Source organism: Dermacentor silvarum, chromosome 8 (genome assembly GCF_013339745.2).
Source record: "Dermacentor silvarum isolate Dsil-2018 chromosome 8, BIME_Dsil_1.4, whole genome shotgun sequence".
NCBI lineage: Eukaryota > Metazoa > Arthropoda > Arachnida > Ixodida > Ixodidae > Dermacentor > Dermacentor silvarum.
In genome coordinates this window covers 23,343,126-23,412,339 of record NC_051161.1, presented here as the reverse complement: position 1 = coordinate 23,412,339, position 69,214 = coordinate 23,343,126, and the positions used below count along the sequence as shown (strand labels likewise).

The 69,214-nt window shown below is 45.1% G+C and overlaps 4 protein-coding genes across 4 annotated transcripts; 2 read left to right on the top strand and 2 right to left on the bottom strand.

The window, feature by feature from the left end:
* Window positions 1-14,117: 14,117 nt before the first annotated feature.
* LOC119460799 (tyrosyl-DNA phosphodiesterase 2) lies at window positions 14,118-23,908 on the top strand. Its single transcript, XM_037721888.2, has 6 exons — window positions 14,118-14,359; window positions 14,925-15,019; window positions 16,023-16,220; window positions 18,418-18,628; window positions 19,018-19,188; window positions 23,361-23,908. The coding sequence occupies exons 1-6, from the start codon at window positions 14,222-14,224 to the stop codon at window positions 23,643-23,645; spliced, it is 1,098 nt and encodes a 365-aa protein (XP_037577816.1). The 5' UTR covers window positions 14,118-14,221; the 3' UTR covers window positions 23,646-23,908.
* A 3,062-nt stretch (window positions 23,909-26,970) lies between these two features.
* On the bottom strand, window positions 26,971-47,578 carry LOC119460798 (ATP-dependent RNA helicase DDX18). The gene is made up of 12 exons (XM_037721887.2): window positions 47,381-47,578; window positions 46,143-46,256; window positions 42,539-42,589; window positions 40,903-41,056; window positions 37,872-38,172; window positions 36,282-36,396; window positions 34,579-34,718; window positions 32,244-32,405; window positions 30,389-30,541; window positions 29,462-29,632; window positions 28,256-28,433; window positions 26,971-27,192 (listed from the first exon to the last, which is right to left on the bottom strand). The coding sequence occupies exons 1-12, from the start codon at window positions 47,481-47,483 to the stop codon at window positions 27,041-27,043; spliced, it is 1,794 nt and encodes a 597-aa protein (XP_037577815.1). The 5' UTR covers window positions 47,484-47,578; the 3' UTR covers window positions 26,971-27,040.
* Window positions 47,579-47,682: 104 nt separating this feature from the next.
* On the top strand, window positions 47,683-50,237 carry LOC119460797 (gamma-tubulin complex component 5). Its single transcript, XM_037721886.2, has one exon. The coding sequence runs from the start codon at window positions 47,898-47,900 to the stop codon at window positions 50,076-50,078; it is 2,181 nt and encodes a 726-aa protein (XP_037577814.1). The 5' UTR covers window positions 47,683-47,897; the 3' UTR covers window positions 50,079-50,237.
* A 1,853-nt stretch (window positions 50,238-52,090) lies between these two features.
* On the bottom strand, window positions 52,091-61,667 carry LOC119460796 (FAU ubiquitin-like and ribosomal protein S30). Its single transcript, XM_037721885.2, has 5 exons — window positions 61,544-61,667; window positions 60,735-60,822; window positions 60,012-60,156; window positions 53,168-53,223; window positions 52,091-52,280 (listed from the first exon to the last, which is right to left on the bottom strand). The coding sequence occupies exons 1-5, from the start codon at window positions 61,636-61,638 to the stop codon at window positions 52,149-52,151; spliced, it is 516 nt and encodes a 171-aa protein (XP_037577813.1). The 5' UTR covers window positions 61,639-61,667; the 3' UTR covers window positions 52,091-52,148.
* Between the last annotated feature and the right edge of the window lie 7,547 nt (window positions 61,668-69,214).

Below are 69,214 nucleotides of genomic sequence, written 5' to 3'. Positions count from 1 at the left end.
TTCCCTCAACCATGGCGCATCGAACTCTGAGAGCATCCTCGGTGCGGGAGCGTCGAGAGCGGTGTCCGTGTTTTGCGGAGCAGCCGCCAGGGCGGCGCATGCGTCCCGTTCCCATGGCAACTGCTCCCTCCCAGCTGGAAAGGATGAGCGTGCGCACTGAGGGAGCCAGCCGCCACGTGCCGGTGCCACTCCCCCCGAAAGCAGAGCCTGGGCTACGCTACCGCTCTGCATCGGTCGCAAGCCGCACGAGTCGGTGACCTACTCCTGGCGCGGCGCGCGGTCTTGTTCGAACGCGATTTTTTTCCACCGGCGCGTTACGATTGGCGGCCGACAGTTGGCTGTGTATTCTTTTTTTTCCGCAAAGCGGAGAGAGGGCGTGAACGCGGTGTGTGTTGGGGGGTGCCTGCGCGGCGCTGGAGTACGTGGACTCGTCCGAATCGCCGCGTTCACCCCTCGAGAACGGACGAGTCTACGTTGCGTGCCGGTTTGTGTGTACACGCAGAGGAGGAGGAGGAAACGAATGGCTGGGGGACGTACCCTGATACGGGGGACGCCTGCCGGGTTGGCAACTGTTATTATTACTTGTTTACACGGTCGGCCTCCAGATGGACGTTTCCTGCTTGTTTGTTATTCCTAGCTCAAGGTGACTGCGCGCGCCTCTGGACAGCGCTCGGCGAATAGAGATTGATGGCGAGTGCGGTTTCGATCGCGGAGCTTTCCCGCGAATAAAGCGATATTTCCGGACACGTAGCTTGCTCTTGACCTTCCTTCCCACTTGAGATCAAGGTCGGCGCACTTTCTCGCCGATATCGCTCCGCTGCGGACAGCCATGCGTTTTTGTCGTGACTTTCATTTCGAATTTGGGCATGAGCCCTCTGAACCAATACACAGATACTGACCCTGAACTAGCAGCGTTCCACTCGTGTTGTCTATTGAGGTACAATTATTAAAATATTACAATATAAACGCGTCCATTCAGCACTGGCCTTATGTTTTCTAAACCTTCGCGAACGAGCTTCGCAAATGCTTAGAAATGTATAAGCGCAACAGCATCATTACCGCGCTGGTTTCCGCACGCCTTATCACCTGCTAGCTTGGGAACAGCGTTGTCGCAGCTGTGCCGCATGTTTTCACCAAGTGAATATCACGCTACCTAATACACGTAATATGCACGTTCCAACCTCCAACATGGAGGCATTTTCACGGGGAAAAAAAAAAAAAACAGAGCTTTTCAAAAAGCTCTGTTGCTGATGCCGCGTCGCATCTCACGACGAACGCTATAAAGCGTCGATCGAGGGGCTTTAGCTACGGCCATCGCAAATGGAAACGCGCCAAGCCAGCCTGACCTTGCGTGTAACTGCCGCGCGCGCATTCAGACGTGACAAAAGAGCTGATCGGTCAAGGTTTGTCCGTCATCGATGTCGCATCGCAACCTTGGCGTTTCGTAGGGGACGTTTCTCGCGGAAAATGCGACTCGTTGTGTCTTGCACGTCTCTACGGCGGGTACTGCCAACACTGCCAACAACCGCAGAAGTCGACGAGGCTCGCACCTCTCCACGTGGAATGCAGCCCGATGACGACAGCAGCGTACGTGACGGTGGGCTCGCGAGGAGGAGGGGGCGGCCTTGGCCGGCCTTGGCAACGCACGCGCTTCGCCAGAGGCCAAGGGAGCGGAAAAAAAAAAAAAAAGAAGAAGCAGCAGCGAGAGGGAGGGCGAAGCGAGGACTTTCTCCGCCAAGGCCGTCGGCCTCTCCTGAGCCGAGAGGAGAGAGCAAGCAAGGAAGAGCACGCGGCGAAAGCTGACATCGACTTTCTCCTCCCGATGCGCACGGCCGCCGAGCGCACCGGTACATACGGTGGCGGAGCAACAAGTCGCGGGCGCGCGCGCGCGCGTCTCGCTCAAGGAGCAGCAAAACACAAAAGCGACAACGCAGAGGCACACCACCTTGACACTGGCCGCGGCGCGAAAGTGGGCCAAGTTCACGCGCGCTTCGGAAAGGAGGACAGTGAGAATCCACAAGGATCGCTCCGCCCGTGGTTGCACAGGCGATGCCGAAGGGAGGGCGAAGAGAGAGTTGTTTCCGGGGCAAGGACGGAGAAGCAGCTGTTTCTTTTCCTCTTATCTTTTCCTCCTTTTTTTTCTCTTTTTTTTGTTTTTTTTGCGTGTGCGCTCTAGGGCTGCTGCCGCCGCCTCTGCTACGCGCGTCTTCCCCCACTGTCGACGTCAGCTGGCTACGTCACTCGACAGCGGGAGAGTCCACTTTCGGTCGTCGGAGGTGGGGGCAGGGAGCGGGGCAAAAGCGGGGGCGTATCGGTGGTGATGAAAGGGGGTTGCTACGGGTTCTCTCCGCCGGCTTCATCACCAGTTGCCCGAGGCGGGGGAGTGGTTCGCTGGGAGAGCCCGACGGGCCGGTGCGGCTCCGGGGAAAAACTGGGGAACGGGTAAAGCACGGCCGGAGCGAACCCCGTTACCGGCGCGACCCAGATTCGGGCGGCCCAAGGTCGGCGAGAGGGAGTTCAAGGGCGCTCGCCCCGCTTCAGGGCTGCGGCGCGCAGCGGTCGAGGTCAGCACGGTCGATAGCGCTTCCCCCGGCTCCCGGAGTTGCTCAAGGCTGCCTCCGGCCTCAGCTGCCGCCGCTCGTGTACCCCCAGTCCTCGATCTGGGGCCCCACCTTCACCGCTGTGGGATAGGAGAGAGGTGGCTCGCGCACCGCTCGTTGTGGTCTGAGCACCTCTGGTTGGGAAACAGGATCTGGCCTTTCGTGCTCCGGCAGTACTTGTTGCTGAGCGAGCGGAGTGCAGTCATTGCGCGCGACATGAGGCGGTGATCATATTAGGCTTAAAATTACGGATTTTTTAAATGATCCAGGCCTCCCGATAGCGTATTTCGGTGTCTGAAATGAAATGAAATTGTTTGATTTAACGCCGCAAAGCAGCACGCCGGCTGTGAAGGACGCCTCTAGTGGGGAGCTCCGAATTATTTTCGATAAGCGTTCTTTCATTCCGCCCCTATCGGATTGAGGCCACCACGGCCGATAATCGAAGCCACGTCCTCGTGTTCAGCGAGAAGGCCGTACGCTGTGCCACAGCGGTGTGTGTGTGTGTGTGTGTGTGTGTGTGTGTGTGTGTGTGTGTGTGTGTGTGTGTGTGTGTGTGTGTGTGTGTGTGTGTGTGTGTGTGCGTGCGTGCGTGCGTGCGTGCGTGCGTGCGTGCGTGTGCGTGAGTGAGAGAGAGAAAGGGTGGGGGGAGTAAGACAGCAGGTGATGATGCATGGAAATGGACTGTATATACGCAACGTCCAATACGCGGTACATTCGTCCACACAAAAACCTTTTCCGCAAACGCATTGTGCACATTCACGTCGCACACGTGCTATAGAGGCGAGCGTCCAAGCCCGTATCAAACCGGAACTCCACGGTGACGAGGCGAAGCCCTGTTATTTACCCTGCACTTTGAAAGGAGGTAGAAAAGATGAACAGTGTAGGAGAGAAGAAAAGTTAACGCGCACACACACGCACGCGCGCGCGTTTCCATGGACGGCTTTCATTTTAGCTAACTTGTGCTTTTAGCAGCAGCAAGGTCACATACGTAACCTTGCTGCTGCTAAAAAGCATGAGTTAACTAATGAACGTGATTTTTTTTTCTAGTGCATTTGGACAGCATAACGACAAGATGTGGACCACTGCCAATGAGGGATTGGGACGGGACATCATCATCATCATCAGCCTAAATGTATGTCCACTGCAGGACGAAGGCCTCTCCCTGCGATCTCCAATTACCCCTGTCTTGCGCTAGTTGATTCCAATTTGCACCTGCAAATTTCCTGACTTCATCACCCCACCTGATTTTCTGCCGTCCTCGACTGCGCTTCCCTTCTCTTGGTATCCATTCTGTAACTATAATGGTCCACCGGTTATCCATCCTACGCATTACATGGCCTTCCCAGCTCCATTTTTTCCTCTTAATGTCAACTAGAATATCGGCTATCCCCGTTTGCTCTCTGATCCACACCGCTCTCTTCCTGTCTCTTAACGTTAGGCCTAACATTTTTCGTTCCATCGCTCCTTGTACGGTCCTTAACTTGCTCTCGACATTCTTTGTTAACCTCCAAGTTTCTGCCAAATATGTTAGCACCGGTACAGTGCCATGATCGTACACTTTTCTTTTCAACGGCAGTGGTAAGCTCCCAGACAGGATTTGGTGATGCTTACCGTATGCACTTCAACCCAATTTTATTCCTATGTAAATTTCTTTCCCATGATCAGGGTCCCCCGTGAGTAATAGGTAAACTTACTCCTTTACAGAGTCTAGAGGCTGACTGGCGATCCTGAATTATTGTTCCCTTGCTAGGCTATTGAACATTATCTTTGTCTTCTATATCAATCTTCAACCCCACTCTTACACTTTCTCGGTTGAGGTATTAAATCATTTGTTGTAATTTGCCCCCATTGTTGCTGAATAGGACAATGTCATCTGTAAACCGAAGGTTGCTGAGATATTCGCCCTTGATCCTCACTCCTAATCCTTCCCAGTCTAAGAGCTTGAATACTTCTTCTAAGCATGCAGTGAATAGCATTGGAGAGATTGTGTCTCCTTGCCTGACCCCTTTCTCGATAGGTAACTTTCTACTTTTCTTGTGGAGAACCAAGATTGCTGAGCAATACTTGTAGATATTTGCCAAGATATTCACGTATGCCTCCTGTAATCCTTGATTACGCAATGCCTCTATGACTGCTGGTATCTCTACTGAATCAAATGCCTTTTTCATAATCTATGAAAGCCATATAGAGAGGTTGATCGCACTCCGCAGATTTCTCTATTACCTGGTTGATGACATGGACACGATTCATCGGAGAATATCCCTTCCTGAAGCCAGCCTGTTCTCTTGGTTGGCTGAAGTCAAGTGTTGCCCTGATTCTATTTCAAAATTACCTTGGTGAATATTTTATACAATACTGAAAGCAAGCCAATGGGCCTATAATTATTCAATTCATTACCGTCTCCCTTCTTATGGATAAGTATAATGTTCGCGTTCTTCCAGCACTCTGATACAGTCGTGAGGCATTGCATATAAAGGGCCGCAAGCTTTTCAAGAATGATATCTCCTCCATCTTTGATTAAATCGGCTGTTATTCCGTCTTCTCCAGCAGCTTTTCCCCTGGTCATGTCTTGCAAGGCCCTTCTAACTTCATCGCTATAGTTATAGAAGGAGCATCTGTACCCTGTTCATCACTACTTCGAATGAAAGTATCTTGGCTGCTCTATAGGTACTGTACAGGTCAGTATAGAATTCTTCCGCCGCTTTTACTATGTCATCGAAGTTGCTGATGATATTACCCTGCTTATCTTTCAGTGCATACATCTTGCCTTGTCCTATGCCAAGCTTTCTTCTCACTGATTTCATGCTGCGTCGATGTTTTACTGCTTCCTCAATCTTTTCCACGTTTCGAATATCCCTTTACTTTCTTCTTGTTAAATTTTGACAGTTCCGCGAATTCTGTCTGATCTCTCGAGTTTGACACTTTCATGTTTTGTCGTTTCTTTATTAGTTCCTTTGTTAGTTGGGAGAGCTTACCTACTGGTTGCCTTGGTGCCAATTACCTCCCACTTCAATCGATGCTTCTGAGATCAGCCTATTTACGGTTTCAGGTGGGACATAGTTGTGTACAAAACATAATAGTAAGTAGCATATACACCCAGGATAGTTCGATTAGCCAAATACTTAATTATGCATTTCATGGCTATGAAATGCATAATATGGTCATACATATGGTGATGCCATCACATTATTTGATGGAATGTGCTCAAATTTTTGTGAGCCAACGGATGACGTTGAGGTCTCTATAAGTTTCAGCATTAGCAACCCCGTTTATGCCGATAAAACTAAAGCTAGACCAGCAAAAACTGTAAATGATCGTAATTGACACTCGCAAATTTACGTATACATTGTCATGTGTGCTTATTTTCCCGATGACCGTTCTTCACCGGCTAACAAATGTTCAAAGTTATTGCCCAGCACAAGACGCGCCTTCCCGTATGGGAAGCTTTTCGAATGTTATCGCTGGTTCTATTTGTTGCCTATGCTATCGCCGAGCACTGTGTAATCAGATTGTGTGCACGACGAGAATGGTGGCGCGTGTACATTCTAGAACTTACGTGAGTGCCAGCGATTACACTGGAATGTTCAGTGAGTCGTGCATAAATAGCCTCCGCCTTCTGTCTCATATGGTTCCGCTGCACTCTCCCCCTCCGCTTTCCTCCTCGCGTGTTTCCTCCTCGTTCTTTCCTCCTCAATGTGCTGAGTGTTGCTTTTTCTGGGCGCAGGCTCGCCCGCCCAATAAACAGTTCTGTGAGATGCGTTGTGCCACTGTAGTTCTTCACTGTCACTACAACGTCACAATATATTTCAACTTGTGTAGGATATGGATGGCCTCCCAACCGCTATGAAGAAACCAGAGGCTTCCACAATTTATAAAAGAGGGGACAGAAATGATGCAGGCGTACTGACTACACGGCTATTTCAATACTGCCTGCATTTTTTGAAGGGCTCCGAGAAGGACGTTTTTCTTCGCTTGAATAGATACCCTTTCTGAAGAAACAATATTATCACTGAATCTCAGTAGGGCTTTCGCCAGTGTGGGTCGACCGAAACATCACTGCTAACTCGATTAGTAACTTAAAAATCTACAGAAGGTAATACATATTTTGGGCACATCTGCTATATCAAGGCAAATGGCCTTCAAAAAGAAATCATTAAATCACTATTATACTGCGGCACGGCGATCTCGCACTGCTTCGGTCTTATCAACGTCTTATCCAACCGTAAGCGGTGTGTTGCTATTGACGGATGTGTTTCCTCTTATCAAGTAATTCTTTCTGGTGCTGGGACATTATTGTGTCGGTCTTGAAGGGCACGCTGCGGGAGAATTCGCAGGATACAGCCCTTTATTGACTTAACCGTCTATAGGAATACCGAGTTTGTGTGGCAGATATATTGTGGTTCGGCCGGCACAAGACATATTTGACGACAAAGATTTGGCCTCCTGTATGCACTTCTGACGACGTGGAGCAGAGTTTTACGTAGACGTTTCTTTTCGGTGTTTGTTGTTGCCGTCGTTGTCGTACGTACGCTAATGACATCAGGTTATTAATTTGTCTCCAGTCTTGACAATGACGAAATTGTTCAATAGGTTAACACTGCCCTTCTAGACTTGTCTGTTTGATCTTGCAATAATGGTAAAACAATTAACAGTAGCAAATAAAAAAAATCTTATCTTATATAAGAGTAGAAGCAGACGGGTATATCTATGAATGGGACGCCAATAAAAATTGCGCAAGCAGCATAAGGTTTTTAGGCGTCGTGTTTTCCGCAGATATGAACCGGGATAGCCGGGTCGAAGTGCTCGCCAAATCATTGTCGTCTGCAACGGATACTCCCTCGTGTTGTCATTTCCTTGCGCTCGATGTAGATCAAAAGTAAGTGGGAGAGAATGAAAGAAATTAGTACTCCGTACAATGTATACATGCTCTGTGCGTTGATCCTGTTGCCGCCTTACGTACGTTGCATGCCAGGTCACTACGCTGTCACATGGGAATGGCTGAGCATAATATGCGGCAGCCCGATGAGGCCGCGACCGTGCGTCAACTGTTCTGCTGCTGCTGGATTCCCATTGGCCTTACATAATTTGGTCGATTTCTCAAACGAGCGCCTCTATTCTAACCCCCATATTCTCCAACGATCCTCCACTCAAAGCTCTTCCTCCGCTAAACCGAGCACAGCGCCGCCCGTCGACAGAAAAAGGATGCTACTCTTCTCAATAATTGTTGTGAAGCGTCAATGTAGAGCAGTGACCACTTCTGTCAAGGGGTGGCGCTGCCAGGGGAGGTATTCTGTAAGTGTCTACCTAGTGGACATGTCCATTTCGTCTGCTGCTGAAGTTCTGATTGGCTGGGCTGGTGTCCGCGTGAGAAGGTGACAGGCGCCTCCAACCAATCATCACTTTAGCAGCAGACGAAATGGACATGTCCACTAGGTAGACACTTACAGAATACTAGCCCTGGTGGACTCAGAACTCCAGCAGCAGACGAAATAGACATGTACACCAGGTGAACTCTTACAGAATACCCAATAATAATCTGTTGTGTGTGCCCTAAATGAAGGTAGAGATCCTATAAACCATATATACTATCAAGCGCCACAGATTCTTGTTTTTACGAACCAGAGCCGGCCGATTGCTTGTAACAGCAAATTCCAGCCAACCCTGATGTTGGACACATTAATTAATTAGGAAAGGCGGCCAGCCAATGGCAAATATCACTTACGAACGAAAATATTTGTGAATTCGGCGTCATTTTCGGTACCGATATACCCGGGAGGTGGTAGTGTCATGACGTCATGGTACATTGGCACACTCTGTTTCCGAGATCACTGTGACTTCCACGCGGAAACGCAGCCGGCAGACCAGTGGCGCACCGACGGGGGGGGATTTGGGGGTTGTAACCCCCCCCCCCCCCCCTGAGGCCGAGTTAACCCCCCCATTTTGTTTAACCCCTTTTCTTTCCTTGCGCCTTTGAGTACTGCAACTAAGATGTAAGACGCGCAGTCTGCACACTCGCAAACTGGCGCAAGAAGCGCATTTTTTGACAATTTCCCGTGAAGAAATTGAAATTAGTGCTGTTTAGATGGTATCGGCAAACTGTCAACCCCCCCCTGGCAGAGATCCTGGGTGCGCTACTGCGGCAGACAAGCGTTGAGCACTCTTGTTCATGCTTTTATGAGCACCTTCGTCATACCTATCGCTACGCGGTGTCCACAAATTTCGATCTGTCATTCCGTCACGACAATGTCGGCGCCAGGTCTGGCATTTCGAAATCAACTTTGTAGCATCAAATTAAAATATCATAACCCGCCACGGTGGCTTAGCGGCTATGTGTGGCGCTGATAAGGACGAGGTCGCGGGATCAAATCCCGGCCGCGGCGGCCGCATTTCGATAGGGACGAAATGCAAGAACGCCAGTGTGCCGTGCATTGGTGGCACGTTGAAGATCCCCTGGTGGTCAAAATTAATACGGAGTCCCCCATTACGGCATGCCTCATAATCGAATCGTGGTTTTGGCACGTCAAGCCCTTCAGAATTCAATTAAATTCAAAATATCGTACGTTTTCCAGCCTCCATGCAATCGAGCACCTCTATAACGATGGCCTCTACAACGGAGTGAGCTGTATAACGAAGGAAGAGTTCTGTCCCGGCTGTGAGGTGTGCGGTTCGCAACCTTTACAACGAAGTGACCTGTATAGCGAATGATTTCGGAAGCCTCAAGCACTTTGTTATAAAGGCGTTCGACTGTATACACTTGTCAAGTGTCGTTCTTTTACGCGCAAGAAGAGTGCGGTGTAACGTTTCTACGTACAACATCGGAGGTATGTGCCACTAACACTTTTAACGCACTGCTGCGTCTTTTAAGAGCAACGGAACTACAAATCTGTAATCGTTATCGAGCGCCTCACCACGTGTGCGTAGACAATTTTTTTTGACACCCTCGTTTTCTTTTTCCTCGTGTTTAATACCTTTGTACTTTCCCCAGCAGTAAAAGAAAACCAAATGGACATTTTTTTTTTTTTTTCGCTGGCTTACGTCTGTCTTTCACTTCCTATTTTGCACCCTCTCTACACGGTGCAGCGTCCACAACAATAGTAAAATTATTTGTTTATGGTATTTTTTTTATACCTTTTTAGATGACTTCATTCACTAAGCCCCAAATGGAGCATCTACATTTTACGCCTGCAGAGGCTGCTTCGCCCGCAAACACGCGACCACTGCTGGGGAGTTCGGCTTCACTCGCTGCAACAGTTATAATGAAACTTCCCAATTGGCCTTGCATGGCGCAACATTTATTAGCTTTTTATTTAAACGTGTATATTAAGCTCGTTGATCAGCAAGTGCCTAATAACGATTAAATAACTATAAACAACAACTTTTTTCTGGAGGAGAGGGTATCAGCTGGTATACATCTCGATCGTGTACAGCGACTTATTTAAGGGTATTATTGCTACGAGTTCGGGACGTGTATATTATTTCATAGATTCTGGCAATGTATATCTGGCGGCTCCGAAATCAATGAGCGGTAAGAAAAAAAAAAACATAACCCTATCGAAAAAAAGCCCATAAGCCCCATATCCAATAAGACTCTTTGTAAAAAAAACCTGTGTTTACATATATCATACGGGCATCCTCCTATGATATATAAGTATACGGGTTTTTACATGGGTCCTACATAACGTTCACATGGGGTTATTGAATATGGGGCAAGTGGGTTTTGTCGGTATGGTTAAGTCCAAAAATAAATATGTTTAGGACGTTCTCTTTCTGTGAAAATACAATTAAACATGATAAGCATCATATTTTAAGAACACGTACGTTATCAAGCCACCCGGTGTGACACTACACCGCTGTGTCGCCCATAGACTTTTTCATCGGGCGAGGAGGAAACGGTGCGCGGCGAGCCTTTGTGTAGCCTTTCGGAACCACTGTGTAGCCTTTCGGTGAAGCGGTAACATGATAGTTGGGACATCCTGTATCTTGGTGCATAATTTTTGGGACACCCGATGTATAACAGACAGATTTATAACCCGGTATCTACCACTGCTTCGGGCGCTCGCGCAGTCCGCAGCCGGTCGCGACAAGTGTGACTCTATATGGTATGCTGCAATTACTGACCAAAACTATTTTATTTGTGGACGGAGACCTCGTCCAACAAACAAGGTAGTCGACCAGCGTAACCACAGATGAAAATTTGAACGCTTGTCAAAGTAAACAGCACGACTTATTCCGTAGCACAACAGTATACCCACGCTGTTGGGATGGTCATAGGTTTCGTAACTAATCATTGGTGTTAAACCACAGCTTAGAACTACAGTGAGAATCCTGCAGTAAGGTCACATTAGTGAAACAAATTTTCAGAAAGACACAAATGATGGCCGAGGTTGATTGTAGGCTCAAAAACGCCCCCATATACACATCGCGTTATGGGTGTTCCGTCCGCCTCGACGCTGCACTCGTCCCTTGGTGGCAATTGTGGTGGTGGCGTTGATGGTATACGAAAAGAAGGTATACCCTAAGCTACACCTAGACATTAAGGACACAGGGTACACTCATCCGACAAGCTCAGACGAACACCCTGCTCACTCCAGCACGGAATCACCTCCTCCAAGGCATACTTACTGAAGACCTCCCTCGCTGTATCCACTGTGGTGTCTATCCTTCCAACACATCACATATCCTGTGGCAATACCTTCCAAAACTACCCCCATTACCTAAACATTCATCCCCCCACCATTCATGTAACTTTATTAGTTTTCCGAATAATGCGGCCGAAATAAAGCAATATTTGGAATTCTCGTTTTATTTTCGCCCATTTTTGCGGGAAGGTACTAAAGCTACGAAGATGTGGTTTAAAACTAATAAAGGTACATGAATGAAATTTTGCGTCCTAAATGGAAATTCCCTGAACTCTACTTTATCCAAAATTTAGCTTCCTTGAGCATGTAGTTGCCGGGCTGTTTACAACAGAAGATTGCGATATTTGGCAATTTTCAAAAGCAAATTACCCAAAAAGTAAAAATCCAAAATTATTTTGCTACGTCTAGGAACTAGATAAATATGTCCTAAAGCTACAGAGCAAGCCGAAATGCAGTAAGTGCGGTAGTTTATTCTAAATATGGTCACAACTGAGACAAAGTTCGCAAAAACCATGTATCTCATACTTGTTCTTGAACATTTATTTCTAAATCACATTAATCAATTTCCTTATATTATATATGGTTGGAATCTACAAGAATTAAGCTTTTTATGGTATATACCACAACTTTATATCCTAAGTAGAAGAGCCGCCACGGTTAGTCCAAAAGTACTGAAAACGGGGGGCTCGTGCCGCCGGAGTGGGACCACCAGCTTAACGTCCCATGTCAAGGCAACATGTGCACAGCACGGAGAGGAAGCGAAGCACACGCCGCTCCGCGAGGTGGTTCCTGGCAACGCAGTGACGTCATAGCTCGGCGAGGTCTTGCGACAGCAGGCGCCACTTAATTTTACGGTTAGCTAGAACAGCATCGCTGTTAAAATATTCGAATCTACGAATGGTGACTATTCGATTCGAAGACCGATTCGAAGACCGAATCGAATAGGACACTATTCTATTCGTTATTCAAAAGTTTGAAAAATTCGCGCACGCCTAGCTAGTAATCTGAAATCGAATACTTTTCGAATATAGTCTCCGAAAACAGAACAAGCGTTTTCACAATTAATGTAAAACGTTCTTCACGCTTTAATATGCCCAGTGTCAGCCTCTGCCAGTTTCTGTCATAACGCTGCACGTGCTTTTTTTGTGCGGTTAGATTCCTCGGTCAGTTCAGTCTCAGCCAGCTACTTCGGCTCATCTGTCCGATGCCGATAGTCCGAAATGGGGAGGGAGCGTTTGATGGCGTACGATGCTGAACTTAAGCTCAAAGTTGTCGCGTACGCCAAGAAGCACGGCAAGCGAGCAGCCGGCTGCAACTGCGGCGTCGATGACGAGTGCATACCTCGGTGGCTGAGACAGAAAGAGAAGCTCGTCGCAACGAACAAATCGTGGAAGGCGTTCCGTGGAAAAGCGTGCAAATTCCCGGAACTCGTAGTCAGAAAAAATTAGACTAAATGGCCCAGCCCCATGTAAGGGCCTCACCTCATCAAAATCGCGAAAGAAAACTGCGTCCCTTACACGAGTCTATTGATAGCTTTCACGTGACGTCACGCACCCACCTTATCACCGTGTCGGTGCACCAACATATGGCGACCACGAGCACTTCAGTCCAATCCATCTTATTGAAAGCTTTCGCGTGACGTTACGGACCCAGCTTATCATCGTGTCGGTGCACCAACATGGCGGCTACAATGACGTCAGTGCAAGCCATGTATACGGTATACATATACAGCTTGCTGTGTTCAAAAACGGACTACAAAGTTTTTTTTTTTTTTTTTTGATCATACAGAATTTAAAAAAAATCACCTTTGGCAAATAGCATAATTCTAGTAATTGAGCTGGATTACTCAGAGGCGGACCTTACTTGCTCATGAAATCGAAATGCAGAGCAGACTAATTAGCGAAAATTCACAAATTAAAATTCTTATTAATTACTTTACGGCACACATTGCAACTCACGAATTGTAGCCGATGAGTTCGCAAGGCTTATATTCACTTGTTTCGAGATAATAATTCCAGAAGTTGGCGACAATATACATTGGGCGTCCCTGTTACTTTTGTGCTCAAGTGCGTAAAACTACGTTTTCTTGCAAGTGGAACAGGAGTGCATTTTTACCCCTAGTTTGACGGCGCATTTCTCGAAAACGGTGCCATCCTCAGTATTCGTTCCAGCTAGGCCAGGTGGGCGCCGCTGACCCGTCTACTCTCCGTAGCTACACTACTTTAGCCACTGTACCGTAGCTAGGGCATTCTACAAAACTGAAACCATGCATGGTACATATGGATAATAAGTCACTATATAAAGCTATGATACCTAAACCACAAAGTACATGTCTGAAACTTACCACGTGGGAATGTGATGTCATGGTTCGTTAGGACGGCTCGGTTCACTTGTTCCAAGTCAGTGTTTTTAGAATAGGGTGCCCCACGAACAAGAGAAAACGGGGTCGCCAGAGCAACATGGTTAGATTGCATTCTTCTAAGCAAAAGGAAGCGTACCATATATAGTCGAAAGTGACTCGATGGTACGTAACCACAACAACATTCGACAAACGCTGCGTTACTGAAACCATGGTGAATCTGCGGAACATTGAGGGAAAAATGATTGAAACCATGAACTTTGATTGAACTTACCGCGCTTGAGTCTGCTGTTCGTCCGACACAGTTCAGTTCGCTTCACTGCAACTCTGAAAGAAAGAAAGAAAAAATTTCGCCATTTTATTCTTACTTTTACGGTGGAAGGACCCTAAATACAGTGGCTAGAACTAGCCACTGTACCCTAAAGTAATTTAGAAGAAAGGTTCCACTCGGTTCCACTTATGCGCGAGATATCCCTGTGGCCCTGTGACTAGCCTTGCCAAATCAATCCACATGGCTGTGTTTTTATGTTTGTGATGTTTGCCTCAAAAAGCGCGGCATGATCCTCTGCAGTCCTGTGTTGTGAAGTCTCTTTACAAATCTAGTCCCATTCGTACTTTTAACCATGAGCAGCTCTGACACCGATGACGACATACCCGATGGCAAGGTCTGCCAGCAGTTATGCGAAGAATTTGCTGCTATAACACAAACGGACACTGCCTGCGCGCAGTTCTATCTCCAAGACAGGTCCTGGAACCTTGAGGTAAACTTCTCTTCCGCGCACACTTCTTCATTTTACATTTGTAGAATCACAGCGCTCTAGAATATCCACGTTAAAAAAATAAGCTCCCTTTGCACTTGAAGCTTTGCTAAGCTCGCCGGTATATTGTCAAGCGTATTTTCATTGTTCTGAGGTCGCTGGTTTTGTTAGCTCTAGGCAGGGCTCCAAGTTTCGCTATCTCCGAAGTAAAATCATTGCCACGCATCTTTGTGATGTGGTGTGCAGGTCCCTTGCATCTCTTACGCATCGTTGAGTGCTGCGTGCTTTTCTTGTCGGAACGCGTACATCGCAACACCTTAATTTGTTGATCTCAGAACAGCACGTGTCACTTCATAGCGTAGACCAATTTGTGTGAGAGTCGTAGTTGGGGGTCATTTTCAGACTTCACGCTAGCTTTTTAAAACACACACTACGCCTTGAAGCGTTACTGGCGCACCATGCTTGTCGCCAGAGGCTTCTGCATTTGCTGTTTGCGCGTCGAGTACCATTGAGTACTGATTTCAAACGTGAATAGACAGCTCTCACTGAAGCAAATTTCTCCTTGCAGCGGTCTGTTAACGACTTCTTTGAAGATCGGAAGAACAAAGGTGCCGTGAGGGTATCTGGCGACGACAACCGTGCAGACGTGGTCCTTGTTGTGGAGTAAGCGTTTGTTGTGTATCGGTGTAGAAAATTTTTATTTCTTTAAGCAGGCACCCAACATTTACTGGTACTGTTCTTCTTTTCGTCCTGCTATTTTCTGGTACCGTATTATAGCCAGAACTTATTCTGTGATGCTATTCAACATTACTGCAGAGCACGCTAAATATAAAGAATTTTCTCAAGAGAGAGAAAAAAAAAAAAAGAAAAATACTGCAGGGCTTTATTTCACCTCGTGTGCCTCTTCAACCGAAAAAAGAAAATGTAAGCAAACATTCTACATGCGATAGCTAGAAAGAATGAACATGACATTTCCTAAAGCACAGTGTGAATGTAACATTTGAACCAGTGGCGCACAGACGGGGGGGGGGGGGGGGGGGGGTTCGGGGGTTGTAACCCCCCCCCTGAGGCCGACTTAACCCCCCTCTTTTGTTTAACTCCTTTTCTTTCCTTGCGCATTTGAGTACTGCAACTAAGATGTAAGACGCGCAATCGTCTGCACACTCACAAAAAGCGCATTTTTTGACAATTTTCCGTGTAGAAATTGAAATTAGTGCTATTTAGATGGTATTGGGCAAACTGTCAACCCCCCCCCCCCCCTGGCAGAGATCCTGGATACGCTACTCATTTGAACATCAGGAAAAGTACTTGAAGTTTTTTTTTTAGGCTGTCACATCTGCAAGCTCTGATATTCCTGCAATTGTAAGAGTTTAAATTCATAAGTGTACATGCATAGTAGTACATGGTGTGAGCTTTCAAGTGTTACACTGAATGCAAATGTTGATAGTTCCATGGTTTTGGATGCTGTTTAGAGGCAGGCGCTTGGTAGCTGCTTGAGCGGTAGACCCATGTGTTCAGCACATAAAAAATAGCGTACATATAGTTAATGAAACACATAGTAAAAGAGCTTTTTGTTGCTCTGTACAAGACTGAATTAATGAAGTTCAGTTGTTGGTCACTCCTGTCAGCATTGACAGATCTTTCCCTTGGTGTTTCATTACTTCAGTGGCAGCCGTCCAAGTTTGGCAGCTGCTGCAACGGCCATATTTGCCGAGGCAGCCACCAGCAACAGGAATGGGCCAAGGGCTACAGATGTCTTGGAAGGTCAACCCAACACTTTGAAGCTTATCTCGTGGAACACAGATGGTATTGATGATAAGAACCTGGTACTTCGTGCGAAAGCGGTCTGCTCCACGATTGAAAGGTAAGGACAAACTGGTGTCTTGCAGCTTCTGCTTGGTCATACAGGGTCCTGCATATTTTGCTTTGCATGTTTGAAAAATGGTTTTGTGCTCACCGCTGCACTATTCTTGCTCAAATGTTGCAGAAATATTGCATTTTGGAGTCTACGTCGTTTAGTATAACACTTGCCACAGTTATTTGCCTGGTTCTTAAGAAAAAAGTTCAAATTTGCCTTCACTTATGGGGATATAAGCTGCTGCAGAGACCGCCCTAGCATAAACTTGTGTCGCCACCTGCCAGCAGCTGCAGAAAGCAGCTGGTTAGGGAAGTTTGCTGGATGTTCCAGGAGCAGGCAACACGCGGCAAACCCCCCCGACCGGCTGCTTTCTGCAGCTGCCGGCAGGCAGCGACACAAGTTCATGCCAGGGCAGTCTCTGCAGCAGCTCGCATCCCCATAAGTGAAGGCAAATTTGTACTTTTTTATTGCAGTATGTCACATGTGGTGACATACTGCAGTAACGTTGAAAGAAACGCTCAGTTGGAGCAATTGCCGGCCTCGATCACGAGGCTAAACGTGCTTGTTGCTACAGCTCACCACCACCAGAAGATTGTGGTTACTCAATGTCGCGATTCTTGCGGCCTGAGTCCTCTATGAAGTTGTGGGGTCTCACACGTGCTCTTGGGGACTAAGGAATGACAACACAGTGGTGCAAACAATCAAAAGGGCATTTATTGCACCTTTCATGCACTAATGCGTGTGAGTCGAATTACTACGCCGATGGGCGCGCGACGAATCGAGGAAGTCCGACTCGCCGCGACCGGATAGCGAGCAAATGTGTTCACCCCATGCTAGACACCATCGCCTAGTCGTTCACGTGTACGGTCACGCGAACGGTGGCGCGTTCGAACGATCCAAGTTCGTCCATTTCGGTGTCCTGCTCCTAGCCTCGTGAGACGGTCTCGCGAAGCATGGATCGGCGCACGCGCGAAACGTTCGCGCTGTCCGCCGACCTATCAGGGGACGTGTGAGAGTTGCGCATCCCCACAAAGTGTGTCCGATTTGTCGCGCACTCATCGGCGTAGTAATTTGGCTAACACGCATTAGTGTATGAAAGGTGCTATAAATGCCCTTTTGATCCTTTGCACTACTGTGTTGTCATTCCTTTGTCCCAAGAGCACGTGTGAGACCCTACAAAGTGCAGCGCTTCATTGTTGCTGATGCTAGGGGAACGAACTCCCGAAAGAGCCTGTGAAAAACTGAAAAATTATCCACAGGTGATTTCCTGGCATCAACGTCCGAAGAGGCTGTCGCTATCGAGCCATAGAAGCACCGTTTCAGTTTGATGGACAACATCGCGTGGACCATCACCCTTCAATCGTTAGCTATTTAAACTTAAATGACTAATTGTAAACAGGTGTAATGAGTCACTTATATATCTAACTGATAGAATCATAAGTGTTAAACATCCAAGAATTTCTGTCTGTATCGGAGAAGTCAAAGACTGCACTTAGTGAAGATGACTTGAGCAGCAGCTCTTACCGCCTATGAAGGCCGTTAAGTGCTTCCAGGAGAGAGAGAGGGGGGGGGGGGGGGAAGATAAATTTTATTATAAAGGAAACGCTCGGAGGTTATACTTCCATGAGAGGTGCGGAAATCTTCAAGCCTGCCCTATTCAGATGATTGAGGTGTAGCTGCAGGACGCTGATTGTTTGAAGGAGGTAGCCTATGTACAGGGGTGGTCAAAAGTTTCCAGCTCACAGCTTGCGCAAACATGCTCACTCTCAAGCAAGTGGCGGGGCTCCTGGAGTAACTTTGGCAGTCAGAAGGTTTGGGTGGTGAGAAACAGTGTCCTTTACCCTCTTCACAAATACCTTGGAGCTCTTATAATCCGATACATGACAAGCCACAGAGCACAAAGTCAACGTGTTCGCGCAAGATGTGGCCTGGAAACTTTTGACCACCCCTTTACATGTTTCCTTCCCTTTGAACACTGTATAGTGCCTGTAAAATTGAAGTTCTCAAAGCTGAAAAATGTAACTGGTTCCATGTAAACGGTGACTGAAAAATGTAATTCAATTACAGCGAGCGTTAGCAATTAAACAAAGTAATTCTTAAATTATGAAATTACCAAAAATGTAATTGATACAAGTAATTAATTACATGTAATTTGTTACGTACATCTGCTTTTTTGTGACAAAACTTTTTTGTTTTTCTTTAGCGCTGGCATAGACGTTGTGTTCCTTCAAGAAGTGGTGCCTGCCTCAGCTGAAATCTTTGAGACGCTCCTTCCTGGCTACAAGTGCATTTTGGGGAACACCATTGAGTACTTTACGGTCACCCTGCTCAGGAAGGCAACCGTCGACTATGAAAGTCATGTCGTATACCCATTTTCAAACACTGCCATGGGCCGAAATGTGACGTACGTAAAGGTGAGGGCGACTGGTCTTCAAGGCTATCTTCTTGTTGTTAATGCTCCAGCGGAAAGCACACTTTTTTTTGTAAATTGTGGCTGGGATTAGGTGTGTTGCTTCGTTGTCACTGTTTTTTGCACACTTAACCATTGTCTTAATTAAGGCCGCTGTTATAGTATCTATTTACAGGGATATTGTGGCTGTCTCATTTTTTCCCCTGTGACTAGTACAGTTGAAGCTCTATATATTAAACTGATATAGCAAAGTAAATCTAAAATGTCTCGCTGGTATCAGCATGTAACGAATAGATGCTTATAACGAATATCAGATATAACGTGTATTTTCATGTCAGATAAGGTTGACTGAACTTTTGTTTTTCATGCTCAACACTCAAATTTACTTTTTAGGCATCGTTCAGAGGCTTTCCTATCACACTGATGAACACCCACTTGGAAAGCACAGCTGACTTTGCTGAGCAGCGCACAGTACAGTTCTTCAAATGCTTGAAGAAGTGTGTCAAAGAACCTGCCGAGAGGACAGTCATCTTTGGTGGTGACCTCAACTTGCGAGACAGTGAGGTACGGAAAGCTTCCCTTCTTTAGAAATTGCATGATGTGGTTGTAGATGAGAAATTTTTTCAATGCCAGTATTTTAAAAATTGTTGCGATGTCATTACTGAAGTGATGTCCCATAATTTATCTGGCATGGGGTTACTGTGTCTGTTTCATAACACATGAAGCCCTCACTGGAATCGCAACTGAGTTGCGAGCCAATGTGCCAATGTGGCAACCTTCTGGAATACATTTCAGCCATGACTTCTTCCCTAATACACAAATGCATGCAATCACACCATGCCTCAAACATGCTGAAAATTCATTTGACATGGTGGCTAGCTCTATTGGATTATGTTACATATGAGTTATGTTACATATGTTACCAAGTGCTTGGAAGGCATTAGCCTGTTCATTCAGAGTGCTGAGCTCCAGCTTGGAGCACTTGGATTTGCTCTCACCATCTTGCACATCTTGAAGGGATCCAGCAGAGGTCCAGTCACGCAGCTGCTGCAAGTTTCATTGTTGCAATGTCTGCCACAGCCTTTCGAGTTTAGCGTGTGTGTGTGCTTTGTGAATCCACCATGTTTGTTTACAACAGAAGCAGTGCTGGCACGTTTCTGCTTCCAGCCTTCCATTGTTCGGGCAAGTGGCCATATGTTCAGCCTCAGCGGGCTTCCTCTAGCTGCAATCTAAAGCTGGCTCCGTATACAATCCGAGTTGGAGCGCTGTAGGAAACATTCAAATGTACCATAAGTTGTTGCTTTATCCTGAGTGTATCCCTAACTTATTGCTCTTGGCAGCCCTTTGAGTTGCTTCTGACACACAAGTATCATCATCACCATCAGCCTGTATTTATGTCCACTGCAGGACGAAGGCCTCTCCCTGCGATCTCCAATTACCCCTGTCTTGCGCTAGCTGATTCCAACTTGCGCCTGCTAATTTCCTTACTTCATCACTCCACCTAGTTTTTTGCCGTCCTCGACTGCGCGTCCCTTCTCTTGGTATCTATTCTGTAACTCTAATGGCCCACCGGTTATCCATCCTATGCATTAAATGGCCTGCCCAGCCCCATTTTTTCCTCTTAATGTCAACCAGAATATCGGCTATCCCCGTTTGCTCTCTGATCCACACCACTCTCTTCCCATCTCTTAACGTTAGGCCTAACATATTTAGTTCCATTGCTCTTTTGTGCGGTCCTTAACTTGTTCTCGAGCTTCTTTGTTAACCTCCACGTTTCTGCCCCTTATGTTAGCACCGGTAGAATGCAATGATTGTACACTTTTCTTTTCAACGACAGTGGTATATGACACAAGTATATGAAAACATATTTCTGACGGAAGGTGTGCCCTGCTGCAAATTTGATTTGTTCTGCCCACTTCTGCTTCTTCAGCAAGTCACTGTCTGCTGAAACATCACCAAAAGCAGTTAGCCAACAGGACCACAATAATGTAACAATATTATTCCAGTTTCGTTTTGCTGCGAGGTAACAAAATGTTATTTTATCTGCACTGTTAAGCCAAGGTCTTTATCTTGTTCACCTAAATGTCTATGTGGCTCTGCTGGAAGTGTCACGCATTCTACCCAGTTAAGGGGAGACCTTGCCCATTGGAACCAAAAATTGGCCCATACAGTCAAACCCGGATATATCGAATCTGAAGGGGATCACCAAAAAAAATTTGATATTTAAGATAAAAATTTCATACAAAAATTTTGAAGGGGATTTTACAGCTGTTTGTTATACACAATAATTCGTTGTACATATGTGGGTTCGATATATCCGGGTTCGACTGTATATCTTTCCGCGTTCCTTTGCCCCAGGTTGGTGTAGAGCATTTATTTTTGTTTGATTGAACTCCTGTATAATTTTTTATTGATTTATCCATTCCATAATCACGATGAACATGTGAAATGTTTTTCCTTGTTTTCTCAAGGCAGCATTTTTGATGGTGTCACGGTTTTACTTATTGCAATAATTCTCTTTTTTTTGTCAGAAAGGTAGACAGTCGGAGTGCAGTAGGCCTACAATATGAACAAATATTATTACACAAATTTTCAAAAAGTAATATTTTTGTTTTGGGTGTTAATATGGGTTCTTGCTTTAAAATCGTTGACATGTTATAACCTTGGCCCAAATCAGTCTAAAGCATTGTTCTTGTAGCACTGCGAACTCTTATCATTCAACATCATTTTGATATGTCAGTCTCATTCAAAAGAACCAGCATTTCACCGAGAGCTCACCTCCAAACTAGCCCACAAAAGAAACATAAATTCGTTAATGTTTTATAAACTACTTGTTACACAGGAAAAAAAAATTGCATATTTGAAATCGGCACATCAGAATACACATGTAATGCAATTCTTATCAAAATGCACCCATAAATGCACGCCTTTCCTTGGTGACACCATTACTGCATCACCTTTGTATACATCAGCCACCTTTGTAATTGTGTGCATCTTGCAAGAACATTCTGTGCGTTGTCTCTGCCTGGCTGTATAAGAACGTCGGATGTTGCCTTTTCTGGAGTTTGTCTTTAGTAATCATCGGTTTTGTTAGGATCTTCTTTGTTGGCATCGTGCAAGTCAACAGGCCACCACTGACACTTACGAAACTGTTGTTGAAAAAAAAAAAGATAGCTAGTGTACACCATTATCATCCAATATGCTTACAGCTAAAATTAAATTAATGGGGTTTTACATGACAAAACCACGATCTGATTATGAGGCACGCCGTAGTGGGGGACTCCGGAAATTTCGACCACCTGGGGTTCTTTAACGTGCACCTAAATCTAAGTACACGGGTGTTTTTGCATTTCGCCCCCATCGAAATGTGGCCGCCGTGGCTGAGATTCGATCCCGCGTCCTCGTGCTCAGCAGCCCAACACCATAGCCACTGAGCAACCACGGCGGGTAATATGCTTACAGCTACATGGAAAAGCAGGCCTTAAAGGGGGGGGGGGGTGGTGGATGAAACACTTTTCTAGATAATCGTAGAATGACATTACTAGTAAATTACTAGAGGGCGCAAGTGAGCAACGCCTTGCAGGCCACGCCTAAAGGTTGACCACGATACAACTCGTGGCGGCACCCTGTGGCGGTCGCGCTGTCTACGCTACGTTTTTCATCTCGGAGGCCACGCGCAGCAGGTACAGCAGTGCACAACTGTAGTGTTTAGACTGACAATACAAAGATGAAATGGCTTTTCTGTCTTTTTGAGATCGCAGACATGTATATTGTTCATTTAGTTTAATCAGATGAGCAAGAATTGTATTAGTACCGAGAATGTTCACGTGATCACGAAATCAGCCAATAGCTGTTGTGGGTCCAGCTGCTTGCGATGACGCTGCATGGCGGCATTGCAAGAGCAAGTGATTTTTCACTGCTTTTGACACGATTGTAAGTTCCCTGCTGCATGCAGTGCAATAATATTTGGCTCACAGGAGCCTTGTTAACAGATCAACGACGTTTTCTTACTACAAAAAGTGCTTCAGGGCTCCTTTCAAGTGTTCCTCACCATGTTTGGGCATTGCAAACTGACAAGTGCAGCGCATAGATAGTGCAGTGGCATTCGTGTCTGCGAAGTATCAAGTGGCTGCATGGCACAAAGACACCCGAAATTTCAAAGAGAAGCCAACTAGCCCTTCCTCTCTAGAGAGCTGCGCTTCCAGCGAGATAATGTCACACACACAAATGCCTCAATGTAAAGTGCACTGCCTGCAACGTCACCAGTTATGGCATGTGACCTTAGTGAGTTGTCAAATGCAGAATGCGCCTTACTGCCACTGGGAGTTTGCCAAGCAGAAAAAAAAAAATAAATAAAAGGTGGAGCTCACAACATTAACCTGACGCAGTCCCTCTGCTCCAGTATGAAAGAAGGCAGGGAAGGAATGTCGCTTGCGGACGCTAGTTGAAGCACGAGGACGGAGAGAGTATAGATTGGCAGTGAAGCGCGCCTCCTGACTGCATGACAAAGCAATATTTCAATTTCTTCGACCACCTCTAATAACCAAGCAATTTGAAATTTGTTTGCGGTAAAATGCTCCCCGACGGTACCGTACAACTTCTTGCGTATGCAACTAAAATTTGCAATGGGGCCTGGTGAGGGGCTCATTAAGACGAGAGGGAACTGCAGAGTAGGTGTCCGAGTGCTTCTTTGATTTCGTTCCTCTCCATTCAAATATATACTTTGCGTTTTTCAGGTTGAAGACATTGGTGGCCTGCCACAGGGTGTGAAGGACGTATGGGAATCCTGCGGGCAGCGCAAAGAGGTCCGCTACACATGGGACATGACGCGCAATGACAATGTTACATGGAACGGGCGCTTCAAGCCTCGTTGCCGCTTCGACAGAGTGTACATAAGAGCTGCTAAACCTGCCACCATGAAGCCAGCATTTTTTGGCATGGTTGGGCTGGAAAGGTTGAAGCCTCACAGATGCTTTCCCAGCGACCACTGGGGTCTCCTGTGCCATTTCAAGCTCCTCTAGACACGCTGCCATACCATCGCATTTCTGGGCTCGAGTCATCAAGTTTGCTTGTCGCGTGTTTTTAGTTTGTAAGAAAGGAAAGAAGAGACCAATGGTGACATATCCAGCGATTTTAATTTATGCTGCTGTCAAGTCAGGGCCACAATATGCACAGCAATGAGCATACCAACTTGTCATTGTGCCACACCAGGCACATTTTATTTGATGTATATAAAGATGTTCGTTTCTAAAATAAACTGTGTGTTTGCTGTTCAAGAATGCAAGTGGCTGTGTTTATATGTCCTCAGAGCTTGTGAGGGCAAACTTAAAGCACGAAAAAACATTCACCAGCTAGAACTTTTCCCCACCAATAGTGAGATTAGCATGCAAAGAATATGTGCTTATAAGAAATATTCGATGTAACGAAGGCATTTTCATGTAGGGACATGACTTCGCTATAATGAAGTTCGACTTTATTACTGCAGCTCTGGGAAATCCAAGTGATTACATTACCAACATGCATACACAAGCAGTCTAATTCTTCTTGTGCATGGGCATCAGATCAGTACAGAAGCAAGTTATGGAGTCAGTATTGTGATGAAGTTGATAAAGCTGACGAGCATTAAAAAAAAACAAATCTGGATTTCTGTGAAGCTACAAATCATGCACTTGCTTTTGGCTGTGCTTTTACAGTAGTCCGTGTTGATTCATTCGACTCTTGAGGTGTTTCCATGCTTCTATTTGGGTTATCGCAACAAACTGGCTACCTTGCACAACATTCAAAGTTGCTCTGGGCATCTACGTAGCGAGTGTCTAAATGTTCATTTAGAATATGTTACAGTTAAAACACTGTCAATAGCACTATCATTAGCAGTAAAGTTGGGTTTTATTGAATCCAATCCAGTACACCGGCAGACAGCAGTAGTGTCGGTAAAAGCCACTGAAAAGTGCTAACGCAACTTTTCTTCTTTTTCGTTAAAATGCAAATTCTAATGCTGTAAGCCTTAGAAAAAACAACAGCAAGCACTTGAGTAGCCTAAATAACAGTGGCCGTTTTTGTGAACCAGTTTCGGTTTTGGTACCCAGAAAGTGGATGCATCGCGACACATGGCTAACTCCGTACCAGTGATTGCCGCGGCTGCCATACGTGAGCGCAGCCATAACAAATGCACACAAATATATTGCGGTTGTTATTTATTGGTATACAGCGGAATCTTGATGATACGAATCTTACGGGGTCACGAAAAATATTCGTATTAGCCTAAATTCGTATCATCGAAACACAATTAAAACTAGCTAAATTAAGGGGGGACTCGGTGATCAGATCGCGAAAATCGCGAGAAAAATCGATTTTTGAAAACCACGCGTTCGTCTGCAACGCTTAATCTACGCTGCATCAATATGGTTTGGCTGAAAACGCACTGAAAGTGCCCGAAAAAGTTTAATTCGTCAGTGCGCAGGGCGAGAAAACAGCTTTAAATCGCGCAACATCACCGCAGTTCACGGAGCCATATCTCCTATTTCCCGCCACCGAGCGCCGCCATCTTGGTATCGTTCGAAAGCTCAAAGTTTCGCCGTTCCACTTCTCAATTCGTCTGTCGTCGCCAACTTGTAACAAACGCACAAAAACCAAAGAAGCGCGGGTCTGCGATAGGTAGTCACACGGGCCCTCTGATAAAAGCGGGCCTCCGATTGGCTGCCGTGCTGAAAGGCGTCTCTCCATTGGTTGCTGCTGTGGCAGGGGCAAGATGGTAACCGCAGTTGTCTGCTTCGTAAACCACGCCGGCGTCTTCACTTGACACACAGAATTCGGATTACTGAGAACTCCCAGGTTAGTGATGGATCGTCGCTTGTTGGCGAATTAACTTTGGACGAAGCACGCCTTCGGAATACGGAAGCGCTCCTACGGCAAGAAAAATACCGCGATTAGCGGAAGAAGCGGAGGAGCACCCGACTGAACGAGCGCAACCTTGCACCGTGGATTACGTGCCGCGCTATCTTGCACCCTGACTCCAGCAGCGAAACACACAATCACCGCGTACCATCGGCACCGATAACGCAGCCGACGGAAGACGTGCCAACGGAGGCTCCCGCGCCTCGGCGTACGGCCGCGCGAATCAGCAGAGATCGTATCTAGGTAGACATAGCTCGCTGCGACTAGGCAAAATGGCGCAAAAAAGAACGCGGCCCGAAGCACGGCAGCCACTCCGCCCGATGGCACGCGGAAAAGGAGGAAAAGCACAAAAGCAACAAAAGCGCCACCGCTTTCGAACTCTTCAGCGCCATTCGCGGCCTCCGCGCTGTCCGGCAGTCGTGTTCGCGCCTCCGCACCAAAAGAGAAAGGGAGAAAGCGCAGTGACTGCGCGCTGTTCTCTTTCGCGGCCGTCGGTGGGGCGGCATTTATTCGTATCAACCGACGCGGGTCGAAAATCGATTCGTAACAACCGTTTTCTAGCACGTTGCAAAGTAATGGGGCTCGGCCGGGACCGCAGAAAAATTCGTAACATCCGGAAATTCGTATTAGCCGTGATCGTATCATCCAGGTTCCACTGTATTTAGCTACATTGTCGTAACTAGCCGTAGTGTGAAATGATGTCGCAATTTCGAGGCAACTTTAGTAGTTACCAAATTAAAATAAAAGTCTGGCTTAGGAGTACTTCAGTTTCGGCAAGTTGGTGCGACATACTTCCAAGTTGAAACAGCGTGAAAGACGGCGACAACAAGAAACTGGTCCTTTGTGTATGCGTTCCTTGTTGTCACTGTTTTCTTGCGCTGTCTAAACTTGAAAAATAAGTGTTTCCAAACCTTAACACCTGCTAAGTGTCTTCCTTTTATGTGTGGGAAACGTGGCAGAGTTTCTACACCTTCAAAAATATGTCGGTGTTCTTCTGAGAGACAAAGGTAATTTTAATGTATGCAAAGGTAGAGGTGCATGTAAATAATGCAACAATGTTACAGTGAATGGGAAAAGCATGCAAACAACATCATGTAAAAACTGCTTAACTGGTAGAAAAATTGTAAGGGACCATGAAAGCATGACCATTCTGTCATTCCAGTTGCTGAAATATGAAACAGTTGCATGGCACTCGCAACACATTTCCCAGTTCCATCCAGCATGAACATGTCCACTTCATGTCATGCAGTAATCCCGCTGTTACGGCTGAAATGCATGCAAGAACATCCAATTCAATTGGTTCAAGCATATTTTGACACATACAAGGGCATGGACCTTGTACAAAGCTATATTGTGCCATGCCAAAATATGCGAAAAAGATGCCCTTCGTCTTTGCCACGTTATATACACACACACACCGGGCTTTACAGTGGCAAGATAATGAAGGCAAAGTACAATAACAATGTGGTTTTAATGGTTCAGCTGTGCAACAGTTGACGAGTGGTGGTGGGTCCTGCAGTTGTTACCGTGAGAACTGTCTGTTCCTGTTGTCTGTTCCAACAGGGATAGGCTTGTAGATCACGGACTTTTCACGCTTCTTGGGTGGTGCTCCTTCGTAGCCGTAGTTTGCAGCGCGGCCCTTCTTCCTGGGTCTTGCCTTGCTGCTGCCGACATCTGGGACTGAGTTAAGGTGGCTCACGTCTGTTACAAGAGATGCTTTTTTTATAGTGAAGCTGTTAAAGGCAGTTCCACAACTGTTTTGGCGTGGACAGCGGCATGGTCGGTATCAAATGTCAACCAGAGAAGGGTCAGCAACACAGCCCGGCGCCTGCTGCAGTCTTAAAGTGGCCATATGATTGGGGCATCGGCGAGAATGCACACGTGGATGCCAGTGTCAGTGATGAACCCTCACGACAAAAAAGCTGTTTATGCCCTTTGGGGTATACCTTTGTCCCACAACAATAATTGTTATATGTCTTAACAAACTAGATCGCTAGGATTTTTGAAGAGCGTGAGAACTACCTAATACGGCTTCACTGTCTTTAATCTGCGAGTTGCATGCACCTGTGGAGGTTTTTTTTTAGGAAACAAAAACGTGCATTTTACAGACGGTATAATACAGCAATGTTTTGCAGCCAAATAAAGTTTCATCAACAAGTATAACCAGCAAGGTTGGTTGTGCTCTAATCTACTGGGTGTGCCAGCAAACATGGAAAAAATTGAATAATAAGGTGAAGCCTTCAGTGCAGCTGAAACTAACAGTATGTTCAAAATCTCCTAAGGAAGCCTCCAGTATATTTCGTGTTCTTATCAGCTAATTAGAAGTGATTAATAAAAGCTTTAATTATTAACTTCAAGGCTGCAATTTCAATATGTACAAGGTTTATACATAGGATTCATTTGAAGACGCCACTTTCAAATGTTTGTAACATGCTAACTTTTGTGTAGCCCTTTCTGATGCATGTTTTCAAATGTGCTTTACAAACCCTGTAGCATTGTGTATTCCTTACTCAATGCTAACGGAAAGTTTTTAGTTAATCAGTACTAATCATTCAATAAGCATACAGAAAATTGTGGAGGCTTCTCCAGGAAGTTGCTAACAACAAATTATTTAAAATTTGCTCCGAGTTGACTTCTTATAGGCTTTGGACAACAAAAATGTCCTCGCGTTTCGGTCTGCCCGTTATGTCACCATATTTACATTATACCTACTTAGCCCTTCAGTGCAAAAGGATACGCAAGTCAACGTTTGGAGGCACCAGGAAGCCGAATGACTTGGCCACTTGAATTAGGTCCAGAGTGTTGACGTCAAAGATGGATTTCAGGTGGTGCGAGTCGTAGGCTCGCACGTACGCCTTGTACGCCTCCTTGGCTGACATGTGCAGGTAGTAGTTCTTGGAAATGAGCTTCTCCAACTGCGCACAAAAAAAAAAAGAAAAAAAAAAGAAAATACAGACAGAAAATGTTACAAATTCGGCAATATTTGGCTGAGTTCTGGATATTTAAATATAGCATCACTTGGTACTTGCTGAGCTATAGCAACACTTAACATAAGGCTACTGTAACGGTCTTGCCCAAGTTATGACAATGCAAGCGAGGACAGTATAACACAGGAGCAGAGAATCCAGTAAGGTCTTGCTCCTAACAACTGCTAGTGATATTCAGCCCGCAATAGACATTATAGTTATAGCTCAACAGCGTTTACAGCTTTTAGAAAAACAAAAAGAACAGCAGTAAAAATGTGATAAAAGACGCTTATGATAAATGAAAGCTATGAATTACGCTAGTTGGTGTGCATTCATTTTTTCTTGCGCTAAGTACAGTAGGACGCAACAGGGATGAAACGGACACTGAATATGAAGCGAACACGAAGTGACACACGGGAGCGTTTCGCCCCTGTTGCGCCCTACTGTACTTAGCGGAAGAAAAAATGAGTGATAAATGACATATTAAGATAAACATGCCAAGCCAGCCTGTAAGGCTATGAAAAATAATGCTTTTGATGTGAGAACCCTTATGCCGCTTTCTGTTATCAAGGTATGTTATAGCCTACAAACATCATTCAAGCATGTAAAAACTAGTAAGAATAAACAGTCACATAAATTTTTCTCCCCACTCTGAATGATGTGAATTTAACGACCAAAAGCAACACAACGGCTACAGGAGATTTCATAGTTGAGAGCCGCAGGTTAACTTCAGCCAAGTGGAGTTCGTCACCCAATGCTTCGTACATGAGCACTTTTTCATTCTGCTGCCTGTCACAATGCGGCTGGGAATTGACCTTGCATCATCGCATTGAGAACCAGAATTTCACAGCCAATGATACACCACAACAGGTATTTCCTTTTTACTTTAGCAGTCACAGCACTCACTGTGATGAAATGTGGCGGATGCTGAGGTCAACCCAAATCAAAGCACCATAGAGAAATGCCATTGCACTCACCTGAGGCTGAATGTTGGCAATCTTTGCCCAGGAGAACTCAAACTCCTGCAGGGGCACCTTGGCCACTTTGAGATAGCGCAGGAAACCCACCTCCTCGGGTCGAAGGATTAGGAGCGCATGGCCACGGCCACCCTCGCCTCTTGCCGTACGGCCTACCCGATGGATGTATTCCTGCACGGGACAAGACACACTAAGACTACATCAACTTCTCATCCCTTCTGCTTACTATAGGCGAATTTTCGAGTGTTGACTTTGCAAGTCAGTAGTAATTACTTTCCTTTCATAAGGCAAAGGGTTAACAGAAAGATGGAGAAAGTGGCCAAAAAACAGAAGCCCCAGCCAGGAAACAACATTTCGACTAGTGACTTGTCTCTTTCAGGATGTTACTTGCTGAGCTGTAGCAACACTTAACATACGGCTACTGTAACGGTCTTAGCCGAAATATTCACTCCAAACTGAGCTTTCTTTTATTCAGCCACTGTTGCTTAATGTCTTCCTTTTTTCTTTTCTTTCTTTTTTCTTTGAGGGGCGTTCAGTCTTTTCAACCAACTCAAATTTGCCAACTTGATGTGTATTTTCACTTTTACGGGCCTTTCTGGAAGGCCTAGTTTCTCGTGACCTAGTTTGCAATTACCCGAATTTTCAGCTTTCTGTCATATTTGTGGTAAGCTCAGATACAATGAACTATTCATATTGTCACGAGCGGCGATCCTGTGGTCGGTGCTTGGACATGACGACAATGTGGCTATCTGTTGTGCATGCGCTAGCCTTACCATTGCTGCAGCGTTGTGCGCCTTGCCTTGTAAATATATCCATTGTATATAGAATATCCCCGTAACAATATAATGGCCACTTTTTGTGGAGCTTTAAGCTATTTTATTAGAGGGCCTGGAAGTAAAGAGATGCTGGAACAAGCTATCAACAGACCTTGGGGTCATCTGGTGGGTCATACTGTACAATCCAATCAACCTCGGGAATGTCAAGGCCTCTAGCAGCAACGTCTGTGCAAAGCAGAATTCCAGACTCCGCGTTACAGAACTGGAAGAATGTGGTCGTCCGCTTGGCTTGCTTCTGCTTTCCCTGAAAAATTACCGCAAAATCACAAGCATCAGCACACATCAATCCCTCTGCACAATACTTCAAGCTACAGCTCATAAGGACAAGTAAAAACAAGCTCACAATTAGTGTAGTGCACACAGGCCATGAAAAATGCAGATGCATCTGCCTGAACAACATCATTAAAGCTCCATGTTCAATTCCATATACCATATTTACTTGAATTTAATGTGCACTTCTTTTCTGAACAAACAATATTCCCTAAAAAGTGATATGCATATCAGAATTGAGTGCGAAATATACCGTATTTTACGGTGTATAAGTCGTGATTTTATCTGAATTTTTATTCAGCGATTCTTACATAACGATGCGACTTTTATGCTTTCTTTTCGGAAAAACTGCCACGCAAAATTGGACGCTATGGCCACACGAATCACGCTAGGTTGACTTCTTTGGCAGTTGCTACAGGTTGCGTGCGCACTGTGGAGGTACCGGGTTCGTCTTGTGATTGAGTTGCCGAGCGGCGTGCGAGAAGGACAAAGTAACGCAAGCGGCAGCAGGCTGGCTGCGAGTTGACCGACACCGAAGTCGTCGCATCTGCAGCTCGCTTTCAAGATAGGGCGCGCGCCGCTGCGGTAACTACGCAGTTGCTACCAGAGTACAAGCCAACCCGCTCCCTCCCGTGCTGCTTTCCCTTTTTCCTTCCTTGTGCGCAATTCGGCTCACCGTCGCACACTTTCACTCGCACATACAGCATACGGTGCGTGAGGACGATGCTATCGCCCTTAGACTTCATACGAAACAGTGCGGCAACCACGGCAGCAGAAATGCACCTGGAGTGTCTGCATCGCAATTTTATACGAATGGCACCCATACGTGTGCGCGTAACCTGCGTTCACGAAGTGAAACGTCACAGTAATTTTTTGAAATCGCTTACAGAATGAACAGCTGTGTCTTATACACCAGTGCGACTTATACAATTTTTTTTTCCCAGAAAGACTGCCATTTTGAGGGTGGTGTGACTTATACAAAGGTGCGACTTATCGACAGGTAAATACGGTAATCTCCAATAGTGACACTTTGTCATCATTCGCACTAACAAATGCTGTAATCCAATCCACAAACTGCAGTGGCATTATTTGTTTCTGCTTTGTTGCCGAGATGTCCTAAGCTGCTGTCAGTGGTATGTATGGAGCCCTTTCACAGTGATGATTAGTGATGCCTGGGGTGCACTGTGGCTCACATGAAACAAATTTCGTTTTCCAAGTGCTAAAAAATCACCATTACTCTATTAAATGATAAGTCAGGTGAATGAACAATCAAGGGAATTGCATTTATCATTCCTGGCCATGAAAACCAAGTGCGGGCTACAATCAAGGCAAGGGCACAATAAAATACAGTACCCCCATGGCAGCAGCAGATATGTCTTCAGTTTATGCCTACATTGAGACAACTGGATCATGCAAGCAAAAAAGTATTTTTTAGTGACTTATTGGATGATTGAGGCCTGTGTGTCCTGAAGGCATAACACATATGGTGAAGGCGAGGTAGCACCTCTCTCCTTTTACGGTTTATATTTCTGTTAGGCAAGTGTCATCAATTAATAGTCTCAACTCGAATCATCTAACTTTACACTGCAGATGGAAAAACTGCGGCATTGGTACATCCAAAACGTACATTACAGGGCAACTTTTAAGTGCATCGAAGTGAATGTTACAGAACTTACATGAATGCTCATGACAGGCAAGTCAATATAATTCAGCAGCTCGTGATGGTACTTGACCGAGAGGCACGAGCTGAAGAACACCATCACTTTCTTTTTTCTGTTCTTCTTCAGGAAGGTAAAAAGCAGCAAGAACCGCTTGTCCGACGGGCACACCACATAGCCCTGTGCAAAGGAACAAGTGAACTTTGCACTTCAGTAAACATGTAGACAAAGCCCTGTCCATCGCAAATGTTCCAAACCCAGTGTTCTGACGACCTGACCGTACATTAACCTGCAAGATCACATTGCAATAGCTAGCACTAGGGTGATCTCATAGTACTATAATGATACATTGGTTATTAAAGGCCTCTACAAGCACAGGACTATTTCTATTAACAAGCACGGAACTCACACAAAGGTTTATGTCCAGAATGATTACAAACACTTAGGCGTAGAGATTTTTGAGACAGACTGCGATGATGGCATGTGGGGTTTAAAGGGGCCTGAAACACTTTTTGAACATAATAAGAAAACATTGCCACTCAGTAGACGAGGTTCTCTTGAAAATGTAAGCCAAATATTATTGCACTACATGCAGTATGGAGCTTACAATCTCATGTCAAAAACAGTGAAAAATCGCTTGCTTTCTCCTTTGTAATGTCATCATGCATCTACATCGCAAGCAGCCAAGCCTACCAACACTTATTGGCTGGGTTTGTGATGGCGTGAACATTCTCAGGAATACTATAAATGCTAATTTTTAGTTAATAAATGAAAAATACACATGTCTGCGATGTTAAAAAGAAAAAAAAAAAAGTAATCTTTGCACTTCCGGTCTACACACGCTAGGGGACGTATTCTGAAACGTTCCACTTCGGCGATAGTTCGCCTAGGCGACAATTTCGCCTTCGCGTGCTGATTGGCTGTTTTAGCAAAATTAGATGAGCTGATTGGCTGGTTGAGCCCGACGTCATTCAATTTTGCTCAACCAGCTAATCAGCGCACACCTGAAGGCGAAAGGCAAACTATCGCCGAAGTGGAATGTTTCAGAATACATCCCCAGTTGCGCGTAACTGCGTCTGCTGAGTGTGGCCTCCGAGATCGCACCGGTGTGCTGTATAGTGTAGATGCCGCAGATGCCACGGGGTGCCACAATGAGCACTCTCGTCGCCGAGAGGATCAGACAACCATGTGTGCTGATTGGTCTCTGCAAGTGACGTAGCTCTAGGCGCTCGAGCACCCATTTCAAACCGAGAGAGTGCCGCACACACCTGAACAGAAAGCAGCGGCATAACAAAAACACTTTTGGGCAGGGCCTTGCTCCCTTGCCATCTCCCCTATGTAGCTTCCAGTGCAAGAGTGGAGACGAAAGGAGAGAGAAAGCTTCAAATCAGTGCTATAACTACCTCTAACTCCGCTTATACTTGAAGGATTCTAAAAAATATTATATTTTTTTAGGGGCGACATTTTTCAATAGTGAGGCCATTCTATGATTAAATAGAAAAGTGTTTCAGTGCTCCTGTGCAAGGGCAAGGTCTGGCCAAGGAGTGCCATGATAGTGGTCATAAGCTGTTAGTGGTGTGCAAAATGACAAAAGGTAGATATAACATGGCTGTAAAGAGGCCTAAAATCAGCCGCTGTACAAGTGTAACATTACAGTCACAGCACAGTGATGAGGAAATGTGCTTCTCCAAAGCCTCGAGACACTAATTTGTTTTAAAAACAAGCACTAATGTTATAGTAAAAAAAAAAAATGCATCAGCGAGGTAAGCAGTGCCTGAAACAATTATTTTTTTCCCCGTTTCGTCGGGCAATGCCCAATTATAATGCACCAGTCAATAGAGCAAGCATATAAATGTCATTAACTGCCTCATAATGACAGCTGCACAGGTCATTCCAGTGTTTGAGTAGTTTGAGATAATTAGTGCTCCATGGTTCTCGCTTGTCCCTGTTAATGAAATTGTTCTTCATTGTAAAGAACTCTAAAATCTGGGCAGTGCTGGCCAATTTATGAACAGTCAAATAACACTCATAGACAGGGAGCTGAGATTAAAAAAATAGCCAGAGGCATTCAGGCAATAAGCAAATGAAGTTAATAGACTGGCAGGTTACACTTTCGGAGGTCTCAATATTTTTGTTATTGCAAGATAACTTCATAGAAAAGGTTGAGATTCTTGTTAATTCTGCACCCAGACAGTGCGTGATTTCATGAACAATGTGAAATTTTAATAGACTTGTATCTTTTTGTCACAATAATTGTAAAGGTGCAGCCAATCATTTTTTTTTAGATTGCCTGGCTGTTAAATAATGAGGAATGAGGCGTTGGTGAAAGTGCAAGGAATGTAGATTGGTATACCTGCTCAAGGCCTTCCACTGTAGCTTGGTCTTTACTCTCATCCACACCAATGTAGAGAGGCTCGCTCTTGAGTGCAACTTTCACGAGGTCCTCAGTCTTCTTTGTCAGTGTGGCACTGAATAGCATTGTCTGTCTCCGCTCTGTCGACATTAACAAAATAGCAGATTCTAACAGTGGTTGTAAAGTTCAACACTTCTTCCCACGCAAGCTTTTGCTCGAAATTACTTCAAACCCCTCTACCGTAACAAAGTGGCACAGGTAAAAAAAGAAAAGAAAGACATGGTTCATTATAGGTGTTCAATATTGCACATGAAAGTCCACAGAGCAAGCACCTAAACAACCTAATAGATAGTATCTGCCTAAAGCATAATATCAGTCACACTTTTTGCTTAAAGTAAACGTGTTGAACGTCTATATCCTTCAGGTGCCAGTTAATTCTGTCCATCGACAATTCAGTTTCAACATATTTCCTGTATCTTCAGGATAAAAGTGCTCTACAGCAGAACAGACTAAGAATTTTCAAATCTTCAATTTGTTCTGTAAAGTTTGTAAATTATGGACTCCATGCATGAACTCTCAACAGGAACATCAAATATGAGAACATCAGCTATGTCTAGCATACTTGGAAAGAACCCACCCAGCCATTTGAACACACATGGAAAATATGCCCGATGTAAAACAGTTAGAAACAATGAAAGCAACCCCTTACGTGACGACATACTGTCACTGAGAGCAACCACCCAGATGTCTACCTTTCAACACCTTTCACTTAAACACTTTGCACATATTATTAAAAATTGCAGCAAAGGGCCAGTCAGAAGTGTCTCAAGATGTATGCAACACCCATCTTGAACCTAAATACTTTCAACAAAGCTATTTATTGTGGTCTTCACTAGCACAATGGCATACACAGTGCTTGGAAGGGATATTCGAGTGAACATATACTAGTGAAGTGTTTCCCTTCACAGTGGAATGGCCCTGTACTTATTTAATGCATGCTAATGAATACATGATGAATAATAAAAAAAAAAAAAAAAAAAAAACTGCAGCATTTCTCTATTCACAGTGGTACTAGTTTGCTTATTCTTTGAATGGTATTCAACAAAGTTGCGGCTGGGAAAAAAAGAAAAAGAAACTAATGCACTGGCCTACAGTGCTTTCAAGATCTCTCGAGACACATCTTTTGATAAAGTAAGGAAACGGTGATCAAAGAACAGAAATGGGACACAGTTGCTTATAGTACCAACTGCTTTATTTTTCCATCTACCAAGAGTCTCATTTGCAAACACAAGCGAGGTTGCAAAGGTGTCATCAAAAGGAGAGACAGCAACTGCAAAGCTTGGTGAAAACTCAGCAGTGTAACTGCGATGCACACATTTTTATATATCTTGCTAGTTTAAACAGCACTGGCGAAAATCTCTATGCTTCTACACAATTATTTGCTTTTCTGAAGTGAACTCTGCAGAAGTTGAATTCAAAAAAAGATTTTCAGCACAGAAAAACACCATATTTTGCCATATTTTTGTAAAGACAATGTTACAAAGAACAAACTTGCCCCAGCAACAGCTTTTGCAAAGCTGTCTTGAACTTCCTCACCTTACAATAGTGAAAGCGATAGCATTGAAGGAGCTATAACAAATGTTTACAAAGGCCAAGTGAGCAATCTACATTGACAAAATGTCCTTAAAGGCAACAACACTTACTTGGCAAAATTCTGAGGATTTGTTTCACCTCCTCTTCGAAGCCAATGTCAAGTATTCGATCGGCCTCGTCAATTATGAGGCATTGCAGGTTTTTGTACACAAACTCAGAAGAATTCTGAAAGAAGAAACATACAGAGCCGATATTTAATCATACTTGTTACATTACCACAGAAGACAGCTTGACAACCATTATGCAAAATACATGGCTACAAAGTGAGTGCCTATCTGAAAGTGCTGAGATGACATTTCTGAGAACGTTAACACCACATGTGGCACCTGCTCTTTCAGGCCGCATGGAATTTTATTGTTGTCAGACATTCGGAAACCCAGACGTCCTTTCTTGTGTTATGATCAGCAAGGCTGGGGAAAATCAAGGAGCTTAAAAAAGTCAAAAAAGATTTGCTGGAGTGGAAGCTTCTGCAGATTTTTACCAGCAGAGGTGAAGCCAGCATTTGCCCCTACTTCACCTCTGAAATAGAGCCTTGTCCGGTGATGTCTGCTTACAAATCAAGTGCTTTTGCTCATGTTAGTGTAAATGCTAGGCTAATTAGAAAACAAAAGCTGGTTGTTCCTGACAAAAGTATTGGCTTCGGTTGAGTGTTGATGACGTGAACCCCAATAAAATTTACCAAGACATTCAGGCTTCATCCTAAAACCAGTAACACAAAGATACACGTTGGCCAGTATCTGTACAGCAAAATTAGCCATATTAAATTTGTGGGGAGTGTGAGGAAGTTGCTTGTTCTTCTTCACTTTAAGCTAATGGTTTACTAGGCTTCTCCTAAGATGGCGGTGGTCCGGCTTCACTTTCAGGACATCATCTTCACTCCAGCAATTTTTTATCAAAACATCCTTGGTCAAAATCAGCTTGGGATCATCTGGACTGTGTGTCTCAAGCGTGCGGCTGGGAGAGATGCGGACAATAGAGCCCCATCCTTTAAGATATACCAGGCACATGAAAGTTGCTCGGTGGAGTGCATTATTTCCTTAAAAAAAGATCACTACTACTACTACATCTTCAGCCAGAAATATTGTGGAAGGTGAGTGAACACTTGAAGTACATTTGCAGAGCTTCGCATATCCCCTATTACAAGAAAGAAATGGGTCTCCTAAGACAAACAGAAAAGCAGACGGACAAGCAAAATTTGAAAACTTGTTAGAAAAGGGTTGGGGCTGTTGGCACGGAACAGGAGCAGGGCATTAGGAAAAGTACTGACCGTTAAACGGAACAAGTTAGACTAACGACGGTGATATAGGGGAATTTAAGTGGTGAAGAAAGGCTTCAACAATCCCAAATGCATTATGAAAATTGTGGCGGAAGTCATGTCATTTTAGGCTTCGTTGTCTTTGTTTATGGGGCAAACAATGATTGCTAAAATGCTGGTCCGACATGGCCCTCTGACATGGCCTTAAGGTCGGCATGGCGCACTGGACATCGAGATGAAAAGGGCAGGCAAAGAAGAGGAGTTGCCCTATAAGTTGGAGGTGTGGTTTGGCTTCGAGGTGAGCGACATCAGGGCCTCATTTCACTTTCCCTTCATCCATAAACAATAGTGAACAAATGTGCACATCAACGATAAATTGACAAACCTGCAAATGGTCAAGCAGCCGGCCCGGCGTAGCAACGAGAAAGTTGACACCCTTGGCCAACTTGCTGGCCTCGGACTGCCGGTTGGTGCCTCCCATGATGAGTCCCAGTGTCTGGTTCTGGCCGGAGAGCAGTTCCTGGAGCACACCAAACGTTTGCATGGCCAGCTCCCGTGTCGGTGCAATCACCAGCGCCCCCGTGCCATTGCGAGGCATGAACTTCAGCTTGGACAGGAGCTCTACGGCGGGGATGAGAAAGGCCAGTGTTTTGCCACTGCCTGTTTTTGCAGCAGCCACCACATCCCTGCAAATAAAGGGCGTAGAGAAGGGGAGAGGAATTTTATTTACAGAACGGTAGAGAGGTTTACAGCTTGCTATGGACTATGCACTGCAGAAGCAGGACAAGAAAGAAAAGAAACGATGGGTGATGATTAAAGAAGGATGTGCGTACGTATAAGTCCACTACATTGCAGCATGTCTAAAGTCGTGTTTCAAGTCCAGTGGCCTGTAACGAGGCCACAGCTGCACTATTTCCATCAAGCCAAGCACCCAAAACAAAGTCATTGGATCGTGGTTTGCTATCAACGTGGGTGATCAAAGAGAACAGCTTTTACCATTCTCGTGTACGGTATATGCAGGACAAATGCAAAACATATGCAAAAGTCTTTCTGGCACCTGACAGTGTTTATAATTCGGACCAGCGTCATTGCAACCTATCAGGCATCCAGAGCGCCTGGTGTAGGTGTTGCAAACCTTGCGGTAAGTAAACAGAAACCAAGCAAACTGCCCTATGGCACAGCCTCCTGTATTTTTTCAATGCCCGTCCAGTTATGCCAAAAGCAGGGGTCACTTGGGGGGTGCCACTTTCACAGTTCTATTTTGTCGCAGTCCACGGGGCACGGTTATGGTTATGTCAACTTTTTCATTGCATGCCACATAGAAAAGAACAAGCGGCAACAGTGCATGGTGAAAGTTGTCCGCGCTCCAGCAACAACAGGTATAAAATGGCTGGAAATGTGGCACTGCCGCATTGGACCAGTCACTCCTGTGCATTGCAGAGAGACTGGGAAGGCAGTGTGAAAATACAGGAGGCTGCGATAAAAAGTGCTCACAGGGGTGTCAAATAAGGAAGCAGTTTTAAAGCTACTACTGACTTAGTGTACAAAAAGCTGGGTAAATTGAATCCTGTTCACTTTGAAGAATACTAAAAAAAAAACGAGAGATGATAGTGATGACAAGTACTTAGCACTCTCCTGCCTCGGAAAAGCAACAGGTTTAGGGTAGTCTTACAAATATATATGTATATATATATTTTTTTTCCTATAGCAGAGCATGCTTGATACTAAAGTGCATAGTATCAAATTGAAGAGGAAGGAATTTTCTCCCCGACAATACTAGCCCCAAACGAAATTTTTTATTAAGAAGACTGTGAAAAGAAAATCTAAACAAATATTTTGTAGAAAAAAAGAGAAAACGTTATATACAAATTCCACTGTTGCTTCGCACAGAAAGACCCCAAAAAAACATTTCAGAATATACATTTTCAATGCAAAGGGTCTATGTAATATTCTAGCAAATATAATCTTTCTATGTGAAAATGTTTTTGAGATATAAAAGAAAATGTGGACTCTAGCAACTAGCCCTAGCGCGATGCGGAGTGCAACTCGACTGCCTTAGCGGCCACCAGCAAATGATCCCGACCGATTAATGGTAACACCCTGCAGATAAGAAATGTGACCTTGAGAAGATGCAGGATATCACTGCACAGCAGCTTTGAAATGGTACGGTGAAGAAAGGAAAACTCCATCATGAAATCTGAAGAACCGAAGTGTTCTTCCATGTCAGTGCTGCTTTCAAAGTGCAAAAACTCAGGTGCAGATGCATTGAAATCGGTAGAAATGCAATGTTTCCGTGCATGAACAGCACCAACACCATCTTGGAACCTACGAGCGTTCATTGCGCCGACCACGCCCCTTTTCCGGAGGCACATTAAAAATCCGCGCAAGGCAGAAAAAAGAAAACTAAGAACTGAAACGACTAAAACTTCCTAAATAACCTGATAAATGACGCTAGCTGTTTGAGAGCGCTCGGAAAGCGACAACTTACGACTGTCGATAGCAGGCTACCAATGGGAATAGACGCGGACAGGAACGTGCTAACAAAACCATGAACACAATGTCTTTCTGTCTGCTACGTGGCCACTGCAACTACTCAATTGAGTTAACCATCTTTCATTCAATAAGTACAGCTTTGCACATGCAGTACTTTGCAGTAAGATTTTTTCGCTGTCCACAGCAGATAGAGGATAAATTAATGAAGGGATGAGGTAACTATAACATCAATTGATGCTTTACTTCATTGTACGGGACAGACTGTGCGTTAGGATTTTAAGAGTCAACTGAGCCACCAAACAAGCTATCCAAATGAAAGTACACTGCACAGCTTTCAACACACCTGTTTAGGGCATAGTAAGCAGTGTACTTTGAGTGTGTTTATGCTTTTAACAGAAGGCACTGCATGTTCGTGACAGCTTTGATTTTGAGCAGCAACCAGCTCTTAATCCTTCACCACATGTGCAAATAACAGCACATGGCTCAGTGTCAAATCCATAGCCACAGTTGCCCTGCTTAAATTAAATTAAATGTCAGAATTTTACGTAGCGGTATGCCACAGACTCCGCCCCACAACAAACAAACAATAAGTAAATAAATAAAAAGCAGGAAAAAAAAAAGAAAGATTGCATTAGTACAAATGATGTCACTGATTTCATGTGCCTGAACAGGAAGTGCTCAGATGTAAGGCAATTTCAACAACAAAGAAACAGATTTGTTTGGATTGCTTGGTGTAATTTGTATATTGTATTCTGATAGTGCTTTGTGTGAAAATGCTGACCACTCTGAAGCAGAACAGCAGAGAAGAAAGCGAGATGAAAACTCTAAAAAAATGCATGTACAATGGCAAGATGACCACTAGTCACCAGAGGTAGCACAAATAATTATGGCAATACCACATCAACTGGACTTTGCGAACTTACTTTCCTTCCAGCAAATGTGGAATGGTCTTGGCCTGTATCTCTGTCATCCTTTTAAAGCCCATGCCCTCAATCGCCTTCAGTGTGGCTTCAGACACCTTCCCTTGCAGGGAGCTGAAGTGTGTGTCTGATAACACTCCAAAGCTTGTCCCTGGTACTGAGGGGAAAAAAAAAAAAAAGAAAAAAAAAAAAAAAACAGAGGTATAAAATTATCCACAAGTACCACTCCGTCCAACTACATTATTTACATGGCACCTCCCTGCATAGCAAAACAAGCTCAGCCAATGCTGCAGAGTGAAAGTGACCCAGACACGCGTCAGACACGCAAATTTAGTAACACTTTTATAGTTTGTTCCAATTCTGGCCAGCACTGATACCAGCAATACTTTGCCAGTGCTGAAGAAGAGAGCTTTGGGCTGAAGTAATGAAACACACCTGGAAGACGTCTCTGCAACTTAATGCCACCTCGCGTTAACAAGAAAAAGATAAGGAATGCACATATTATTCCTATATTTTTAACAGTTTGTGCATGCATATGAAAAACACAACATAGCAGACATTGAGCACATAAGAAAGCATGACTATGTTTTCTGGTGTGCAGGTGACCTTGCCGTCGAGTTTCCGAGCATTCTGCTCAGCTGACATTTTGTTTTGACAGCAAAGTATCCTGCACTGTTTTTGATTTCGACACTGTCTTTTAACATTTGAAATTACAAAGTGGTTTTAGAATTGCTGCTGACCACCTTGCATTAGGCATCATTCTATTTATTTTCAAAGCACTGTTATCGAGGCTATACACGTTGATGCAGCAAAGTCAGTTTGACAAAGGCACTCGCTGCTGAGTGCTTTTCCATAACAGCTTGAGAATGGCACTAATGGTGCAGTGAACTCGCTCAATATGACATTAAGTTTGTCCATCTGACAGGTGCATTATACCACTGCTATAATTTGCTCAAAAACCTAACCTTCCCTATGATTCAATGTTAACTGATCCCCTACTTTCTTCAGACCATATCAGTTTTAGTTAACGCTATCTCAAGGACAGTTAGGTTTCAAAAGGAGATTTTCTGGCTCATGCGTGTAATAATGACAAGTTAGTTAAAGCAATGATAAATGCATCTTTTTAGCTTTTTGTTCCTCACAAGCTGCCTTTTTACACATAGTAGTCACAACAGTTCCCTACTAATGTCCAGGAGAGGCTGTAACTCTCCACTTCTACTGAAACTGCTCCAAGACCATTTAAGTTTAAATCAGTGGACACTGCCATCATGAAAACAGTGCTATGTTAATATCAGCATTTCTGGCGCTTATGGCAGTGCTAAGGTAATGTGGTCACAGAATGCCAAACAGACCTGCAGTTCACTTTGCAAACTGAACGTCGAGAGTACCCCTCCACATAGGGGACTACAATTTGAGAAGCTTTTGTACCAAGGGCATGAGATGGTGGCCCCTAAGAAATTTTAAAACTGACTATACATACTGACTATACTCTTCAGTACACGACTAGTACTGCTTGAAAATGCTGCTAAGGTTAAACAGGCAATAAACCTGTAGGGTTACAATTGGCTATACATTGACTGTACTCTTCGGTACAGTTACTGCTTGTTAATGCTGCTAAGGTAAACAGGCAAATACTCACAGGGTTCCGGCTCTGGTTCGACCTCTTCAGCTTCATCAGCATCTGCCTCTCCTTGATAACGAAAGACAGAAGAGTAAGCTTCAAGACATTTTCCTAACTGAACTGCGCTCACAGAACAGCACCATTTATGTGGACCCAATGCTACGGTGGGCAGACCGGACCCTGTTTGAATATTAGGTTAATGGACCATAAAGCATCTCTTAAGATCCAGCCAAGTTCTAACATATCCTCACATGGTAGAGAATACGGCTGCGCCCCAGTGTTTTCCGATACCAGAGTGCTTTCTAGGCACAAAGACAAGGCGGCATGTGAGATTGAAGAAACATTTTCTACAAGCAAACTGGGTGAAACATGTGTTGCTGGACCATCTGTCACACATGTCGCATGCATCAGAGAAAGAGTGTGAGGGTGCGCACAATTAATGGGTGTTTTGTTGCCTCTGCTTTATTTCTTGCCACGTGTCTGTTCAGTAAATATTGATTTGTGCGATTTCAGTAAAAACCTCAGTTGATAGTAAGCACTGTGTCTGTACGTCTTCCTTGGCTATGTAATAAGTCTTTTTGCACTGTTTGCCCCAAGAATGAGCGTTGCTTTGTCACTGCTAGTGTCTTTATGCACCCCAAACCATAGTGACCACCAGGCAGTATTTTCATTCAATGCAAAGCTATAGTTTTTTAATCCTACCTACCTCAAGTGACTAAAGGCATGACAATAACATTTGTATAAAAAGTTCCCTGCACCTCCCTCCATCCAAAAAAGAAGGAACCCCTTCCAACTGGCAAGGTTATTGTATCGAGACCCTATAGAGCCCAAAACATGATAGCCAACACATCACAGGAATAAAAATTATATTAGAGGCCATATTTCCCCCGTGTCTTATAAATTAGTGGTTCATTAACATATTAAAGCGTGAATTTTTTTTCCAATAGAAAACATTTGAACTGCACTTAAAAATACTTGTGGGAGAGGTAAGAACATTGAAAATTACTCTCACACCCATCTGATGCCCCAGGTGAGATTTGTAGACTAGATTAAACAAAACTGAAACAGGCAACTAGCACGCGCTCTTATCCCCCCGTGTGTCTGCTCCCTCCCCCTTCACCTTACTAGGGTGGAGGAAGTTGTGCTTAGGAGGCTTCGGGCCGGGGTGGCCCTTACACCAGCTGTGATCTCAAGGTGGAACTGGTCGCATTTACCACTGGGTGCTACGTGTCCATACTGCTCCGTCCCTGTGATGGAAGCAGATGCATACCACCTAATATGGACATGTATTGGTTTACAATCGGAACGCTCATGTCTCCTACTGCAAGCCGGCCTCCTCTACAGTGTGACAACCAGCTATGACCGCTGGATACATGATAACAGATTCCACAAAACACTGCTTCAATTCATACACAACACAGGCCTCACAGCACACATATAATACACATATACACATCAAGAATTATGCCTTAACGGCAAATCTTTATCGCAAAAAAAAAAAAAAAAAAAAAAACTAGCACAAAAATCTTATGTCAGTTTGTAAATCAGTCGGTATTACAAGGACGGTGACTCCAATTTATGCATCTGAATACCTAAAGCCACACCATTCTCATGGAATGTTTCCTTTTTTTTTTTTTTTTGAAGCACCATGTGCAAAGCGTTGTTTCCCGAGTCGGAGCTGGCAACACACTCGCGCGTTTTTGCTCGATGACAACACACAACGTCAAAATTAGAATTTCTCTCACTTAAGCATCCCATTTGGATTTATGAGCGTGGATTCAGTATGTTAAGAAATCGTGATAGCAGGCTCGAAGAAGTTACTGAACACAGTAACATGTGTTTCACAATTAACTGACCCTTTGTAAATGATCACTGCCACCAAGTTTTGGGCAGTGCAGACAGATCAGAGAGCACACTTCACAAATTTTTAAAGAGGCTGTAGCTACACATATGCCCAGACTGACGCTTTTTAAATAATTTTTACAGACAAAATCATTGCATCTAGGTTTGCCACGTTTGCCAAGAAAAAAAAAAAAAAAAAACACAGTACCAAGTCGGAAAGGGGGAAGGGGGGGGGGCAAGGTATTACTGCATGAAAAAATACAAACAAAATAAACACACAAAGTTTCTTATTCGTTCTGGGGTTTTATGTGTCAAAACCAGTTATGATCATGAGGCATGCTGTAGTGGAAGGCTTCAGATTAGTTTTGACCACCTGGGTTTCTTTGTCGAGCACAACACAAGAACACAGGCGTTTTTGCATTTCGCCTCCATCGAAATGCGGCCGCCTTGGTCAGGATTCGGTCCCGCGACCTTGTGCTCAGCAGTGCAATGCCTTAGCCACTGAGCCACCACGGCAATATGCCAAGTATGAATATTGCACGATTAAAATTTATTCACTGATATAAAATTTGGAGCATTTTTAATATCTATGTTTATTTATTTATTTATTTAGAAATACCTCACAGGCCTATGACGAGGCATAAGGTGAGGGGGCGTATGTTATTATAAATACAATCGGTTAAAAGATATCTATGCCACAAGGAATCAAACATAGGCACATAGGCAGACTGGTGTGCTGTAGTTGCAAATGATATATTTGTAAGGCATATCCACAAACAACCCAGCAACAGGTCTATATAAAACAAGAATGCGATCTCACCAAAATGCACAGAAATATTCAATGCAGGGCACTTTCAATTTTTATATTACGGTATATAGATTCTGCTTTGATTATTGAACTACATGGTTTGTTCCATTCATCATTCACAAATTCCCCATCACGATTAATACCTGCTAAACAAACGTGTTTCTACAAAGTATAGCGAACACGTGCTCCATGAGGTTCTGCAAATGAGGACACCTAACTTCTTTTAAGAAGGAAAGCCACACCAAACTTGGTGACAGTTCGTTACCACCATGCGTTATGTGCCCACGTGTTTCCTTAAATGTTTAGAATAATTTGTCATTCCTTATGTGGCTGTGCCGTGCTTTTTTTTCAAGATGAGTTTCTTCAGTGTTGAGCTACCTTTTTTTTCCCTTGTAAATTACCGGAGAGGGGGGGTGACGTGCGGCCCAGACAAGAGGGATCTGTTGCCCCTTGCTACACAATGCTCCACTTTGGGGCGGTGCGCACAATGCTTTCAACTGATGGCACAGCAGGCAATAGGAGGGAGCCACTTTTCCACAGCGTTCCAAAGTGGAGTTAACAAATTGACCTTGGTCCTATAGTAACGTCAGCTGTAATGCATTGGCTGAAAGGCGTGCAAATATGTGCTCATTTAGGGAAGAACTGGAAAACTGCCAACTGGGGTGCCAGTATGGAGCTGAACTAGCAGTTGGCACCATAAGTAAAATAAAGAAAAGGCTGTGCCAGTGAGTGGAAAACCGGCGGCAAACCTAATTGCATCCTGCATTTTTTTCACGCAATCGTGTGCACTGTACACAGCACCTCTCAATAGCTCATACTCATTAGACCAGCGCTCATAACATGGTGCCTTGCCACCTACCACATGCAGATGAACATGTTGACTAAAGACCCTGATTATTTGATACTTGTGGTAACTCTATGAGAAACACAATGCAAACAACCAGCTCAAGGCAGTGCATCATTGCTGCTTACCATCCTTTTCTTCGTGTTTTCCAGCACGCTCATCTTCTTGAAGCTGGTCCTCGGGTTGATCCTCAACCATTTTCCTTTCTTCTTCTTCCTCCTTTTCTGGCTCCACTTTTTTGTCTATTAACAAAAAAAATCGATACAAAACAAACAGGCATTTACGTGATATACAGAGATTTCTCTTCCAATTTATCTCAAACCAACATCACAATTACAAGAAAAAAGCCGAATCATGTGACGAGAAGTACATTGAGCAAATAATAAAATCCGTACTTCTTTCTGGGGTTTTACGAGCCAAAACCAGTTCTGATTATGAGGCACGCCATAGTGGAGGGCTCCGGATTAATTTTGACCACCTGGGGTTTTTTAACATGCACTACAACGCAAGCACACGGGCGTTTTTGCATTTCGCCTCCATCGAAATACGGCCGCCGCGGCAGGGATTCGATCCCGCGACCTCGTGCTCAGCAGCGCAACGCCTTAGCTAACTGAGCCACCGCGGCGGGTAATCAAATCTGTATGCAAAGGAACTAAAAAGAGAGAAGTCTTCTATGTTATACAAAGAAGTAAGGAACTCTGGCTGAAATGTGTTTGTCCGCCCGCTTCTTGGCCTACCCCCCTCAGTGGGTACGAGCCATGATAAAGGTTGATCATCATCACGTGTTTGTTAGATGGAAATGACAGTTCAACGGTAGCGTTTCAAGTTTCAACTAACCTTTCCAACCACTGCGTGGCGTGACCTCGCGTACTATAAGGCAGAGTGTGGGAAAAGCCCTACACTCATGTGCAGAGTGTGCAGGTCAAAGAAGAAAAACAAATAAATGAACACGATCTAGCCTCAATAGACAAATCATCATGACAGTACCACCAGTAAGCAAAGACGATTTGATACTTGCTTCTCTACTGTGACCATATTCCTAATGAAATTTTGCGTTTCCCGTTGTGACCTGCCCAGTATCTAACAGTATTTTCCTAGAAAATAGAGCCATAAGTGGATGCATAAGAAGCCCCCGAGAAGACATACAAGTGTACCGTGAGTGCATTTGACCTACTGGGTGACGTACTACGTACGGTCCACGGATGGTCTAAACACCGAGCATGTAACCACAAATACAATTGCTGCCTTCAGCATCATTATTACACTTTCACGGGTGGCATGTTGTGAGCATCAAAACAACATGGACATGTTATGCTCAAGATGACAGTGTGTCGATAGACGAAACACCGACGGTGTGCCAGCTTACCATGTCGACATTCACTCTCCAGTTCCTTCAGAGCCCGTAACTTTTTTCTGTTCTTTTGACGCTTCTTGATCTTTCGCATTACTACCTGATCAGGAATTGCCATTGCTCAGGCCTTTAAAATGCGATTGTCTGCGTAACACCACCAACCAAACAGGCAAGCGCGCACGCACCACGCTAACCACGCTACGAAAGAGCCTTTCTCGACTTTTCTAATGTCGGCTTCTCGAAAGTAAATTTGCAAGCCGAAACTACCGAAACACTGAAGCGCGAGCCAGCAACTCAACAAGAGTCAAGCGAAGACAAGCCAACACAAGACATACAAGGTGATACAAGTTGCCGCTGCTGCTTGCGCGCGAAGTCATGTCATGACTTCATATATTTTGGCTCAATGTAGTCACATAAACTCTATGTGTAGTCATAGGTCATATATCCAACGGAATAGAGTAGCAGCCACGTTGCGGCTTGAGGACGGCCTGTGGACGTTACTTTTTGAATCGCCCCTGTAGGATTGGCGACAATGGCACTGCAAGATTACGTCCTGCCGCCGTACTGGAACCGGTGTAATAATCTTCCTGCCGCGGCTCCTGCGCACTCCACAATTTCTTCGAATTTAGTCACAGAATGGGAAACATACCTGAACAGCTGTGGCGTTGTAACGCCGACAGGCGAGCACAGCATGCTGTCGGAGCGGCTTTTGCTTCGCGAGGTGCTGTGGATGCTGCGCGGTACGAAAGAACTGTTTGCGTTTTCCTGGAATGGAATGGAATACGTCGTCAACGACAATTTCAAGTTGTCGCACGTCACTCAAGTAGCCGTGAAGAACCAACTGGAGGAAGTGTGCCGCTATGCGTCATACGTAGCGCATTTGCAAGACTTTATTTCAGAAACTGCAGGTGCCGGAGCTAAGACGTCTGTGGTGACGCTTACTTTCCAAGCTTTTGCGAACTCTATTTCGGAGCAGCTGGCACCCTACAACACACACCTTGTGCAACTTGAAAAAGTGCTCATAGAACAAAATGAGACGTTTACGCTTTTAATGCTGCTGCAGGACATGCATCCCTACTTTGAGCTTGTAAGCCATATGCACGACATTTATCGTAGCGTTCTGCCCAGTGACACCACAGCCAGCCCTGTGCAGAGGACGGTCAAGCTGCTCAGCGTTCTCGAGCGGACCTTAGTAAGTGCCACAATTCTAAGCAAACACAGGCCACAAACGGTGGGCCTGTATCTGGATACCATGAAACCCTTCATTGACTTCGTCGACGAGCTAAGCAGCAGTGGAAAACTGACAGATCCATATCAAGAGTTTCCTATTAGACGTGCTCGTGACATTGCGTTTGAAGACCCGAGGTACTGGAAGGAATCTCTCTACATTTGTGATTCAGATTACTTGGACACTGTCATGGGGCGCCATTTACTGCCACTCACGTCTGCAGGCAAGTCAATGGAGCACCTGATGCACGCGATGCAGAGCAGAAACGATGTCCTGAAGAGCATGCCGAGGACACTATACGTTTCCATTATTAACAACATTCCTCGCCTTGAAAGCGAAGTGGAATGTGAGGCAGAACAAGCTGCAACTTTGGGAAATGTTGCAGAAGTATTTGAAGAAATTAGGCAGTGGACTAAACAGATTGGTTGCTTTGGGCTGATTAATGTGGCATGTGAGCAGCAGTCGAGCAAGACAGACAGTGCAACACGTAATCTAACCTGCACACTGTTTCAAATTCAGCAAGCCATCACAACTGCGGTAACAGAAAGATGGCGTGAGAACAGTGCCAAGTTCCTCCATTTCCTCAAATCTGAATGCGAACTTTCCAAGCAAATCGACACCATTCACGGTCACTTTCTTATGTTTGCCGGCGAGATTATGCACTTGTTTACTACTGAGATGTTCTCAAAGCTCTTGTCAGATACTCCAGCGACGTGGCAGAACTTGTCATTCTTGAATTTCGCCCTGCAGGAGGCACTGTCTTGGCACTGCAAACCAGTTCCTTTCTTAAGGAATCTGAGCATGAGACTGAAGGACAGTTCAGCCAAGGTACAGCTGGATGGCTTTGACAATGTTGTGCTTCGCTATGATGTATCATGGCCAGTGTCAATTGTGTTGACTGAAACTACTCTCAATTTATACAACCGGATCTTTATTTTCCTTTGCAAGGTGAAGTGTGCCAAGTTTGCTCTCGAAGAACTGCATTTCCAGGAGCTCTGCAGCTGCCATGTCAGGGAGACGGTGACAATGAAGCGGGTTGCTCTCTCCCTCCAGCTACTGAGATTCCAAATCCTCACTTTTCTTAACTCTTTCCATGCTTGCCTTATGCAAGAAGTTCTGCATGGCAGCAAATTAGCCTTTGACAAAGAACTTGACAGTGCCACAGATCTGGACGCTGTGATCAAGTGCCACGAAGGATTTGTTGCCAAAGTGTTCCGTCAGTGCCTGCTGAGCGAGCCATTTAGTGATCTGCGAGAACCGGTACTGTCTTTTCTAAAGCTCTGCATCAAGTTGCACATCCTCTGGAACAGAGGTGTGGAGAATGTAGCTTGGTCTGAAGTCAAAAATATCCATGACGGCTTCATAAAATGCCACGTCATGATCAAGCGCATGGCCAAGATTTATGTGAACCGGGGGTATGCAGACTCGTCACGGTTATTAACTTTTGCTCTTGATATGCCCTATTTACATATCGTAGCAACCTAGGCACAGTTCTTGTAGCCTTATTGGAGGACTTTGTGCTTCCAGTGTAATAGCATTGTATGTATGCGTGTTTGCATTTACTGTCTTCCTGCATGTTGTACAAGCATTGATCCTCTTTTTACTATAAGTGACCTTCAATTTTTCCCTGTACTAATAAAGGTAGAAGTTCTCATGCGCAAACTTCTGTAAAGTGTAGTTTTGCATACTGAACATCCTTCATAGAAAATCTGGACGTTCCTGCATGCAGAAGAGTACTTGAAGTGACAGTAAGGTCACATGGTGAATCAATCTAGGCTGTTGGATTATTAGTCAGGTAATGTACTGCATAGCATGAAGCAGCAACTTCGCAGAGAAGCATTATTGTTCAACACTAGCCGTATATTCATGGAGCATGGTGTTGACAAAAAGAATTCAACGTTTTTGTAACCTATGTGCACAGCACAGTGCTCTATATTATTATCAAGCACAAACTGCATGCAGATATACTGATAAGTTGGCACTTGCAGCCAGCAGTGTGCCACGGACGCCGGTGCTGGATTTGCTGCAACACGTCCCTTAAAGGGAAGCTGAAGTGGTTTTAGAATTGGAAGATTGACGGGGATTTGGAAGGCCGACACAGTATAATTCAACTCCTGCAGTTTCTAGATTATGCGCATAACAGCGCTGCAATCGCGGTTTAAATTTTCGTTGAAGCTCCGCCCCCTTCACACGCCGATCGTAGTGGCAAAAGACCGAATGCGAGGATGATGTCAATACACGGATCACGTGAGTGCTCTATTCGAATCGTGCTCCGCGCCGATACCTAAGGTGACGTCACAATCACCTTTGCCATCAGAGCCTGTTAAACGACCCGCGGCGTCTCCCGCAGATGCTGTGGCTTGTTTTTGCTAAATAAAAGTAACTAGCTGCGCCTTCTGGCCTGTTAAACTGTGATTTTCGTATTCAGGGGGTGAAAAACTACAATAATTCGTTGAAAGCTCACTTTTTTCAAAAGTGCTTCAGCTGCCCTTTAATCCTATCGCATTAATAAAGCGTGTTATGTCCTTCCCCACGTGCTGCCCTAAGCGGCCACCTCTCTTGCCTACAGGACGAAACACCTCTGCTTACATCGATGTCATGCTCCATTTGATTGTCACCATAAACAGTGTGATATTGCTACCGTAGCCCTGACAGTGCTTCAGTTGTTTTAGCGATAAATTGGCAATGGTGATGCCTGGCAAGAAGTAACCACATTTACGATTTTTCATCATTTGATCAACTTGTTAACCAGCACATCCACATAAAATGCAGGTGTACGTACAGGTGCACAAGATATTCTTAATTGATAACAACACTAAAGACTTTCTTTTGTCAGCTGCCTGCAATTTCTAATAGGAGGGAGGGAGATAGCACACATTAAAAAAAACTTGCCCTGAATGCACGCTTTTTCCGTCATGAACTGCCCATCGGCTTGCATCTAAGGACTGTCAGGCCTGCTGCAACGTCATTACTGGTGTTGCATAAGGTGGGGAAAATTAATTCGAGGGGCATTTAGTTATCCCTACGTGAATGAATGCGAAAGCATTGCGACCACCAAAGGTCGTGGGTTCGAGTGCCATAACAAGCTCCGTCTTAAACCTGCCTTAATGTGAACTACCTTGATTGGCTCACTCGACTTTTTGGAGAAGCGTGTGGTCACATCAACTACGCTGGATTTTCTGCCTCATGAGCCATATAATGCATTCGCATTAAAGTGGAGGCCTAAAGTGCAGCAGGAGAGAGCAAGCAAAGGTTGCTGGGTTTCCTGATGCAAGCAGCAGAATACCTGGCCCCATGTTCATGACAGCACTGCCTGCAGATTGGAATTGTTTTCTTATCATGTTGGAAAAGTGTTTTCAGTGCCATTTCGGAACTGCAGACATTTCTGCATTCCACTAAACTGAAAATGGGGCCCTTGCTTCACAAGAGAACAGCACAGCTGCCAAGCGACAACGGCAGTGAAGTGCAGCGAAGCTCAGCATAAAGTCAGTCCACAGTTTTGTCTGAATTTTCGTAAGAACAGTTTTATTTTACAGCTGTTGTGCTGCGCATAGCCTATGAAGCCTGGTTGGCATTGGGTCCCCTCCTGCGTCCAAAGGTGGCCACGGCGTTCACAAAGCGCCTGTTGTACTGGATGCGCCTCTTGGCACGGCCAGTCTTCTTCTTTTTCTTCTCCTGCTTCTCTACCTGTGGTGGCACAAACAACACACAAGCCTTTGAGTCCAAACCATATCCAAAATGTGCACAGGCCTACGCAGACATTACAAGTGTCTCATAGTACCAACATGCTAGTGTGTGTTGAAAGTTGTGAGCTTTGTAGTCTTCTCAAGACTGCTGCCTTTTGTCCGACACCACAACCCAAACGTGAATTTAACAAATGGTGAGTAGAAGGAAGTGGTGTACAGTGTTAATGAAAATTTTTTGATCTGCCCAATGTTCAGCTTTCTTTAGTGCCCCTTTATGAGGACAAGGCTTTGCCTCAATAGGCATGTAGATTTTCGTGGGCCAATCCTGGAGATAGTGCAGTCTAAAAATGCGAGCCGATCTTGAAGGTAGTGCAGTGAAAAAATTTAAGCAGTTCAATGCTCCCCTACTCCCCTCATGGGAGGAGTGATGCAAGAGTGCAGTGAGCAGTGGCTCCCGCCCAATTCTCACCCCCTAATCGCTCAGGAAGACAGTGTCTTTGACTTCAACTAGAAGTTTAATCACCCTCCAACTTTTTTACCATTTTGGCTGAACACACAACAATGAACAGAACGCAAACTTTAGGTTATAACTAGCTTGTTCCTGGTATCAATGAGTTGCCACGAGACGAGTTCACAAGCGTGGTGTTTGTTTAGTGAATAGGTAAAGGAACTGTCGCCTGAACAAGCAAGGCTTGCTTGCGAGAATACCAGTAACAAACTAAGAAAAATTAATGCAAGCTTGGCTATATAAGGGTCAAGATGTACCATACAAATAAGCCCCAACTAGCTGTTAATGCATGCATCGGGAAACATGATGTCAATGGGCAGCGAGGGCAGTATGTATGTAATAAGCAGATGCCATGAGTATTGTACGTAGTGATGACTGACCTTTGGTGTCTGTCCCTTGACCTTTCCGGCACGGGCCAGGGAGCCGTGGACCTTGCCTGCAAGAAAGCGCACACTTGAGAATATGGCAGCATTTCTAGCACACACCTTCACAAAGCAAACAAGCTGCAACTGCACTGAAAGTTGTGTGCACCAAATAAATTAACATTTTAATGTTGGCATTGAGGACACTTTCATTTAAAAAAAAAAGAACGAATAAGAACAAAAGCCGCAAGCGGCCCAGCATGCAATCATGGCATGTCTTTGAAATCAGTTGTAGATTTCCTTGGAACGCTGCTCGACAGGCTATAGCTGAATAATTCTACAAGGCGGACATCCCAAGACTTCAGAGCAACATTCTCCAGCAAATATATACCGTATTTATTCGAATATAAGGCGAGGTTTTTTTCCGAAAACCGCGGCCTCAAAGTCTACCCCCGCCTTATATTCGAGGTAAACATCAATCATTGCTTCACAGTCGGGAAAGGCACACTAATATTTTCTTTGCATGAAAATGTAAATAATTCTGAATATTTAACATTATAACGCTATTACATGCTTGTGCTGCAATCAAATGGGTCATCGTCAGTGAGAACGGGGGAAAAAAAGAAAACGATCTAACGGTAGTTGCCTTCGCAAAGGCAACGGCCGAGAATGTCGCGGGCTCCGAGATCAGCAACGGCGCGTCGCGAGAAGTCATAAAAAGTCAAAAACAGCCAGCGAAAATCCAGTATGTTTTAATCCACAAGCCGAGTTCAAAACCGCAGCCAGCTATTCGGCCACTTTTCCATGTGCGTTTGCACGCGCTTGTCTTTTGTGTTCCCTCGCTGGTGTAGCGGCAGCCTCCCGTGACCTTTGTTAAGAGTGTACACTACCTTCGTTCGGCGTGGCATTTGACTGGATTACCTACGGGAACCTTTTCGTTGCGACTAGTGATCATGGCAAGTCGTCGTTGTCATTACGATGCGGCATTCAAGAGAAACGTGATAACTGATGCCGAAGCTTTGGGCAACTGCGCTGCAGGTCGAAAGCACGGCGTCCCATCTCTCGCCTTATATTAGTGTGCAAACTTTTTTCCTTTTTTGCGGTCCTTCAACTCCCCCCTCGCCTTATAATCGTGACCGCCTTATATTCGAATAAATACGGTATTTCCACAATACCGACGATTAACTTTTTAAGGCTCCTCTCTCTCACTGAAAATATCTTTTTGAGCATGCGACAAGTTTTTTTTTTTTTTTGTGTCAAATCTAAAAAGTGGCAACATGAATAGCTGGAAGGATTGATGAAAGCATAGTGTGGAACGCATGAAACTGCAGGTGGAACATGGCTGTGACACTCTATTGCGTGTGGTAGGCAACATGAAATATGTGGAGGAAAAAATAAATTTTTTGAACAGAATAGCTACTAATAAAGGAATGGAATAAAATATATTGTGGTATAAATCTGCTTCTACCATTTCGACTCACAAATGATTCTGCGCATGTTTGCTGTGCTTCAAACAAACAAATGGTTATGCAACTAGGGCATGTCACAGACCACACCCTAGGATGTGCATGGCTAAAGCGAAGTTACAGTGAACATCTCCACAGGTTTCATTACTTCTATCATGTACAATCTACCCTGCATAACTGTGCCACTGAACATGTGAACACAGTTTAAATTACAACAATAACTTTTTTTCCCATTGTGCAGTGTTGCAAGGAAAGAAAATTCTGGGGTTTTATGTGCCAGAGCAGCGATTTGATTATGAGGAGTGCCATAGCGGTGGATTCCGGATTAATTCTGACCACCTGGATTTCTTTAATTGCACATATATCTAAAAGGTTTTTTTTTCTTCTTTTTTTACAGTTTGCTACCGTTTAAATGCAGCCGTCATGGCCAGAATCTAACCCGAGACATCAAGCTCAGCAGCGCAACGCATCAGCCACTGGACTGCCACTGTGGGTGCGCATAACAATATTAAAAAAGTTAATGTGGCAGCAGTTGAGTATGTGCACAAGATATTTTTAGGTGGCATCATCCACAACCATGCTAAATAATGCCCAATCGGACCTTATCTAAGGCTTCTTTTTCATCCAACATCCTTCTTGAGCCAGCTCAGTACAACAAGTTGGTACAAGAAGTGTTGAACTGAAGCACAAACAAGACCGCACAGAAGCAATACAATGGAAGCAATACAGAGAAATGCAGTAAGCTCGCAAAAAATTGCGTACAAGAGGAATTGGCTATATCAGTGGCTATGGCATATGGCAGCTCTATATACTTCCACGATGATGACAGCGTGCTTAAGGTTTTGGTTTCAGTTTTACTAAAGAGGCACAATCAATGGAATAAGGCTTTTCTCATGCTTCATTTGGTGCAGGATGGTGTAAAGGTCTGCTCTTTGCTCTCGCTATGAAGCATGGCACAATGACATAACATTAAAGGGCCCCTCACCAGGTCTGGCCATTTTGAGCTGACAAGCGCAGTGCATACAATGTGTGCAAAAAATTGTGTCTGCGAAGTATTACACCGCTACGCGCCGTGTAAACAGGTCAAATTTCAAACTAAACACTGTTTGTCCTTCTCCTTGCGGGTGCCGAGCTGCCAGTTGCAGAGTTGCATTTAGCACACAAGCGCGCCTACGTAGATCGCAGTGCTGCGATGCCGCTCGTAGTGGCATGTGACTTCGACAATTACTCAGGGCAACATCAGTTATTCGTTCAATCTGTTGCTTCAATAGACGAATTAAGTTTAGGGAAATAAAACGTACACACTGAATGTCTGTGAGTTATTGTTTTACTTCGTACCACAGCAAGAGAGATGTACCTCCGTTTCATCTGCTTGTTCCCACGTCGTGCAGTCACGCGCGCTGACAACAAAATTAGTCATTTTCTACTGTGTTCGAGCGCGCGATCATGCTCTGTGATCCGCTTGCCCCTGGCTCAGTGTTCGTGCAGCACTGACTTATACCGCTGTCAGTGTTCTCCTGCACAGCGCACAAAATCGTGTGCTACGCGATTCAAGACAAACGCAAGTTCGTGCACGAGGCCGTCACCGGAAGTGTGCTGTGCAGCAAAAAATGCGATAAAGAAAAAGGAAAGAGGCATGGCCCATGACGTAGGTGTCGCGCAATTCTCGAGCTTTGGCATGGGAGAACGCAGGAAAGGAATTTCGCTTGCGGAGACTAGACGGGGCAAGGGGAGAGAGACTCTCTCTTGGCAGTGATGCTCGCCTCTTGAAAGCATGGTTTCGCAGCACAAGAATAATTCTATCTCGGCTATTAATGAACCAATTGAAAAATTCTTGCGGTACAACACTCCCTAGAGGGCATGTAACAACTTCCAGCGTACAACCAAAATTTTCTATGTGGCCTTGTGAGGGGCCCTTTAACTAGAATGTTTTGCTGCAGCAGTTCAGCTGGTGCTTCGTTCTTAACTAGAAAGAGAAAACTGACACTAGGAGAAATAGACAACAAGCTTCTCAGTTACCGTATTTACTCACATAACGATCGCACCCCTAAATTTTGTCGTAAAAATTCGACCCCCCCCCCCACCCGGCCCGCGTAATGATCGCACCCCAAACTTGCCGCAGCAATATGTCGTGTGCCAAGTCTAGCTGATGATCATCATGTTTACCATCTGTCGAACGTTAAGTAAATAACTTTTCAAGACTCACCAAACAGATTCCTAATTTTTGCCCACCCTTGGCGGAAACGTGCCGTATTAGCATAGCAGTAAACACAAATGCCGTAGTTTTCACCACATGCCCGCCATGTGTTTCTACGTCTGTGGCAGCTGAACGCGTCCATCTCTGTTTCTGTCCTCTAAAAGCAGACATGGCTATGCTGTTGCCGCAAATTTACCGATTTAAACGAAATAATTCATTATTTTGACGGAAGAAACTGTTCTGACGCGCGTGACGCACTCACGACCTCCATGACTCACGAGAAAAGCCGAGTTCGCTTAGCTCCGTCAGCCGCCATGTTTGTTTTGATCAAGTGGTTTTCATATCCCGCAGTGTTACAGCGGCAGCCGCCTGTTGGTTGACTTGTCATCCTGCAGCAACAAGCTGCCCGACGCGTTCCCATAATTCCTGAAAAAGCCGCGTCGCCCCCCCCCCCCCCCCATCGCCGCGTTTTTTCACCATTGTGTAACGTGGTGGCGTGCTTTGTGGTTGCTTGTTTGCGTGCCGGTTCACGATGGGGTGATACGCGAGTTTCACTGCCGCGTTTAAGCTGAAGGCGGTTGATTACGCGCTCGAGCACGGCAACCGTGCTGCCGGCAGGCATGTCGGCGTCGACGAAATCAGAATTAGGTATTGGAAAAATCAGCGTGAGAAGCTCATGGCTACCAACAGCATGCGCCGGGCTTTCCGCAGACCCAAAACTGGCAAGTTCCCTCACGTTGAGAAGGCAGTCCTCGAATATGTGAGGGTCATGCGCAAAGACGGTTGAGCAGTGTCGTTAGAAATGATACGGACGCAGGCACGCACAACTTCTCGGAGGCTGGGAATTGCCACAAAGGACTTCCGCACTAGTTCCGGCTGGACGACACGCTTCATGCGGCGAAATGGACTGTCACTGAGGCGGCGGACGTCGTCGTGCCAGCGACTCCCATCCGCGTACGAAGACAAAGTCATCGACTTCCATAGGTTTGTCACGAGGATACGCGAGAAGAACGGCTTCCTGTTGTCACAAATAGGCAACGCGGACCAAACACCTTTGACATTCGACATGCCTCGAAGTACTACCGTCAATAAAAAAGGTGCTCGGAGTGTCCTCGTAAAAACGTGTGGTGTGGAGAAGCAGTGATGCACCGTGATGCTCGCAGTGACGACAGATGGGCGGAAGCTGCCGCCATATGTTATTCTAGATCGGAAAACTATTCCGAAGGGAAAGTTTCCACGTGGGATCCACATCCACGCTCAAGAGAAAGGGTGGATGACGGCAGAACTCATGGTAGACTGTATTAGGACAGTCTGGGGACGAAAAGCAGGAGCGCTTCTGCTTCCTTCACTGCTTGTGCTGGATAGCTTTCGAGGCCATCTTGTCGACAGTGTCCGTGTTGAACTTAAGGAGCGGCGCATAGGAACTTGCAGTGATCCCTGGGGGTCTAACGTTGCTGCTACAGCCTCTGGACGTATCACTGAACAAACCGTTCAAGGACAACGTTCGGAGGCTGTACGCAAAGTTGATGGCGGCGGGCGACCATGATTTCAAGCCAAGCAGGAAAATCAGGAGACCGTCCGTGGAAGTCCTTTGCTCATGGATTGTCGAAGCGTGGAGTAGCATCTCCGACAAGGTGGTCACCAACAGCTTCAAGAAGACAGGCATATCTACCGCGCTCGAAGGAACGGAAGATAAACTTCTGTCGGACTGCGATGACACTGCCGGTTCCGAGAGGGAATCAAGCGGTGACGACACTGACGCTTCAGACTCTGAATGAAAGTTAGGGGGTCAGTGAATGAAAAAATTAAAGGGCAACATGGAATGCATGTAGTTCCTGCGTAATGTGTACGTTTATTACAAAGGTAAGCCTTACTCTACCTTTATTTTTGGTTATGTTCATGATAGCTATCGTAAGAATTCTGATGCGCGACTTGTTTATGTTTTCGGTGCTCGAAATATTATTTCGCGGGAAATTTACCCCGCGTAATGATCGCACCCCGAAATTTGCGTCAATTAAAAAAAATAAAAAGTGTGATCATTATGCGAGTAAATACGGTATCTGGTTATAATAAACTGCGACACCATCTGCATATTCTAGTGGGTTGCTGGCTCTATTAAGCTGCTAAAGCAGCCACAGCAGTTTCAAAAATAAATACATACTTCTTTAGTTGCTCATTCAACCAAGGCACCCTGTCCACAATTACATTTCTGTTGCTACCGCCTAACCTCGGCACATCCTCTCAGTAGTAGCCTACATCCTGCGCACACCTTCTACATGTGAAAGAAGCCTTTTGTGTCTAAAGGACCACTGTTGGTTGGGTGTTGCCTACTTCTCGGCTTAAGAACAGTTTGCATATGCCTACTTGGTGCAGGAGCCTGCTTAGGAGGACAGCATGGGTGGGGCTTGAGCATCCGTGTTGTGCACCTTTGTTGACTCTCGTCCTCGATATTTCTAAACATGGTTTTGTTGGCTGTTATGAACAGCCACTGTGCATTCTTATGAAAGCACCTGCATATAAATGACATTGTGGTCGTGAATCCAAACCCTAGTTTATCCTTCCAGATACAACAAATCTGCGTGCTCCAAGTCTGTTGCTAACTTCAGCCGCCGGAAAGTTCGTTGTAACCACAGTTTGTGCACAGACAGCACTAATGCAAAATGGAATATGTTTGAACACCAAACCCTGCAAGCATGGAAGTCTGAAACCTGCTCACTGCTATTTGTTATGTAGTTGCATTGATTTTCAGTGCAGCAAAAAACAGATTTTAAAGAAAACCTGGTGTTCCCTTTCATAATGGCATGTAGTTTACCCGCACTAGCTCTGTTACTAAAGTCACATCCTGGCAGTCAAGAGGTCAAGGGCCAACACTAGACAGTAGTAAGCCACAATGTTTACAACCGAGGGTTGTATTCTCGTGCTATTGCTTTCAGAGTTAGTTTCACCAGACTTTGTGCGACTAGCACGGGTCGCCTCGGCAGCATTCCTGGGACATTGCAAAAACGGCGTGCTTATACTACGCCAGCAACACTGTCACTCACAGATGTGTCTAGTGCTACGCAAAATCTCGCAACAGTGACTGCCCGAGAATACCGCCCCAAGTGCTCTGCTTAGTCCAATGAGCCTGACCCTGAGTGGTCCTTAATTTGCTGCCCTTTACACACTACACAGTTATAGAGATCAACGAAATTAAGCTTACCTCCGACCAAGGGTACAACAGCATTGACGAGGGCGCCATCTGTCAGGCAGGCAGACAACAGGTCCCCATCGTTCAGCGGCTTGCCTCCCTCAGCGTATAGTCGCTGATCCTCCGGCACAATACCCTCAGCTGTGTGAAGGTAGTTCTGCAGAAGAATAAACAATGAAAAAGAACTGAAATGCATAGACTATCTTTTAAGTTAACAGAGCAGGTTGATAGCTTGCCGATGTGACAGGGGGTTGTAACAACACAAATTCCTTCAGGAAGAGAAACAAGCAGCTATAACAATGATATTACACAGGCTCCGTGCCCGTTTGATGCCTTACTAAGTTTCACATCATCTATCTACACTTTACAGCTATTTGGCTTCGACGACGTAATTAACACACACACATATTACACTTCACAACATTTCAAAAGAAACACTGCATTCACCACTTCGATCGTTAAAATAGTGTTTATTCTAAGCCAGGACGCACAGCTCCCTATTTCAGGACAGCTATTTTTCTGATGTTACAGACTTCAACAATTTTTCCTGGACCTTGGAAAATCCAAATTGACTTCCTTCTGCTACACGTCTAGGTGAGATTATACTTTCCGAGCTTCAGCTGACTGCCACATGATCTAAGAGGTAGCCATGGCCTAACATTTTTTTTATACAAGCAGGCGCACATATAGCTACGTAAGAAACAGGGTATTAGTGATCGTTTTCGTGATGCTTACCTTAAGGAAGGCTACTGTCTCGTCGCCGGTCACATCAACAGCGTGACTCTCCTGGCACTGGATGATTATCTTCATTTTCACCTGTTTTCTGCATAATGAAAAACGCGTAGTAAGCAACACTGTCTAGCTGCTACCGAATTTATACCGGCGCGACAATCACGAAACGTGCAGGCGGTCATACACTATAATGACACAGCCAACATTCATTCATGCACAAGTCCGGACACATAAAGAAGGCGGAAAGAGTGTGTGTGGGGGGGGGGGGGGGGGGGGGTACCGGCAACCCAAAACGTTCTAGACTGAAAAGCGCATTACAAAACGTTCTAGACTGAAAAGCGCATTAACAAACTGGCGGATCATCTGCGCAGCGGACTGAACGACATTCAAGAGTAACACTGAAAGTTATATTTACTACCAAAGTCGTCACTCAGGACATTTGAAATTTGCCGACACTGGTACAGCAGTAACACACACTCATGCGGCAGCGGCGAGTTTAGCAACCGTAAGCTGTGCGACACAGATTGCAAAAGAGAGGCCAACGGCACATGGCAACTGAAGCTGCCAAACGTCAGTGCACATGGCTTCTCGAAGAAGGGCGTACATTGGCAAAATCAAATAGCGACGCGAAGAAACCATGCTGCTGACGATAAGCCTAACAAACCAATCGCCCACATTAGGAAAATTACTAAACATCAAATCGTCAGATACATGGCACTGTAGTGTTAGGATAATGCGCGATGTATTGCAGAGGATCTGGGTAAGTCTTCTAGCTATTCCGAATATTTGTTTAGGCATTTTTAGCAACATACCTGGTATTCGCGACGAAGATCGTCAGATCACCAGCGTGAATGAAGCGTAAAAGGTGGCGCCACGTGTTTTCAGAGCGCGCCACAATCGCTGCCATAGTAGCCAGACGTAGGTTGCCGGTGCAACAAATCTAGCGTAATAGCAAAAAATACAACTCATGATGTGGTTTTCTCATGGCAGTTGACAGGTCCCAAAGCCATATGCAGGCGTTGTTTTTATTTAACCAATATGTGACTTTACAACACGTGGACAAATTTTTGCATTAGCAACCATTTTACTACAGCGAGGCGTGCTGCAATCTCGGAGGCCATGCTTTTTGTATACATCTGTGTCTCCGCTTTTAAATAGACAAGACACGCGTAACGCAGTGTTCGTGAGTTCGAATGCAAGTAACAGGTTTAGTTAATTTAGAAAGGGTGTTGGATAAATGTCACAGTCATTTCAAGGAAACACTTACGCTCGCGTCAGTTCTCACTAGTAGGGCATTTTCACTGTGTATGACGACCATAAATGAAAGGTCATGACATGAATATCATGACATCTGTGTCATGTAGGTCATGGAACATTCGCCTACATCTTAGTGCTCTCATGGTCATTTCGTTAACGCGGTACGAACCAAAATTGGCATAGTAAGACAAGAGTGTACGACGACCATAAATTGAAGGTCATGACATGAATATCATGACATATGTGTGTCATGTAGCTCATAAAACACTCGCCTACATCTTGGCGCTGTCATGGTCGCTTCGTTAACACGGTGTGAACCAAAATTGGCATAGTATGGTAAGAGTGTATGACGACCATAAATGGAAGGTCATGACATGAATATCATGACATGTGTGTCATGTAGGTCATGAAACAGTCGCCTACAACTTGGCACTCTCATGGTCGTTTCGTTAACACGGTATGAACCAAAATTGGCGTAGGGTGTATGACGAACATAAATGATAGGTCATGACATGCGCGTCATGTAGTTCATGAAATAGCCGCCTACGTCTTAGTGCTCTCATGGTCGTTTCATTAACTTGGTAGGCTCCCCGCATACTGCTTCGCATAACATCGATTCCCACAGGGCGTGGGATCTGCCGGCTTTTTTTTTTTTTGTTCTTAGTTGTTATATTTTAATTGTATTGTTTAAGGTATATGGCTTCTTCGTGTCTATTGTGCTTGGTATATATTTTCTCGTGCAAAGTGATATAGTACTTAGTTTTGTAAACGTCTGCCCTTTGTTCTTTCAATAACACTTGCAGATTAAGAACTTGCTTCACGTTGTTCTGCATAGAAAAAAAGTATAAACTTTGTGCAATCAAATGAAAACTCTAAACGCTGTCCCTTATGTTCTTGCAATTTTCAAACGTGGTGACAGAATGCCATGGCTGTTTAAATATAGTACTGAATTTATAATCATCAAAAACTAGGCATACATTTCGGCCTTCTGATACAGCACTCGTTCGGGCCTGCCTGTCTCCACCTTCGCTGTATATTGTTTGCGCAACATCAGCTCGACATGCACCAACAAGGATGAACTTCCTTGTAAGATGTGGTTTAATATGCTTGCTTAAAAGGTGACTTTGTGTACTTCTGCTAACTAGCAGCACACACACACACCATTTGTTGAAAAAAAAGCATTAATCCTTAATTACATAAAACAACGTGGTAAAAAGAGCGCTAGCCCCTTGAACCTCTTACCCCCCCCCCCCAAAAAAAAAAAAAAAAGAAAGAAAAAAAAACGAAATTCTGGATAAACCTCTGCTTTACCGTTTCCACACACAGCACCAAAAACGTACAAAGTTGTCAACGAATGGTACGGGTTCAACGACCCTGCGATCCGTGATTAGATACTTCCTTGCTATAAATAATGAGAGGGCGATACTACCTTCTTTGATTACGATTTAGCTCGCGAAATTAGTGGTCTACCCCTCAATTTTGCAGTATGCATATACTATTCTTCCCTTCCACACACACACACACACACACACACACACACACACACACACACACACACACACACACACACACACACACACACACACACACACACACACACACACACACACACACACACGCACGCACGCACGCACGCACGCACGCACGCACGCACACACACACACACACACACACACACACACACACACACACACACACACACACGCACGCACGCACGCACGCACGCACGCACAAACACACACACACACACGCGCGCGCGCGCGCACACACACAAACACACGCACGCACGCACACACGCACACACACACAGTGTTATTGCTTATTATAATATTTATTATATATATATTTATTATATATATGTAAATCGGAATCGAAAGAAAGAAGGTCCGTTGTGCACTCAAGTTCGCATACACGGCTTTTCTTTCGTTATACCAGGAAGCTTGTTATGGCAGTACTTATAAGCATGTTTTCTTGTCTTGTTTTCTTGAGTGTGTGTGCTTCCCAGTGCGGCAAGGAACGTATAGTTGACCACTGCGTGCAATGACAACAACTTGGTGCTGTTGTGAGTGGTCGAATACGGGATATATGTCTCAGGCTGGAGCTTACGTTTCAACAAAGGGACTTGTCATCCCCTGACGAAGACAAGTATCCTTGTCGAAACGTTGGTTTCGTTGATCGCTCCTTCTTCCTGTGATTATCTACCTCGTTTGGATTCTTACCGCAGCAAACGCTTTGAACTTTGCGCCAAATTGTTGTGAAAAAGAAATACTACTATACTACTACTACTACTACTACTACTACTACTACTACTACTACTACTACTAATAATATAATAATAATAATAATAATAATAATAATAATAATATACAGGGAGTTTACCTGTGCCCGCACGCCGTTGATGTGTTATACATTTATGTGTTATTCGACCCCATAATTCAACATTTCAAATCAATGTTTAGCACAACATGGAGCAGTTATTGTCGCAATATACGTTCTCAGTTTACGTTCTAACTGCGCACAGTTCCAAAGCCCCAGTGGCAATGGTATTATTGCGATAGCAATTATATGGACACTTCAACCGGATTTCTGCCGTCGGCGTCGTCGTCGCCGTTGTCGTCGCCGTCAGGTTCCCTATAGATAAAATCTTCACCGCGCGCCGTATGCCCGAGCGGAAGCGTGCGGGGACGCGCGCTATCACGGAGAGCGAACGCACTCATCTCCCACGCGCAAGCAAGGATGCAGGAAGCCAGCGCCGGAGGGAGCGGGGGGACTCTGCCAACAACTGCGCTCGTCGCTCGTCCGCACCGTCTCTTATCTCCACACGGCTCTGACCTTTATGCGCCGTGCATTCGCCGCTCAGTTTCCGTTGAAGCGATAGACCGCACGTACCTTCGCCCGCGGCGGCGTATGCTTGCTGCCAGCGTTTTGACAGTCGTTGTCTGCAGTCATTCAGTGTGATCTATTCGTGTTTGTTTGTGCGCGCTCACACCACACTGGTTCATTCAGTTAGTAATAGTCGGGCCACATTTTCCAACGCACGCTACACATGCAATGCTGCCCGGATCGGCAGTGCAGCACTACAGGTGTGTCCCTTCGCACGCGCTGCCCACGGGAAGCGCTTCTCATCAACACCACCGTTTCACAAGCGCCTTCTCGTGGTCATCGAGTCTCTCTTCATGTCGGTCTACTTACGGCGCAGCACACCTGCTTACTTAATCAGCTCATGTTTACTACAATTCACATTGCTACCAAAGCCGCTCACCTTACTTCGTATGACATTGCTGTGTTGCTATCGCATTCACTGCTTCGCCCTTAGGGCGAAACTGTGACATTTTCTTTTTTATTGACGCATATTAACAGAGAACACCGCCACACGAATTGAAGAGTTTCCGGATAGAAGTAACGAGGAAATCATTTACACTCATTCTAGCCCGGACTGCTGCTTATCGACAAAGTATATAAATTGCATAATGGCAGGAGTATAGTTTACGAGACACATGGATGCTATGAGAGAATCTTTATTGGAGGGCTCCGGATTAATTTGCTCATCCGTGGTTCTATAGCGAGAAGCTAAATATTTGAGCGCGCAAGTGTTTCTTGCATTACGCCCCACAGGAAAGCGGCCGCCGCGGGGTCGGGTTCGAACACTCGAACGCCCAGAAGCAGAACCGGGCGGAGCTAGAGTTCAGCCATCCGCAGACGGGTTGGAAGCAAACAATGAGCTCGCAGAAGGAGCAGACGGCGTTGATTGCAAGCCTGTGTAGCCGCCCGCACTCTGTCTCCAAAGACGTCTATCTTTAAATAACGCAGGACACGACCTAAGATAACTTTTCCTTTCACTGCGTCTCAGAACGAAGTTACGGGGCGAGCGATCGAAAGCGAACGTGGTATACGCTCTCTAACTGGGGCAAGTTCACGGCTTCGCGCGGCTCATACATCCATTATGAGAGCGCGTAAACTAAAAGCAGTGCACGCGAGGACCTCTGACTGGGAGGGGACTATCTTCTGTATAGGCGCGTGGCGTGTTGGCGGCAGCTTTGTAGTCGACGGTTGCGGCGGTGGGGGGTGGCATTGGCGGAAAGCAAATGGTAGCTGGTTCTTCCAAAAGAAACTGGCAGAAGGCTGTATAGTCAGGAAGCGTTGGAGAGCTGGCTATTTTAGCGTGTGGCCAGGGGTGGAAGAAAGCAATTTGGTGGTGGTCTCCGACGAGCGCCGCGGCGATAATAACTGTCGCATTTTGAAGGCGCGCGCGCTGTTCTCAACGACTATACGTGAATGCCGCCGCTCTACCCGAGGTCGACCGTCCCAATGCACCAAAAATATCTGCGCCGAGTGTGTGCGCTACACAGTGAATGCCGGGCGCCGACTCGAATATATGAATGCATATGCTCCAGCCGTTGAAAGCGAACGTATACGCTGTTGATTCACAGCAACCGTGGCGCTGATGCGAAATGAAGGCATTAGCGCCAAAGGCGCGTATATACTTCACTGGCGCAAGCTATACCCCACCTTCCCAAATATAGTGTTACGGTACGGTGACGGCACGACGAGGAACAGAAAGGCGACAAACATCCTACGGTTACAGGTATACCCGATTCTTGTTCAATTCGCTCAGAATGGGTATTGACACCATCTCCACAAAAGAGCGACCTAACAATATATGCACTACATTACCGATATATACTATGTACCATAGCGTTACAGAATGTTCACTCGTAATAATGATACACCTGAAAAATACAATACCAATACAATACAATACAGCAAATGCAATAAAATAAAAGGTAAGAGGCAAAACCAATGAACAGGGGCGGAATAAAAGGAGATAGAAATTAACGAACAAGACGACAGGCGTGTTTCAGGAAGGATAATAATCACGACGTAAGGTTCGGAGGCAAAACGCTTCTGATCAAATGTCTCACTACCGGAAACAAACAAACAAACAAACAAACAACAACAACACAAAACAAACAAACAAACAACAAACAAACAACAACAACAAACAACAAACAAACAACAACAACAACAAAAAACAAAACAAACAACAAACAAACAAACAAACAACAAACAAAACAAACATAAACAAACAAACAAACAAACAAACAAAGAAAAACGTACTGTCAGTGCACAGTTGTGCAAATTGCGTTTGCCTACGTTGCAAGCATGAGCGCATGTCGTCGTCTGGCTCAGCAAGCAGCTTAAGAGTTTCGTAAAACCAAGGGGAATGGGGGGGGGGGGGGGGGGGGGCGAGGTGTTGCGTTTGACGGCATCCCTGATATACCATATACTACACATCAAAGCAACAAGCATGTACGAAATAGAGCGATTACGCAATATCCATTATAGTACACTCCAAGAGGAAAGGCGCTGGTTACTCCTGTTCATTATCAGATTGGGGTTTTGGCATGTAAAACCCTAGGCATTGAATTTATTTAAATATTAGTTACTCTTTTCTAGAAAATAACTGCTTGTCGCGTATTCAAACTCTCATTTTCGAGCTTTCATACCATGCGTGGAGTTCATTTACACTGCTCGTGCCCAAGTGGAGTGAACAAACTCTGTTGGGGAAAACCATGACTGTATAGGACTCTTCAAATGGCGTTATTATATGGGGCAAACAGTTCCGCCCGAGTAAAGGAGTTGCGTAAAAGAGGACAGTGGTGCGAGGCAGCAAATTGAGTGATCTCCCGTACAGCGTTTGTGTCAATCGTGCACAATCCCCGAAAAAAAAAAAAAAAAAAGGTGTTTTTGTTGGTGAAAGAACTTGGAGGCCAGCGAACGCTGTTTTGAAACCCACGTAAGGGCAACGTCTGCTGGAATGTACGACGTTGGAGTTGAATGCAGTAATGATAGTTTGCGTAAACCAGAGAGAGAGAGAGAGAGAGAGAGAGAGAGAGAGACAAAACTTTATTTTGATGAGGCACGGAGAAGCGTCGATCTCCAGAGCCTGCAGGTATACAGCGGCCAGCCGCGGTTTTTATACATTACGCTGACACACAAAGTCAGGGAGAAAGGAGCGCGAGGGAAATGAAAACGAGTTAAATAAGAAAACTCGGCGATGTTGTGGGCAGGCTGCAGTTGCGTCGCGCTAAAACACGAATCAAGCGAGCGCGCGAGGTGCCCCCGAAACGCCGCGACGTGTTTTGTCTCGAAGCATGCATTCGTGTGTGAAGGATGAACCTCGCGAGAGAAAATAAATAAGCGAGCGAGAAAGGCGCGTACCAACCACTCGGGCACACAACAAGAACTTTAAGAGAAGTGAGAGTGAAAGGGGCGAGTCGGCCTCAAAATCTGCTGACCATCAGTCCGTGGGCTAAAAGAAACAAAACAAAAAACGGTCAGCAGTCGGCGGCAGAAGAGGTCGCGTGGGCATGCAGGCACCGATTTTTTCATTGCAGGTGGTCCCATAAAGTGAATGGCCCTAACGAGAACCCACTTCCCACTTGCCGTCCTTCAAGTACCGAGAGCATAAGACAACAAAAGCGAAATATATTAAATGTATACGCACGCTGTAGAAAAAAAAAAGAAAAAAAAAAAGACGCTATTGCCCCCGTTCTTCAGTCTTTCGTAGTTTTTCGCTCTCGTATTGCAGGAGAAGGCATAGTGTCTCTCTCGTTTCATCGTTCCAGGCGATGAAAGCTGGAAGTGTCAACAAAGGGGGAAAATAAATAAATAAAGAAGAACAGAACGGAAGAGACGGGGTTCGGACACCAGCGTTTACGGTCCAATTTTTTTTCTCATTTCCGTTGTTTCCACATGTGCGCTTCGTACCGTAACGCAGCGGTACGTAAAGAAAATGTTTTTGTTTTTTCCCCTCGTGTTCATTTTTCATGTGGTTTTCCATGTTGATATACCCATGACGAAAGTGCACGACACCATGTCCATCTCGACCATTTTTTAACGTAAGAAAAATTATAGCAAGCTATGAGCAGTTAATGATAGCCATCATTACACTCCTTTTGTAGCATATAGTCGCTCGCTCACGCAGTGACTAGACAGTAACTAGAAATAATCATCATACTAGACTGCTGCAGAGACCTGCCGTGGTTACTTAGTGGCTTTGGTGCTACCCTGCTGAGCACGAGGTCGCGGGATCAAATCCCGGCCACGGCGGCCTCATTTCTATGGGGGCGAAATGCAAAAACACCCGTGTATATAGATTTAGGTGCACGTAAAGAACCGCAGGTGGTCGAAATTAATCCCCCACTACAGCATTCCTCATAATC

Excerpts from the sequence above, each read along its gene's own strand:
- LOC119460796 (XM_037721885.2), bottom strand. The coding sequence starts at position 61,638 with ATGGCAGCGATTGTGGCGCGCTCTGAAAACACGTGGCGCCACCTTTTA. Across the intron at positions 60,157-60,734 it reads AGACAGTAGCCTTCCTTAAG|AACTACCTTCACACAGCTGA; the intron begins GTAAGCATCACG and ends ATTCTTCTGCAG. Across the intron at positions 53,224-60,011 it reads TGTTGTACCCTTGGTCGGAG|GCAAGGTCCACGGCTCCCTG; the intron begins GTAAGCTTAATT and ends GCTTTCTTGCAG.
- LOC119460798 (XM_037721887.2), bottom strand. The coding sequence starts at position 47,483 with ATGGCAATTCCTGATCAGGTAGTAATGCGAAAGATCAAGAAGCGTCAA. Across the intron at positions 36,397-37,871 it reads GGCTGCTTGACCATTTGCAG|AATTCTTCTGAGTTTGTGTA; the intron begins GTTTGTCAATTT and ends TTCTTCTTTCAG. Across the intron at positions 32,406-34,578 it reads CAGTGGAAGGCCTTGAGCAG|GGCTATGTGGTGTGCCCGTC; the intron begins GTATACCAATCT and ends TCCTTTGCACAG.
- LOC119460799 (XM_037721888.2), top strand. The coding sequence starts at position 14,222 with ATGAGCAGCTCTGACACCGATGACGACATACCCGATGGCAAGGTCTGC. Across the intron at positions 14,360-14,924 it reads ACAGGTCCTGGAACCTTGAG|CGGTCTGTTAACGACTTCTT; the intron begins GTAAACTTCTCT and ends TTCTCCTTGCAG. Across the intron at positions 19,189-23,360 it reads TCAACTTGCGAGACAGTGAG|GTTGAAGACATTGGTGGCCT; the intron begins GTACGGAAAGCT and ends TGCGTTTTTCAG.
- LOC119460797 (XM_037721886.2), top strand. The coding sequence starts at position 47,898 with ATGGCACTGCAAGATTACGTCCTGCCGCCGTACTGGAACCGGTGTAAT.